The 72,089-nt window shown below is 49.8% G+C and overlaps 1 long non-coding RNA gene across 1 annotated transcript; it reads left to right on the forward strand.

Moving 5' to 3' along the window:
* The first annotated feature begins 26,428 nt into the window (after nt 1-26,428).
* LOC135057486 (uncharacterized) lies at nt 26,429-27,798 on the forward strand. Its single transcript, XR_010244153.1, has 3 exons — nt 26,429-26,642; nt 27,255-27,404; nt 27,514-27,798. It is a non-coding gene; the product is annotated as an uncharacterized LOC135057486 (long non-coding RNA).
* Nucleotides 27,799-72,089: the final 44,291 nt, after the last annotated feature.

Consider the following 72,089-nt stretch of genomic DNA (forward strand, 5'->3'; position numbering starts at 1 on the left):
CAAGGGGGTCACCTGCGACCACTATGTCTAATGCCCAGTCTAAAAAACAAAAGGCTGGAGACCGAAACTGGTGCCAGGGGGTCCCTTGTGGCCCCTACAACTAGTGCCCAGTCTAACAAACAACAGGCTGGAGCCTGAAACTGGTTCCAGGGGGTCACCTGCGACCTCTACGTATAGTGCCCAGATTAACTAACAACATGCCTGAGTACGAAACTGGTGCCAGGGGGTCACCTGCGACCCCTATGTCTAGTGCCCAGTCTAACAAACAACAGGCCGGAGCCTGAAACTGGTGCCAGGGGATCCCTTGTGGCCCCTACGTCTAGTGCCCAGTCTAACAAATAATAGGCAGAAGCCTGAAACTGGTGCCAGGGGGTCACCTGCGACCCCTGTGTCTAGTGCCCAGTCTAAGAAACAACAGACCAGAGCCCGAAACTGGTGCCAGGGGGTCCCTTGTGGCCCCTACATCTAGTGCCCAGTCTAACAAATAATAGGCCGGAACCTGAAATTGGTGCCAGGGGGTCCCTTGTTGCCCCTAAGTCTAGTGCCCAGTCTAACAAATAATAGGCCGGAGCCTGAAACTGGTGCCAGGGGGTCCCTTGTGGCCCCTACGTCTAGTGCCCAGTCTAACAAATAATAGGCCTTAGCCTGAAACTGGTGCAAGGGGGTCACCTGTGACCCCTGTGTCTAGTGCCCAGTCTAAGAAACAACAGGTCGGGCCCAAAACTGGTGCCAGGGGGTCACCTGTGACCTCTGCGTCTAGAGCCCAGTCTAACAAACAACAGGCCGGTGCCTGAAACTGGTGCCAGGAGGTCCCTTGCGACCCCTACGTCAAGTACCCAGTCTAAGAAACACAAGGCCGGTGTTTGTATCTATTGGCAGGGGGTCACCGTAGGCCCCTACACATAGTGCCCAGTCTAACAAACAACAGGCCTGAGCAGGAAATTGGTGCCAGGGGGTCACATACGACCCTGATCTCTAGTGCCAAATCTAACAAACAAAAGGCCGGAGCCTGAAACTGGTGCCAGGGGGTCCCTTTCGACCTCTACGTATATTGCCCAGTCTAACTAACAACATGCCTGAGTACGAAACTGCTGCCAGGGGGTCACCTGCGACCCCTATGTCTGGTGCCCAGTCTAAAAAACAATAGGCTGGAGACCGAAACTGGTGCCAGGGGGTCCCTTGTGGCCCCTACATCTAGTGCCCAGTCTAACAAATAATAGACCGGAGCCTGAAACTGGTGCAAGGGGGTCACCTGTGACCCCTGTGTCTAGTGCCTTGTCTAACAAACAACAGTCCGGAGCCTGAAACTGGTGCCAGAGGGTCCTTTGTGGCCCCTACGTCTAGTGCCCAGTCTAACAAATAATAGGTCGGAGCCTGAAACTGGTGCCAGGGGGTCACCTGTGACCCCTGTGTCTAGAGCCCAGTCTAACAAACAACAGGCCGGAGCCTCAAACTGGTGCCAGGAGGTCCCTTGTGACCCCTACGTCTAGTGCCCAGTCTAAGAAACAGCAGGCCGGGGTTTGGAACTGGTGCCAGGGGGTCACCTGCGGCCCCTACATCTAGTGCCCAGTCTAACAAACAACAGGCCTGAGCAGGAAATTGGTTCAAGGGGGTCACCTGCGATCCTGATGTCTAGTGCCCAATCTAGCAAACAAAAGGACGGAGGCTGAAACTGGTGCCAGGGGGTCCCTTTCGACCTCTACATATAGTGCCCAGTCTAACTAATCACATGTCTGAGTATGAAACTGCTTCCAGGGGGTCACCTGCAACCCCGAGGTCTAGTGCCCAGTCTATAAAACAAAAGGTTGGAGACCAAAACTGGTGCCAGGAGGTCCCTTGTGGCCCCTACATCTAGTGCCCAGTCTAACAAATAATAGGCCGGAGCCTGAAACTGGTGCCAGGGGGTCACCTGCGACCCCTGTGTCTAGTGACCAGTCTAAGAAACAACAGGTCGGCCCAAAACTGGTGCCAGGGGGTCACCTGCGACCCCTGCGTCTAGAGCCCAGTCTAACAAACAACAGGCCGGAGCCTGAAACTGGTGCCAGGAGGTCCCTTGCGACCCCTACGTCTAGTGCCCAGTCTAAGAAACAGCAGGCCGGGGTTTGTAACTGGTGCCAGGGGGTCACATTAGGCCCCTACATCTAGTACCCAGTCTAGCAAACAACAGGCCTGAGCAGGAAATTGGTGCCAGGGGGTCACATGCGACCCTGATCTCTAGTGCCCAATCTAACAAACAAAAGGCCGGAGCCTGAAACTAGTGCCAGGGGGTCCCTTTTGACCTCTACGTATAGTGCCCAGTCTAACAAACAACATGCCTGAGTACGAAACTGGTGCCAGGGGGTCACCTGCGGCCCCTATATCTAGTGCCCAGTCTAAAAAAACACAGGCCGGAGCCAGAAACTGGTTCCAAGGGGTCACCTGTTACCCCTGCGTCTAAAGCCCAGCCTAACAAACAACAGCCGAAGACTGAAACTGGTGCCAGGGGGTCCCTTGTGGCCCCTACGTCTAGTGCCCAGTCTAACAAATAATAGGCAGAAGCCTGAAACTGGTGCCAGGGGGTCACCTGCGTCCCCTGTGTCTAGTGCCCAGTCTGACAAACAACAGGCCGGAGCCTGAAACTGGTGCCAAGGGGTCACTTGTTACCCCTGCGTCTAAAGCCCAGTCTCACAAACAACAGGCCGAAGACTGAAACTGGTGCCAGGGGGTCCCTTGTGGCCCCTACGTCTACTGCCCAGTCTAACAAATAATAGGCAGAAGCCTGAAACTGGTGCCAGGGGGTCACCTGCGACCCGTGTCTAGTGCCCAGTCTAAGAAACAACAGGCCAGAGCCCGAAACTGGTGCCAGGGGGTCCCTTGTGGCCCCTACATCTAGTGCCCAGTCTAACAAATAATAGGCCGGTACCTGAAACTGGTGCCAGGGGGTCCCTTGTTGCCCCTAAGTCTAGTGCTCAGTCTAACAAATAATAGGCCGGAGCCTGAAACTGGTGCCAGGGGGTCCCTTGTGGCCCCTACGTCTTGTGCCCAGTCTAACAAATAATAGGCCGGAGCCTGAAACTGGTGCAAGGGGGTTACCTGTGACCCCTCTGTCTAGTGCCCAGTCTAAGAAACAACAGGTCGGGCCCAAAACTGGTGCCAGGGGGTCACCTGTGACCTCTACGTCAAGTACCCAGTCTAAGAAACACCAGGCCGGTGTTTGTATCTATTGGCAGGGGGTCACCGTAGGCCCCTACACATAGTGCCCAGTCTAACAAACAACAAGCCTGAGCAGGAAATTGGTGCCAGGGGGTCACATACGACCCTGATCTCTAGTGCCAAATCTAACAAACAAAAGGCCGGAGCCTGAAACTGGTGCCAGGGGGTCCCTTTCGACCTCTACGTATAGTGCCCAGTCTAACTAACAACATGCCTGAGTACAAAACTGGTGCCAGGGGGTCACCTGCGACCCCTATGTCTGGTGCCCAGTCTAAAAACCAATAGGCTGGAGACCGAAACTGGTGCCAGGGGGTCCCTTGTGGCCCCTACGTCTAGTGCCCAGTCTAACAAATAATAGGGCGGAGCCTGAAACTGGTGCAAGGGGGTCACCTGTGACCCCTGTGTCTAGTGCCCAGTCTAACAAACAACAGTCCGGAGCCTGAAACTGGTGCCAGGGGGTCCTTTGTGGCCCCTACGTCTAGTGCCTAGTCTAACAAATAATAGGCCGGAGCCTGAAACTGGTGCAAGGGGGTCACCTGTGACCCCTGTGTCTAGTGCCCAGTCTAAGAAACAACAGGTCGGGCCCAAAACTGGTTCCAGGGGGTCACCTGCGACCCCTGCGTCTAGAGCCCAGTCTAACAAACAGCAGGCCGGAGTTTGGAACTGGTGCCAGGGGGTCACATTAGGCCCCTACATCTAGTACCCAGTCTAACAAACAACAGGCCTGAGCAGGAAATTGGTGCCAGGGGGTCACCTGCGGCCCCTATATCTAGTGCCCAGTCTAAGAAACAACAGGCTGGAGCCAGAAACTGGTTCTAAGGGGTCATCTGTTACCCCTGCGTGTAAAGCCCAGTCTAACAAACAACAGGCCGAAGATTGAAACTGGTGCCAGGGGGTCCCTTGTGGCCCCTACGTCTAGTGCCCAGTCTAACAAATAATAGGCAGGAGCATGAAACTGGTGCCAGGGGGTCACCTGCGACCCCTGTGTCTATTGCCCAGTCTAACAAACAACAGGCCAGAGCCTTAAACTGATGCCAGGAGGTCCAGTGCGACACCTACGTCCAGTGCCCAGTCTAAAAAACACCAGGCCGGAGCTCGAAACTGGTGCCAGGGGGTCCCTTTCGACCTCTACATATAGTGCCCAGTCTAACTAATCACATGCCTGAGTACGAAACTGCTGCCAGGGGGTCACCTGCGACCAGTGCCGGCGCTACCCGCTCAGCAAAGCAGGTAGGCGCCGGACTCATGAGGCGCTTTCCCTGCTCTGCTAGTACAACTTGCTGCTGGCCGCCGCAGCGCGCCTGTCACACTGATGTATGACAGCAGCAGCAGCGCCGGCAGCATAATCAGAAGCTGATCTGGTTGGTATCAGGGCCTTCCCCCCTTCCCTCTACTCCCGGCTCCTCCCCACACCTCCTGTCAAGATAGATAACACAGGCAGCAGCATAGCCCCCATCCCCTTCGACACAGCAGTCTTAAGTAGCTGCCCGCTCCCTCCCCTATCCCCCTTCTCTCCCCCCCGTGTCATTTCTGGGGCCAGGGCACTTTTATTTTTTAATTTGTCCTCATAGCAAAGCCGGGCATCCACCTCCCGACACTCTGCTGAGCCTGCTTCCTGATTAGGCAGGAACAGGAAGGTAGTGCACAACATGTGACTGCACTGGAGGATCGCTCAGACATGAGGAGCAGCAGCAGCCCAGAAGGTCCAGCAGCAGCAGGCATCCCATATCGAGGAGCAGTGTCTTCAGGTACATTCTGCAGCTGACACACGGGGGAGGGGTATAATAGTGTGTGCTGGGGGGGGGTTTGAGTATATTAGTGTGTGCTGGGGGGGGGGGGGGTTTGAGTATATTAGTGTGTGCTGGGGGGGGGGGGGGGGGGTTTGAGTATATTAGTGTGTGCTGGGAAGGGGTGGTGGTGAGTATATTAGAGTGTGCTGGGGATGGGGGTGAGTATATTAGTGTGTGCTGGGGAGGGGGGGTGAGTATATCAGTGTGTGCTGGGGAGGGGGTGAGTATATTAGAGTGTGCTGGGGAGGGGGGGTGAGTATATTAGTGTGTGCTGGGGAGGGGGGGTGAGTATATTAGTGTGTGCTGGGGGGGGGTGAGTATATTAGTGTGTGCTGGGGAGGGGGGGTGAGTATATTAGTGTGTGCTGGGGGGGTGAGTATATTAGTGTGTGCTGGGGGGGTGAGTATATTAGTGTGTGCTGGGGAGGGGGGGTGAGTATATTAGTGTGTGCTGGGGAGGGGGGGGGTGAGTACATTAGTGTGTGCTGGGGAGGGGGGGTGAGTATATCAGTGTGTGCTGGGGATGGGGGGTGAGTATATTAGTGTGTGCTGGGGAAGGGGGGTGAGTATATTAGTGTGTGCTGCTTATTTTAGTGTGTGCTCAGTGATCGTAAAATACGCGCTACAGCGCTCGTGGGACTCACTTTTTAAAAATGAGTGGGTCCTGCAGGAGGCGCTGTGAGTCAGAGACCTGTGTGCAACTGTGCATCTCAGCCACTACTGAAATGCTATTGGCTGGGGCGCACACAGGACTCTGACTCGCTGCGCGTCTTGCAGGACCTGCTCCTTCCTCAGTGGCCGTCTCCCCTGTCACTCACCGCTGGCAGCCATTCCCCATCTGAGACCTCTGTCTTTGCCCTGCCAGCAGGAGCCAGTGCTAAAGGCTTTTATACTACCTGTGGTGGTGCCGTGCTCTCCAGCCCAGGACCTTCTTTTGCTTTACTAACACTACAACAGCACCCCTAGACGGTGAGAGACCCTGCTTTTGGACTAAAGTATACCTGCACTGTTGCCACTTTACACATTGCCATGTGTGTTTTCATTTAGAATTGTATATGCAATATGTATTATTAAATGGGTTTTTCTCTATCGTCCTAGTGGATGCTGGGGTTCCTGAAAGGACCATGGGGAATAGCGGCTCCGCAGGAGACAGGGCACAAAAAGTAAAGCTTTAGGATCAGGTGGTGTGCACTGGCTCCTCCCCCTATGACCCTCCTCCAAGCCTCAGTTAGGTTTTTGTGCCCGGCCGAGAAGGGTGCAATCTAGGTGGCTCTCCTAAAGAGCTGCTTAGAAAAGTTTAGCTTAGGTTTTTTATTTTACAGTGAGTCCTGCTGGCAACAGGATCACTGCATCGAGGGACTTAGGGGAGAAGAAGTGAACTCACCTGCGTGCAGGATGGATTGGCTTCTTTGGCTACTGGACATTAGCTTCAGAGGGACGATCACAGGTACAGCCTGGATGGTCACCGGAGCCTCGCCGCCGGCCCCCTTGCAGATGCTGAAAAGAGAAGAAGGTCCAGAATCGGCGGCAGAAGACTCCTCAGTCTTCTTAAGGTAGCGCACAGCACTGCAGCTGTGCGCCATTGCTCTCAGCACACTTCACACGGCAGTCACTGAGGGTGCAGGGCGCTGGGGGGGGGCGCCCTGGGCAGCAATGAAAATCCTTTTTTTGGCAAAAAATACCTCACATATAGCCTCCGGGGCTATATGGAGATATTTAACCCCTGCCAGAATCCATTTTTAAGCGGGAGACGAGCCCGCCGAAAAGGGGGCGGGGCCTATCTCCTCAGCACACAGCGCCATTTCCTCACACAGTTCCGCTGGTCAGGAAGGCTCCCAGGCTCTCCCCTGCACTGCACTACAGAAACAGGGTTAAATCAAGAGAGGGGGGGCAAAATTTGGCGAAATTGTGATTTTATAAAAGCAGCTATAAGGGAGCACTTATTATAAGGCTATCCCTGTAAAATATAGCGCTTTGGTGTGTGCTGGCAAACTCTCCCTCTGTCTCCCCAAGGGGCTAGTGGGGTCCTGTCCTCTATCAGAGCATTCCCTGTGTGTGTGTGCTATATGTCGGTACGTGTGTGTCGACATGTATGAGGACGATGTTGGTGAGGAGGCGGAGCAAATTGCCTGTAATGGTGATGTCACTCTCTAGGGAGTCGACACCGGAATGGATGGCTTATTTATGGAATTACGTGATAATGTCAACACGCTGCAAGGTCGGTTGGCGACATGAGACGGCTGGCAAACAAATTAGTACCTGTCCAGGCGTCTCAAACACCGTCAGGGGCGTTAAAACGTCCTTTTACCTCAGTCGGTCGACAGACACAGACACGGACACTGATTTCAGTGTCGACGGTGAAGAAACAAACGTATTTCCCTTTAGGGCCACACGTTACATGTTAAGGGCAATGAAGGAGGTGTTACATATTTCAGATACTACAAGTACCACAAAAGAGGGTATTATGTGGGATGTGAAAAAACTACCTGTAGTTTTTCCTGAATCAGATAAATTAAAGGAAGTGTGTGATGATGCGTGGGTTCCCCCCGATAGAAAGTTATTGGCGGTATACCCTTTCCCGCCAGAAGTTAGGGCGCGTTGGGAAACACCCCTTGGGGTGGATAAGGCGCTCACACGCTTATCAAAACAAGTGGCGGTACCGTCTATAGATAGGGCCGTCCTCAAGGAGCCAGCTGACAGGAGGCTGGAAAATATCATAAAAAGTATATACACACATACTGGTGTTATACTGCGACCAGCGATCGCCTCAGCCTGGATGTGCAGAGCTGGGGTGGCTTGGTCGGATTCCCTGACTAAAAATATTGATACCCTTGACAGGGACAGTATTTTATTGACTATAGAGCATTTAAAGGATGCATTTCTATATATACGAGATGCACAGAGGGATATTTGCACTCTGGCATCAAGAGTAAGTGCGATGTCCATATCTGCCACAAGATGTTTATGGACACGACAGTGGTCAGGTGATGCAGATTCCAAACGGCACAAAGGTGTATTGCCGTATAAAGGAAGAGGAGTTATTTGGGGTCGGTCCATCGGACCTGGTGGCCACGGCAACTGCTGGAAAATCCACCGTTTTTACCCTAAGTCACATCTCTGCAGAAAAAGACACCGTCTTTTCAGCCTCAGTCCTTTCGTCCCTATAAGAGTCATATCTGCCCAGGGATAGAGGAAAGGGAAGAAGACTGCAGCAGGCAGCCCATTCCCAGGAACAGAAGCCTTCCACCGCTTCTGCCAAGCTCTCAGCATGACGCTGGGACCGTACAGGACCCCTGGATCCTACAAGTAGTATCCCAGGGGTACAGATTGGAATGTCGAGACGTTTCCCCCTCGCAGGCTCCTGAAGTCTGCTTTACCAAGGTCTCCCTCCGACAAGGAGGCAGTATGGGAAACAATTCACAAGCTGTATTCCCAGCAGGTGATAATCAAATTACCCCTCCTACAACAAGGAAAGGGGTATTATTCCACACTATATTGTGGTACTGAAGCCAGAAGGCTAGGTGAGACCTATTCTAAATCTAAAAAAATTTGAACACTTACAAAGGTTCAAATCAAGATGGAGTCACTCAGAGCAGTGATAACGAACCAGGAAGAAGGGGACTATATAGTGTCCCGGGACATCAGGGATGCTTACCTCCATGTCCCAAATTTGCCCTTCTCACTAAGGGTACTTCAGGTTCGTGGTACAGAACTGTCACTATCAGTTTCAGACGCTGCCGTTTGGATTGTCCACGGCACCCCGGGTCTTTACCAAGGTAATGGCCGAAATTATGATTCTTCTTCAAAGAAAAGGCGTCTTAATTATCCCTTACTTGGACGATCTCCTGATAAGGGCAAAGTCCAGGGAACAGTTGGAGGTCGGAGTAGCACTATCTCGGATACTGCTACAACAGCACGGGTGGATTCTAAATATTCCAAAATCGCAGCTGTTCCCGACGACACGTCTGCTGTGCCTAGGGATGATTCTGGACACAGTCCAGAAAAAGGTGTTTCTCCCGGAAGAGAAAGCCAGGGAGTTATCCGAGCTAGTCAGGAACCTCCTAAAACCAGGAAAAGAGGCTTCCTACGAAGCAATTCCATTCGGCAGATTTCACGCAAGAACTTTTCAGTGGGATCTGCTGGACAAATGGTCCGGATCACATCTTCAGATGCATCAGCGGATAACCCTATATCCAAGGACAAGGGTGTCTCTCCTGTGGTGGTTACAGAGTGCTCATCTTCTAGAGGGCCGCAGATTCGGCATTCAGGATTGGATGCTGGTGACCACGGAGGCCAGCCCGAGAGGCTGGGGAGCAGTCACACAAGGAAAAAATTTCCAGGGAGTGTGATCAAGTCTGGAGATTTTTCTCCACATAAATATACTGGAGCTAAGGGTAATTTTATAATGCTCTAAGCTTAGCAAGACCTCTGCTTCAAGGTCAGCCGGTATTGATCCAGTGGGAAAAACATCACGGCAGTCGCCCACGTAAACAGACAGGGCGGCACAAGAAGCAGGAGGGCAATGGCAAAAACTGCAAGGACTTTTCGCTGGGCGGAAAATCATGTGATAGCACTGTCAGCAGTGTTTCATTCCGGGAATGGAAACTGGGAAGCAGACTTCCTCAGCAGGCACGACCTCCACCCGGGAGAGTGGAAACTTCATCGGGAAGTTTTTCCACATGATTGTGAACCGTTGGGAAATACCAAAGGTGGACATGATGGCGTCCCATCTGAACAAAAAACGGGACAGGTATTGCGCCAGGTCAAGAGACCCTCAGGCAATAGCTGTGGACGTTCTGGTAACACCGTGGGTGTACCAGTCGGTGTATGTGTTCCCTCCTCTGCTTCTCATACCTAAGGTACTGAGAATTATAAGACGTAGAGGAGTAAGAACTATACTCATGGCTCCGGATTGGCCAAGAAGGACTTGGTACCCGGAACTTCAAGAGATGCTCACAGAGGACTTATGGCCTCTGCCGCTAAGAAGGGACTTGCTTCAGCAAGTACCATGTCTGTTCCAAGACTTACCGCAGCTGCGTTTGACGGCATGGCGGTGGAACGCCGGATCCTAAGGGAAAAAGGCATTCCGGAAGAGGTCATTCCTACCCTGGTCAAAGCCAGGAAGGAGGTGACCGCACAACATTATCACCACATGGGGCGAAAATATGTTGCGTGGTGTGAGGCCAGGAAGGCCCCACGAAGAAATTTCAACTCGGTCGATTCCTGCATTTCCTGCAAACAGGAGTGTCTATGGGCCTCAAATTGGGGTCCATTAAGGTTCAAATTTCGGCCCTGTCGATTTTCTTCCAGAAAGAATTGGCTTCAGTTCCTGAAGTCCAGAAGTTTGTCAAGGGAGTATTGCATATACAACCCCCTTTTGTGCCTCCAGTGGCACTGTGGGATCTCAACGTAGTTCTGGGATTCCTCAAATCACATTGGTTTAAAACCAGTCAAATCTGTGGATTTGAAGCATCTCACATGAAAAGTGACCATGCTCTTGGCCCTGGCCTGGGCCAGGCGAGTGTCAAATTGGTGGTTTTTTTCTCAAAAAAGCCCATATCTGTTTGTCCATTCGGACAGGGCAGAGCTGCGGACTCGTCCCCAGTTCTCTCCCTAAGGTGGTGTCAGTGTTTCACCTGAACCAGCTTATTGTGGTGCCTTGCGCCTACTAAGGACTTGGAGGACTCCAAGTTGCTAGATGTTGTCAGGGCCCTGAAAATATAGGTTCCAGGACGGCTGGAGTCAGGAAAACTGACTTGCTGTTATCCTGTATGCACCCAACAAACTGGGTGCTCTTGCTTCTAAGCAGACTATTGCTAGTTGGATGTGTAATACAATTCAGCTTGCACATTCTGTGGCAGGCCTGCCACAGCCAAAATATGTAAATGCCCATTCCACAAGGAAGGTGGGCTCATCTTGGGCGGCTGCCCGAGGGGTCTCGGCTTTACAACTTTGCCGAGCGGCTACTTAGTCAGGGGCAAACACGTTTGTAAAATCCTACAAATTTGATACCCTGGCTAAGGAGGACCTGGAGTTCTCTCATTCGGTGCTGCAGAGTCATCCGCACTCTCCCGCCCGTTTGGGAGCTTTGGTATAATCCCCATGGTCCTTTCAGGAACCCCAGCATCCACTAGGACGATAGAGAAAATAAGAATTTACTTACCGATAATTCTATTTCTCGGAGTCCGTAGTGGATGCTGGGCGCCCATCCCAAGTGCGGATTATCTGCAATACTTGTACATAGTTACAAAAATCGGGTTATTATTGTTGTGAGCCATCTTTTCAGAGGCTCCGCTGTTATCATACTGTTAACTGGGTTCAGATCACAGGTTGTACAGTGTGATTGGTGTGGCTGGTATGAGTCTTACCCGGGATTCAAAATCCTTCCTTATTGTGTACGCTCGTCCGGGCACAGTATCCTAACTGAGGCTTGGAGGAGGGTCATAGGGGGAGGAGCCAGTGCACACCACCTGATCCTAAAGCTTTACTTTTTGTGCCCTGTCTCCTGCGGAGCCGCTATTCCCCATGGTCCTTTCAGGAACCCCAGCATCCACTACGGACTCCGAGAAATAGAATTATCGGTAAGTAAATTCTTATATTTTTTTTTTATGCCTATACTCTCCTCATACATTAAGGACAGTAATTTGGGGCTATTACATTTTTTTGGGGGGTGTAAGTGCCAACACACTTACACGGCATGAAAAAATAATTTTGGTATCAGGCCTTAGTATGTAATGCCGGCGCACAGGATCTAAAGTATACCTCTCCCTGCCGCTACCCTTTCCCCATCCACTCTAGCGAGCGATCAACTCGGAATGAGGGCCATTGTAAAGAGACATGTCAAAAATACGTACTGATGTGTCCCTTTTCAGTTTAAAGACTAATTGCGGCTAACACAACTCGTTATTCGCAATAAGCATGCCCGTGGTGTGCATGTATCCGTGATCCATAGGATCATATGGTGTGTACGCTCTCGCAAACAGGACGCAGCTTACGATGCGGCTGCTAGCAGGTAAGATAAGATTGGCCACATCTGTATTTTTAGGAGGGCGCAAAATTTATAGTTTGCAGGAGGGCGCCGAACACCTTAGCACCGGCCCTGCCTGCGACCCCGAGGTCTAGTGCCCAGTCTATAATACAAAAGGCTGGAGACCGAAACTGGTGCCAGGGGGTCCCTTGTGGCCCCTACATCTAGTGCCCAGTCTAACAAATAATAGGCCGGAGACTGAAACTGGTGCCAGGGGGTCCCTTGTGGCCCCTACGTCTAGTGCCCAGTCTAACAAATAATAGGCCGGAGCCTGAAACTGGTGCAAGGGGGTCACCTGTGACCCCTGTGTCTAGAGCCCAGTCTAACAAACAACAGGCCGGAGCCTGAAACTGGTGCCAGGAGGTCCCTTGCGACCACTACATCCAGTGCCCAGTCTAAGAAACAGCAGGCCGGGGTTTGGAACTGGTGCCAGGGGGGTCACCTTAGGCCCCTACATCTAGAGCCCAGTCTAACAAACAACAGGCCTGAGCAGGAAATTGGTGCCAGGGGGTCACATGCGACCCTGATCTCTAGTGCCCAATCTAACAAACAAAAGGCCGGAGCCTGGAACTGGTGCCAGGGGGTCCCTTTCGACCTCTACATATAGTGCCCAGATTAACTAACAACATGCCTGAGTACGAAACTGGTGCCAGGGGGTCACCTGCGACCCCTATGTCTAGTGCCCAGTCTAACAAACAACAGGCCGGAGCCTGAAACTGGTGCCAGGGGGTCCCTTGTGGCCCCTACGTCTAGTGCCCAGTCTAACAAATAATAGGCAGAAGCCTGAAACTGGTGCCAGGGGGTCACCTGCGACCCCTGTGTCTAGTGCCCAGTCTAAGAAACAACAGGCCAGAGCCCGAAACTGGTGCCAGGGGGTCCCTTGTGGCCTCTACATCTAGTGCCCAGTCTAACAAATAATAGGCCGGAACCTGAAATTGGTGCCAGGGGGTCCCTTGTTGCCCCTACGTCTAGTGCCCAGTCTAACAAATAATAGGCCGGAGCCTGAAACTGGTGCAAGGGGGTCACCTGTGACCCCTGTGTCTAGTGCCCAGTCTAAGAAACAACAGGTCGGGCCCAAAACTGGTGCCAGGGGGTCACCTGTGACCTCTGCGTCTAGAGCCCAGTCTAACAAACAACAGGCCGGTGCCTGAAACTGGTGCCAGGAGGTCCCTTGCGACCCCTACGTCAAGTACCCAGTCTAAGAAACACCAGGCCGGTGTTTGTATCTATTGGCAGGGGGTCACCGTAGGCCCCTACACATAGTGCCCAGTCTAACAAACAACAGGCCTGAGCAGGAAATTGGTGCCAGGGGGTCACATACGACCCTGATCTCTAGTGCCAAATCGAACAAACAAAAGGCCGGAGCCTGAAACTGGTGCCAGGGGGTCCCTTTCGACCTCTACGTATATTGCCCAGTCTAACTAACAACATGCCTGAGTACGAAACTGCTGCCAGGGGGTCACCTGCGACCACTATGTCTGGTGCCCAGTCTAAAAAACAATAGGCTGGAGATCGAAACTGGTGCCAGGGGGTCCCTTGTGGCCCCTACATCTAGTGCCCAGTCTAACAAATAATAGGCCGGAGCCTGAAACTGGTGCAAGGGGGTCACCTGTGACCCCTGTGTCTAGTGCCTTGTCTAACAAACAACAGTCCGGAGCCTGAAACTGGTGCCAGAGGGTCCTTTGTGGCCCCTACGTCTAGTGCCCAGTCTAACAAATAATAGGCCGGAGCCTGAAACTGGTGCCAGGGGGTCACCTGTGACCCCTGTGTCTAGAGCCCAGTCTAACAAACAACAGGCCGGAGCCTCAAACTGGTGCCAGGAGGTCCCTTGCGACCCCTATGTCTAGTGCCCAGTCTAAGAAACAGCAGGCCGGGGTTTGGAACTGGTGCCAGGGGGTCACCTGCGGCCCCTACACATAGTGCCCAGTCTAACAAACAACAGGCCTGAGCAGGAAATTGGTTCAAGGGGGTCACCTGCGATCCTGATGTCTAGTGCCCAATCTAGCAAACAAAAGGACGGAGGCTGAAACTGGTGCCAGGGGGTCCCTTTCGACCTCTACATATAGTGCCCAGTCTAACTAATCACATGCCTGAGTACGAAACTGCTTCCAAGGGGTCACCTGCGACCCCGAGGTCTAGTGCCCAGTCTATAAAACAAAAGGTTGGAGACCGAAACTGGTGCCAGGGGGTCCCTTGTGGCCCCTACATCTAGTGCCCAGTCTAACAAATAATAGGCCGGAGCCTGAAACTGGTGCCAGGGGGTCCCTTGTGGCCCCTACGTCTAGTGCCCAGTCTAACAAATAATAGGCCGGAGCCTGAAACTGGTGCAAGGGGGTCACCTGTGACCCCTGTGTCTAGAGCCCAGTCTAAGAAACAACAGGTCGGGCCCAAAACTGGTGCCAGGGGGTCACCTGTGACCTCTACGTCTAGAGCCCAGTCTAACAAACAACAGGCCGGAGCCTGAAACTGGTGCCAGGCGGTCCCTTGCGACCCCTACATAAAAGTTCCCAGTCTAAGAAACACCAGGACGGGGTTTGTATCTATTAGTTGGGGGTCACCGTAGGCCCCTACACATTGTGCCCAGTCTAACAAACAACAGGCCTAAGCAGAAAATTGGTGCCAGGGGGTCACATGCGACCCTGATCTCTTGTGCCCAATCTAACAAACAAAAGGCCGGAGCCTTAAACTGGTGCCAGGGGGTCGCTTTCGACCTCTACGTATAGTGCCCAGTCTAACTACCAACATGCCTGAGTACGAAACTGGTGCCAGGGGGTCACCTGCGACCCCTATGTCTAGTGCCCAGTCTAAAAAACAAAAGGCTGGAGAATGAAACTGGTGCCAGGGGGTCCCTTGTAGCCCCTACGTCTAGTGCCCAGTCTAACAAATAATAGGCCGGAGCCTGAAACTGGTGCAAGGGGGTCACCTGTGACCCCTGTGTCTAGTGCCTAGTCTAAGAAAGAACAGGCAGGAGCCCGAAACTGGTTCCAGGGGGTCCCTTTCGACCTCTACGTATAGTGCCCAGTCTAACTAATCACATGCCTGAGTACAAACTGGTGCCAGGGGGTCACCTGCGACCCCTATGTCTAATGCCCAGTCTAAAAAACAAAAGGCTGAAGACCGAAACAGGTACCAGGTGGTCCCTTGTGGCCCCTACAACTAGTGCCCAGTCTAACAAACAACAGGCCGGAGCCGGAAACTGGTTCAAAGGGGTCACCTGTTAACCCTGTGTCTAAAGCCCAGTCTAACAAACAACAGGCCGGAGCCTGAAACTGGTGCCAGGGGGTCTTTTGTGGCCCTACGTCTAGTGCCCAGTCTAACAAATAATAGGCCGGAGCCTGAAACTGGTGCCAGGGGGTCACCTCTGACTGCTGTGTCTAGTGCCCAGTCTAAGAAACAACAGGTCGGGCCCATAACTGGTGCCAGGGGGTCACCTGCAACCCCTGCGTCTAGAGCCCAGACTAAAACAACAGGCTGGAGCCTGAAACTGGTGACAGGAGGTCCCTTGCGACCCCTATGTCTAGTGCCCAGTCTAAGAAACACCAGGCCAGGGTTTGGAACTGGTGCCATGGGGTCACATTAGACCCCTACATCTAGTGCCCAGTCTAACAAACAACAGGCCTGAGCAGGAAATTGGTGCCAGGGGGTCCCCTTCGACCTCTACGTATAGTGCCCAGTCTAACTAACAACATTCCTGAGTATGAAACTGGTGCCAGGGGGTCACCTGCGACCCCTATGTCTAGGGCCCAGTCTAAAAAACAAAAGGCTGGAGACCGAAACTGGTGCCAGGGGGTCCCTTGTGGCCCCTACAACTAGTGCCCAGTCTATCAAACAACAGGCCGGATCCTGAAACTGGTTCCAAGGTGTCACTTGTTACCCTGTGTCTAATGCCCAGTCTGAAAAACAAAAGGCCGGAGGCCGAAACTGGTGCCAGGGGGTCCCTTGTGGCCCCTACAACTAGTGCACAGTCTCACAAACAACAGGCCGGAGCCCAAAACTGGTTCCAAGGGGCCCTTGTGGCCCCTACGTCTAGTGCCCAGTCTAACAAATAATAGGCTGGAGCCTGAAACTGGTGCCAGGGGGTCACCTGCGACCCCTGCGTCTAGAGCCCAGTCTAACAAACAACAGGCCGGAGCCTGAAACTGGTGCCAGGAGGTCCCTTGCGACCCCTACGTCTAGTGCCCAGTCTAAGAAACAGCAGGCCGGGGTTTGTAACTGGTGCCAGGGGGTCACATTAGGCCCCTACATCTAGTACCCAGTCTAACAAACAACAGGCCTGAGCAGGAAATTGGTGCCAGGGGGTCACATGCGACCCTGATCTCTAGTGCCCAATCTAACAAACAAAAGGCCGGAGCCTGAAACTAGTGCCAGGGGGTCCCTTTCGTCCTCTACGTATAGTGCCCAGTCTAACTAACAACATGCCTGAGTACGAAACTGGTGCCAGGGGGTCACCTGCGTCCCCTATATCTAGTGCCCAGTCTAACAAACAACAGGCCGGAGCCAGAAACTGGTTCCAAGGGGTCACCTGTTACCCCTGCGTTTAAAGCCCAGTCTAACAAACAACAGCCGAAGACTTAAACTGGTGCCAGGGGGTCCCTTGTGGTCCCTACGTCTAGTGCCCAGTCTAACAAATAATAGGCAGAAGCCTGAAACTGGTGCCAGGGGGTCACCTGCGTCCCCTGTGTCTAGTGCCCAGTCTGACAAACAACAGGCCGGAGCCCGAAACTGGTGCCAGGGGGTCCCTTGTGGCCCCTACAACTAGTGCCCAGTCTAACAAACAACAGGCCAGAGCCTCAAACTGGTGCCAGGAGGTCCAGTGCGACACCTACGTCCAGTGCCCAGTCTAAAAAACACCAGGCCGGAGCTCGGAACTGGTGCCAGGGGGTCACCTGCGTCCCCTACATCTAGTGCCCAGTCTAACAAACAACAGGCCTGAGCAGGAAATTGGTTCAAGGGGGTCACCTGCGACCCTGATGTCTAGTGCCCAATCTAACAAACAAAAGGACGGAGGCTGAAACTGGTGCCAGGGGGTCCCTTTCGACCTCTACATATAGTGCCCAGTCTAACTAATCACATGCCTGAGTACGAAACTGCTTCCAGGGGGTCACCTGCGACTCCGAGGTCTAGTGCCCAGTCTATAAAACAAAAGGTTAGAGACCGAAACTGGTGCCAGGGGGACCCTTGTGGCCCCTACATCTAGTGCCCAGTCTAACAAATAATAGGCCGGAGCCTGAAACTGGTGCCAGGGGGTCACCTGTGACCCCTGTATCTAGTGCCCAGTCTAAGAAACAACAGGTCGGGCCCAAAACTGGTGCCAGGGGGTCACCTGCGACCCCTGCGTCTAGAGCCCAGTCTAACAAACAACAGGCCGGAGCCTGAAACTGGTGCCAGGAGGTCCCTTGCGACCCCTACGTCTAGTGCCCAGTCTAAGAAACAGCAGGCCGGGGTTTGTAACTGGTGCCAGGGGGTCACATTAGGCCCCTACATCTAGTACCCAGTCTAACAAACAACAGGCCTGAGCAGGAAATTGGTGCCAGGGGGTCACATGCGACCCTGATCTCTAGTGCCCAATCTAACAAACAAAAGGCCGGAGCCTGAAACTAGTGCCAGGGGGTCCCTTTCGACCTCTACGTATAGTGCCCAGTCTAACTAACAACATGCCTGAGTACGAAACTGGTGCCAGGGGGTCACCTGCGGCCCCTATATCTAGTGCCCAGTCTAAAAAACAACAGGCCGGTGCCAGAAACTGGTTCCAAGGGGTCACCTGTTACCCCTGCGTCTAAAGCCCAGTCTAACAAACAACAGCTGAAGACTGAAACTGGTGCCAGGGGGTCCCTTGTGGCCCCTACGTCTAGTGCCCAGTCTAACAAATAATACGCAGAAGCCTGAAACTGGTGCCAGGGGGTCACCTGCGTCCCCTGTGTCTAGTGCCCAGTCTGACAAACAACAGGCCGGAGCCCGAAACTGGTGCCAGGGGGTCCCTTGTGGCCCCTACAACTAGTGCCCAGTCTAACAAACAACAGGCCAGAGCCTGAAACTGGTGCCAGGAGGTCCAGTGCGACACCTACGTCCAGTGCCTAGTCTAAAAAACACCAGGCCGGAGCTCGGAACTGGTGCCAGGGTGTCACCTGCGGCCCCTACATCTAGTGCCCAGTCTAACAAACAACAGGCCTGAGCAGGAAATTGGTTCAAGTGGGTCACCTGCGACCCTGATGTCTAGTGCCCAATCTAACAAACAAAAGGACGGAGGCTGAAACTGGTGCCAGGGGGTCCCTTTCGACCTCTACGTATAGTGCCCAGTCTAACTAATCACATGCCTGAGTACGAAACTGCTTCCAGGGGGTCACCTGCGACCCCGAGGTCTAGTGCCCAGTCTATAAAACAAAAGGTTGGAGACCAAAACTGGTGCCAGGGGGTCCCTTGTGGCCCCTACATCTAGTGCCCAGTCTAACAAATAATAGGCCGGAGCCTGAAACTGGTGCCAGGGTGTCCCTTGTGGCCCCTACGTCTAGTGCCCAGTCTAACAAATAATAGGCCGGAGTCTGAAACTGGTGCCAGGGGGTCACCTGTGACCCCTGTGTCTAGAGCCCAGTCTAAGAAACAACAGGTCGGGCCCAAAACTGGTGCCAGGGGGTCACCTGTGACCTCTGCGTCTAGAGCCCAGTCTAACAAACAACAGGACGGAGCCTGAAACTGGTGCCAGGCGGTCCCTTGCGACACCTACATAAATGTTCCCAGTCTAAGAAACACCAGGACGGGGTTTGTATCTATTAGTAGGGGGTCACCGTAGGCCCCTACACATAGTGCCCAGTCTAACAAACAACAGGCCTAAGCAGAAAATTGGTGCCAGGGGGTCACATGCGACCCTGATCTCTTGTGCCCAATCTAACAAACAAAAGGCCGGAGCCTGAAACTGGTGCCAGGGGGTCGCTTTCGACCTCTACGTATAGTGCCCAGTCTAACTACCAACATGCCTGAGTACGAAACTGGTGCCAGGGGGTCACCTGCGACCCCTATGTCTAGTGCCCAGTCTAACAAATAATAGGCCGGAGCCTGAAACTGGTGCAAGGGGGTCACCTGTGACCCCTGTGTCTAGTGCCTAGTCTAAGAAAGAACAGGCCGGAGCCCGAAACTGGTTCCAGGGGGTTCCTTTCGACCTCTACGTATAGTGCCCAGTCTAACTAATCACATGCCTGAGTACAAAATTGGTGCCAGGGGGTCACCTGCGACCCCTATGTCTAATGCCCAGTCTAAAAAACAAAAGGCTGGAGACCGAAACAGGTGCCAGGTGGTCCCTTGTGGCCCCTACAACTAGTGCCCAGTCTAACAAACAACAGGCCGGAGCCGGAAACTGGTTCAAAGGGGTCACCTGTTAACCCTGTGTCTAAAGCCCAGTCTAACAAACAACAGGCCGGAGCCTGAAACTGGTGCCAGGGGGTCTTTTGTGGCCTCTACGTCTAGTGCCCAGTCTAACAAATAATAGGCCGGAGCCTGAAACTGGTGCCAGGGGGTCACCTGTGACTGCTGTGTCTAGTGCCCAGTCTAAGAAACAACAGGTCGGGCCCATAACTGGTGCCAGGGGGTCACCTGCGACCCCTGCGTCTAGAGCCCAGACTAACAAACAACAGGCTGGAGCCTGAAACTGGTGACAGGAGGTCCCTTGCGACCCCTATGTCTAGTGCCCAGTCTAAGAAACACCAGGCCAGGGTTTGGAACTGGTGCCATGGGGTCACATTAGACCCCTACATCTACTGCCCAGTCTAACAAACAACAGGCCTGAGCAGGAAATTGGTGCCAGGGGGTCCCTTTCGACCTCTACGTATAGTGCCCAATCTAACTAACAACATTCCTGAGTATGAAACTGGTGCCAGGGGGTCACCTGCGACCCCTATGTCTAGGGCCTAGTCTAAAAAACAAAAGGCTGGAGACCGAAACTGGTGCCAGGGGGTCCCTTGTGGCCCCTACAAGTAGTTCCCAGTCTAACAAATAATAGGCCGGAACCTGAAACTGGTGCCAGGGGGTCCTTTGTGGCCCCTACGTCTAGTGCCCAGTCTAACAAATAATAGGCCGGAGCCTGAAACTGGTGCAAGGAGGTCACCTGTGACCCCTGTGTCTAGTGCCTAGTCTAAGAAAGAACAGGCCGGAGCCCGAAACTGATTCCAGGGGGTTCCTTTCGACCTCTACGTATAGTGCCCAGTCTAACTAATCACATGCCTGAGTACAAAACTGGTGCCAGGGGGTCACCTGCGACCCCTATGTCTAATGCCCAGTCTAAAAAACAAAAGGCTGGAGACCGAAACAGGTGCCAGGTGGTCCCTTGTGGCCCCTACAACTAGTGCCCAGTCTAACAAAGAACAGGCCAGAGCCTGAAACTGGTTCAAAGGGGTCACCTGTTACCCCTGTGTCTAAAGCCCAGTCTAACAAACAACAGGCCGGAGCCTGAAACTGGTGCCAGGGGGTCCTTTGTGGCCCCTATGTCTAGTGCCCAGTCTAACAAATAACAAGCCGGAGCCTAAAACTGGTGCCAGGGGGTCACCTGTGACCCCTGTGTCTAGTGCCCAGTCTAAGAAACAACACGGGCCCAAAACTGGTGCCAGGGGGTCACCTGCGACCCCTGCGTCTAGAGCCCAGTCTAACAAACAAAAGGCCGGAGCCTGAAACTGGTGCCAGGGGGTCCATTTCGACCTCTGCTTATAGTGCCCAGTCTAACTAACAACATGCCTGAGTACGAAACTGGTGCCAGGGGGTCACCTGCGGCCCCTATATCTAGTGCCCAGTCTAACAAACAACAGGCCGGAGCCTGAAACTGGTTCCAAGGGGTCACCTGTTACCCCTGCGTCTAAAGCCCAGTCTAACAAACAACAGGCCGAAGACTGAAACTGGTGCCAGGGGGTCCCTTGTGGCCCCTACGTCTAGTGCCCAGTCGATCAAATAATAGGCAGGAGCCTGAAACTGGTGCCAGGGGGTCACCTGCGACCCCTGTGTCTAATGCTCAGTCTAAGAAACAACAGGCCGGAGCCCGAAACTGGTGCCAGGGGGTCCCTTGTGGCCCCTACAACTAGTGCCCAGTCTAACAAACAACAGGCCAGAGCCTGAAACTGGTGCCAGGAGGTCCAGTGCGACACCTACGTCCAGTGCCCAGTCTAAAAAACACCAGGCCGGAGCTCGGAACTGGTGCCAGGGGGTCACCTGCGGCCCTTACATCTAGTGCCCAGTCTAACAAACAACAGGCCTGAGCAGGAAATTGGTTCCAGGGGGTCACCTGCGACCCTGATGTCTAGTGTCCAATCTAACAAACAAAAGGACGGAGGCTGAAACTGGTGCCAGGGGGTCCCTTTCGATCTCTTCGTATAGTGCCCAGTCTAACTAATCACATGCCTGAGTACGAAACTGCTGCCAGGGGGTCCCTTGTGGCCCCTACATCTAGTGCCCAGTCTAACAAATAATAAGCCGGAGCCTGAAACTGGTGCCAGGGGGTCCCTTGTGGCCCCTACGTCTAGTGCCCAGTCTAACAAATAATAGGCCGAAGCCTGAAACTGGTGCAAGGGGGTCACCTGTGACCCCTGTGTCTAGTGCCTAGTCTAAGAAAGAACAGGCCGGAGCCCGAAACTGGTTCCAGGGGGTCCCTTTCGACCTCTACGTATAGTGCCCAGTCTAACTAATCACATGCCTGAGTACGAAACTGGTGCCAGGGGTCACCTGCAACCCCTATGTCTAATGCCCAGTCTAAAAAACAAAAGGCTGGAGACCGAAACAGGTGCCAGGTGGTCCCTTGTGGCCCCTACAACTAGTGCCCAGTCTAACAAACAACAGGCCGGAGCCGGAAACTGGTTTAAAGGGGTCACCTGTTACCCCTGTGTCTAAAGCCCAGTCTAACAAACAACAGGCCGGAGCCTGAAACTGGTGCCAGGGGGTCCTTTGTGGCCCCTACGTCTAGTGCCCAGTCTAACAAATAATAGGCCTGAGCCTGAAACTGGTGCCAGGGGGTCACCTGTGACTGCTGTGTCTAGTGCCCAGTTTAAGAAACAACAGGTCGGGCCCAAAACTGGTGCCAGGGGGTCACCTGCGACCCCTGCGTCTAGAGCCCAGTCTAACAAACAACAGGCCGGAGACTGAAACTGGTGCCAGGAGGTCCCTTGCGACCCCTACGTCCAGTGCCCAGTCTAAGAAACAGCAGGCCGGGATTTGGAACTGGTGCCATTTGGTCCTTTGTGGCCCCTACAACAAATAATAGGCCGGAGCCTGAAACTAGTGCCAGGAGGTCACCTGTGGCTCTTACGTCTAGTGCCCAGTCTAACAAATAATAGGCCGGAGCCTGAAACTGGTGCCAGGGGGTCACCTGTGACCCCTGTGTTTAGTGCCCAGTCTGAGAAACAACAGGTTGGGCCCCAAACTGGTGCCAGGGGGTCACCTGCGACCCCTGCGTCTAGAGCCCAGTCTGACAAACAACAGGCCGGAGCCTGAAACTGGTGCCAGGAGGTCCCTTGCGACCCCTGTGTCTAAAGCCCAGTCTAACAAACAACAGGCCGGAGCCTGAAACTGGTGCCAGGGGGTCCCTTGCGACGCCTTCATCTAGTGCCCAGTCTAACAAACAACAGGCCTGAGCAGGAAATTGGTGCCAGTGGGACACCTGCGACCCTGATCTGTAGTGCCCAATCTAACAAACAAAAGGCGTAGCTTGAAACTGGTGCCAGGGGGTCGCTTTCGACGTCTACGTATAGTGCCCAGTCTAACTAGTTACATGCCTGAGTACGAAACTGGTGCCAGGGGGTCACCTGTGACCCCTATGTCTAATGCCCAGTTTAAAAACTAAAAGGCCGGAGCCTGAAACTGGTTCCAGGGGGTCACCTGCGACCCCTGCGTCTAGAGCTTAATCTAACAAATAATAGGCCGGAGCCTGAAACTGGTGCCAGGATGTCCCTTGCGACTAGGGATGTGCACTTGAAATTTTTCGGGTTTTGTGTTTTGGTTTTGGGTTCGGTTCCGCGGCCGTGTTTTGGGTTCGAACGCGTTTTGGCAAAACCTCACCGAATTTTTTTTGTCGGATTCGGGTGTGTTTTGGATTCGGGTGGTTTTTTTTAAAAAACCCTAAAAAACAGCTTAAATCATAGAATTTGGGGGTCATTTTGATCCCAAAGTATTATTAACCTCAATAACCATAATTTCCACTCATTTTCAGTCTATTCTGAACACCTCACACCTCACAATATTATTTTTAGTCCTAAAATTTGCACCGAGGTCGCTGGATGACTAAGCTCAGCGACCCAAGTTGCCGACACAAACACCTGGCCCATCTAGGAGTGGCACTGCAGTGTCACGCAGGATGGCCCTTCCAAAAAACACTCCCCAAACAGCACATGACGCAAAGAAAAAAAGAGGCGCAATGAGGTAGCTGTGTGAGTAAGATAAGCGACCCAAGTGGCCGACACAAACACCTGGCCCATCTAGGAGTGGCACTGCAGTGTCACGCAGGATGGCCCTTCCAAAAAAACACTCCCCAAACAGCACATGATGCAAAGAAAAAAAGAGGCGCAATGAGGTAGCTGTGTGACTAAGATAAGCGACCCTAGTGGCCGACACAAACACCTGGCCCATCTAGGAGTGGCACTGCAGTGTTACGCAGGCTGGCCCTTCAAAAAACTACTCCCCAAACCGCACATGACGCAAAGAAAATAAGAGGCGCAATAAGGTAGCTGTGTGACTAAGATAAGCGACCCTAGTGGCCGACACAAACACCTGGCCCATCTAGGAGTGGCACTGCAGTGTCACGCAGGCTGGCCCTTCAAAAAAACACTCCCCAAACAGCACATGACGCAAAGAAGAAAAAAAGAAAAAAGAGGTGCAAGATGGAATTGTCCTTGGGCCCTCCCACCCACCCTTATGTTGTATAAACAGGACATGCACACTTTAACCAACCCATCATTTCAGTGACAGGGTCTGCCACACGACTGTGGGGTATATTTACTAAGCTCCCGATTTTGACCGTGATTGCGTTTTTTCTTCTAAGTGGCATCTCGGTCATTTACTAAACAGTATTCACGGCAGTGATGAGGGCATTCGTATTTTTTTCATAGTCCAAGTGCAAAATTACGAATGAATACACCATCGGTCAAATTACGCCTGTTTAGATGTGAATCTCGGTCATTTACTAACCATTCGTAATTGTATTTGCTGCCGCGAAAGTGCCTTCGCGGCCGCGAAAAATTACGATTCGCATTTTTTTCCTAAAAAAAAACGCGCCAGCCTTTTGAAACCGCGTTTACATGTGTACTTAATTATCCATTACTCACACCTGATTTTTTGGGCCTATAAAAGTGTTTCAGGCACATTCTGAACTTCTCTCACTCTGAAATGGCTGCTGTGGTGTGTGGCAATGGTTTTTTGTTGGCTGTGGGATACGTTAGACTGCTCCATGAGGCTTCCAGGAATCAGGACCAGGTAAGTGAACATGGCCAACAGGTTGTCCAGGTACCGCGGAGGCTGCGCCAGCCTCGTTTTTTTAGAGGGCGTTTAAACTTAAATGCATTGTCCGATGATAGGGTCATACAGATGTTCCGCCTAAATAGAAACAACATTTTCCACCTGTATGACCTTGTCAAACTGGGCATAGACCCTGAGACAGCACGCTCTCGCTCTGTCTCAGGCCTACACAAACTCCTGGCTGTGTTACACTTTATGGCTACTGGGAGCTTCCAGGCTGTGGCAGGCGACGTCATTGGGATCTCACAGCCCACCTTTTCAAGATATTTGATGCAGGTGAGTCTAAAAATACATATGCGGTTATGGCTAAGTGTTGCTTGTGTAAGTTTAAACACCACAGTATTGTAGAGAATACCTAACATGACACTCACCTTAGCTTCTTTAATGTCCACTCAGGTTTTGGATGTGTTGGAGCCACACATTAAAGCCTCAATCTGCTTCCCTACTGAGGAGTCGGAGTGGAGTGCTGTCAGGGTAGCTTTCTATGAGCTTGCTGGCATGCCCAATGTGCTGGGGGCCATAGATTGCACACACGTTCAGCTGAGATCACCTAAGGGCCGCCAGTATATATATACTAATAGGCATATGGATCAATCAACTAATGTCCAGGTGGTCTGTGATGCAAAATTAAAAATTATGAGTGTTGTTGCAGGTTACCCTGGTGCCTGCCATGACTCCTTCATCCTCAGTCAGTCCTCGCTCTTCGATAAATTTGAGGAGGGACAAATGCCTGATGGCTGGCTGTTGGGTATGTTGAAAATGTTTTGTGTGTCTGTCTTTTAACCACAACCTAGAGTTTGGAGGAGGTGAAAGAATATTCTAACATATGTCCTAATGTTGACTATATATGTTTTTCAGGTGATGGGGGTTACGGCTGCTACTCTTGGCTCCTTACTCCATTGTCCCAACCTGATTCTCCTGCTGAACACAGTTATAATCATGCACATAAGGCTACGCGGAATGTGATAGAAAGATGTTTTGGGGTGCTGAAGTCACGTTTTCGGTGTCTGGATAAATCTGGTGGCCTTTTGTTGTATAGTCCCTCAAAGGTGACTAGAATTGTGTTCTGCTGCTGTTTTCTCCATAATCTGTGCTTAAGTCAACATCTGGCACATGATGAGGGAGAAAGCAGTCAGCAAGCAGAGGAGTTAGAACCATCTGGTGACAGTGTGAGTACAAATGTAGGGAGGCAGGTACGTCAAGAAGTGATCCTGCGTTATTTTACAGGTCAGTTTTATTATGCTGTAATTATCCTTCACTAAACACTTTGCTCTACTTTATATTGTGTGTTTTGTTACTTACTGTTTGTTGTTTATAGTGGTGTGTCCATTGTGCTTAGTTGATGCTAACAAAACATTTACAGTCATTACCCTTGAAATACATACATACATACATACACACCAGCTTCATAAATTTTGGAGACGGACACAGGAATGTGTTTTATAGACCAATTTTTGTTTTTATTTTTACAAAAACAAAATCATTTTTTTCTCTTGTGTGTGCTGGGTGCTGGCTCACTGGCACGTGCTCTTGATGAACGCCGAACAGGGGAGGTTACTGGCGTTTGGATAGGGGTCGTGGTCCCCGAGCTGGAGGTGACTTGCTGAGCTCCCATCATCGAAATATTGCTGCTCAAATTATTTAAACTTGCAATCAGCTGCGTGTTAGTAGCAGTGTGGCTGGCTACTATCCTGGATAAGGACTCATTCACCACTTGATTGTGTTGAATGAGCTGAACGAGTGCCTGCTGATGGCGCTGTTGCTCATCTATAATGCGGGTTAAATGTGCATTCATTTGGCTGTTTTCTGCCCTAATTTGCTCCATTGCGGTAGCCATTCGCCCTACTTGTACTATCAGTCTGCCCGAGTTGCGACTAATACGCGGTAGATGATGGGGCAGACTGGCAAGGTGTTGTGTATGTTGGGTGAGGCTGGCATTGGTTTGGGCCTGTTGGCTTGTCCAACTGGCCCAGAAATCGTCAGGAATTTGGCTTGGGGGCGGAGCTTGTGCCAGTTGGGGACTGAGGGATGGTTGGGGTATATCCTGCAACTGTATTGGCATGCTTGGCTCAACAGCTGTCAGTTGCAGTGTGATGGATGGCTCTTGGTCTGGGCCCTGCTGGTCCATGGCGGACATCAAGTTGTGCTCTGTATGGGGTGGGCAACATTCAATGTTTTAGTAATTTTATATTTGCATGGCTAATGCAACACATTAATACATTCATAATACTCCATTTTTGAAATTTTCACACTTGTTTTTCGCTACTTTACCAAGTTTAAAGCTAGTGTTATAAATATACCAACACAGGCGCTAACATAGACAGATTTGCATATTCCTCACCTAACTAACTCCCCTCCACACCATTACACTGTTATATTCCCTCCCCTCACCATGATATAGACTACTTACCTGTATAGTCCAGAGGAGCAGAGCAAGTAAGCCATCTACATAATGGACAGGGGCGATGTGTGAACACTAGAATGGTGTGGTTTTTTTGGGGTCAAAAATTAATTGTCTTCATAATTTAGGAATATGTGAACGTGTGTGTGCTTAATTTTTAATATAATCTGATCTTTTCTTACAAATAGGTTGTTGAGACCATCCACTAAGACCTTATATAATTGGTTTAAATCACCTTTAGCTATTTAAGACGTTACATCACATTGCTTGTTGTTAGAAAACATGTAAACTCCAAACCAACTAACAACATATTAAGTGTACTGTGTATATTATTGCTTATGTGTTTAATTTATTTTTTAACTCACCAGATAACTGAGGTGACCTGGGCTCATCACTCTGCGAACTCGCCAATAGTGCCATTGGTGGCTGGGGTAACACTGCGGAAAGTCTTCGCCTGGGTGGGGATGATGGAGGTGCGGAATCCGTCCCAAGACGCCGTGTCTTAGTAGGCCTCCTGGGTAAGTGGCCCAAGCCCTGTGATGGGCGCCTTACAGGAGCTCGGCTTCCAGAAGCAGAACCTAGGTGCAAAATTAAGAATTAATATTTTGTACTTCTATGTATTTACAGAATATGTGACTACAGTGAAGACTTACCTGCAATCCCAGCCTCATCCTGACTTGTCTGAGGCCTGTCTGGGCGGCTGGTCTGGGTGACTGTGGAAAAAGTGACCCCAACATTATTACCATGTATTTTGAAAAATGACCCACTGAAAAGCATTAATGTACTGTAAGCATCTATTAGGTATTGTTGCGTAAAATTTTTTAGCCTTAAGTGCTTCTAGATTCATGTTTTTTAGAGGTTTCTAAAAATGTACTTGATGTGGCACACAATAAATGGATATTAATTATTTAATTTGCCTCAGATATTGCAGAGATTGAGTAGTTGCAAAAGTTAAAATAATGTAATGTTTGAAAAATAGCCCCGCATTTCAATTAGTTACTAAAAAATACCTTTTGATGATTTAAAACAAACACACATGTTCAAGCATTATCTCCAAAAATTGATCCAAAAAAAAAAAGAAAAAACACTGCACATGTTTTGGAACTAAAATAAATATAAAATATTGCTTAAACAAGCCGAAAAAAGCACATTAAAAACACAAACACACCTTAAGGGAGCATAGGCCTGCAATCTGTTTTGGTCCAAAAAATGCATCCTTTACACTTTAAAAATGAGATTATCTACATTTTACTGACATTTTAAGAACAATATTACAATTCAAACTTACCATCCTGCGTGGGTCGGTCCGAATCCCGGACATGAGTAGCAGACACCACTTCGCCAGGAATCAATGCCCGCACAGGCTCCTCCCAGTCCCGATAGCTTACACGTAAAGGTGGGCCACCTCCGGTTCGCCGTGCAGATTTGGACTCTTTGGCCATCTTGGCCTTGACACGCCGCTTAATATCGTAAAAATGCTTGCGGCACGTGTCCTCTGTCCGCCTCACCACACCCTCACTATTCACAGCAAGTCTGACTTGCCCCCACAGGGCAGACTTCCTGCGGGAGGACACCCTGGCAGCATCCTGACCAAACAATTGGCGATGGTGCTTCATCAGCTCACGCACCAACGCCATGTTTTCAGCATAGCTGAACTTTATATTCCTGCCAGTCTTGGTAGTGGTGCGTGGCTGCGGAGCCACAACACCCTCACTATCACTTGAAAAACCAGCAACAGGCACCCCCTCCTCCTCCTCCTCACTAACCTCCTCCCTCTCACTACCCCCCTCCACCTCACTACCAGCCTCCACCTCACTACCAGCCTCCACCTCACTACCAGCCTCCACCTCACTACCAGCCTCCACCTCACTAACCTCCACCACCACACTGACCTCTGAGTCGGACATGACAAACAACATAAAACACAGAAAAATAAAAACACAAAACACACTCCTCCACTACTCCTACTACACACCACACAGCCAACACACACGCTCACTCACTCACAAACAATGACAAAAGACTGTAAAAAAAATACAAGGACAAAAAACTTTACAAACTGAGAAAAAACAATACTACAAAGATCACAAGACTACTAACACACACAGTACAGCACTCAACAATCACCAAACTCCTCTCCAAATCCACCAAAAACTCCACCAAACTCACCAACTCCAAATACACCTTCCTCTCTCCTCTCCACTAGCTAAACCCACGAGGTGCGGAGTGTTTGTGGCGTTTTTATAGTAACATGCACAGACACTCCTCCATCACAAATACAACCAATCACGGCCGCGTGACGTAAACGAAACTTAGAAGTAAAAACGCGGCAGCAAAATCCAAATCACTGCCGTAACAGACTTGTGACGCAGTCGTAAAAAACCATCACAACGCGGCCGCGAAATAGCAAACGCGGCCGCAATCTACAGCAGAAAAGCACGAATGACATCGACATCGGAAGATACAGAAAATACGAATACGAAAGCTTAGTAAATGAGTCGTAATCAATTCAAAAAGTTGCAAGTTTACACTGTCGATGTCATTCGCGATTGAACTTGAACATGATTCTGAAAAATACGAATCTTAGTAAATAAACCCCTGTGACTGAAATGACGGGTTGGTTTTGGACCCCCACCAAAAACGAAGCAATCAATCTTCCCTTGCACAAACTGGCTCTACAGAGGCAAGATGTCCACCTCATCATCATCCTCCGATTCATCACCCCTTTCACTGTGTACATCCCCCTCCTCACAGATTATTAATTCGTCCCCACTGGAATCCACCATCTCAGATCCCCGTGTACTTTCTGGAGGCAATTGCTGCTGGTGAATGTCTCCAAGGAGTAATTGATTATAATTCATTTTAATGAACATCATCTTCTCCACATTTTCTGGAAGTAGCCTCGTACGCCGATTGCTGACAAGGTGAGCGGCGGCACTAAACACTCTTTCGGAGTACACACTGGAGGGAGGGCAACTTAGGTAGAATAAAGCCAGTTTGTGCAAGGGCCTCCAAATTGCCTCTTTTCCCTGCCAGTATACGTACGGACTGTCTGACGTGCCTACTTGGATGCGGTCACTCATATAATCCTCCACCATTCTTTCAATGGTGACAGAATCATATGCAGTGACAGTAGACGACATGTCAGTAATCGTTGGCAGGTCCTTCAGTCCAGACCAGATGTTAGCCTCAGACTGCCCTGCATCACCGCCAGCGGGTGGGCTCGGAATTCTGAGCCTTTTCCTCGCACCCCCAATTGCGGGAGAATGTGAAGGAGGAGATGTTGACAGGTCGCGTTCCGCTTGACTTGACAATTTTCTCACCAGCATTTCTTTGAACACCTGCAGACTTGTGTCTGCCGGAAAGAGAGATCCAAGGTAGGTTTTAAATCTAGGATCGAGCACGGTGGCCAAAATGTAGTGCTCTGATTTCAACAGATTGACCACCCGTAAATCCTTGTTAAGCAAATTAAGGGCTCCATCCACAAGTCCCACATGCCTAGCGGAATCGCTCTGTGTTAGCTCCTCCTTCAATGTCTCCAGCTTCTTCTGCAAAAGCCTGATGAGGGGAATGACCTGACTCAGGCTGGCAGTGTCTGAACTGACTTCACGTGTGGCAAGTTCAAAAGGTTGCAGAACCTTGCACAACGTTGAAATCATTCTCCACTGCGCTTGAGACAGGTGCATTCCACCTCCTTTGCCTATATCGTGGCCAGATGTATAGGCTTGAATGGCCTTTTGCTGCTCCTCCATCCTCTGAAGCATATAGAGGGTTGAATTCCACCTCGTTACCACCTCTTGCTTCAGATGATGGCAGGGCAGGTTCAGGTTTTTTTGGTGGTGCTCCAGTCTTCTGTACGCGGTACCTGCACGCCGAAAGTGGCCCGCAATTCTTCTGGCCACCGACAGCATCTCTTGCACGCCCCTGTCGTTTTTTAAATAATTCTGCACCACCAAATTCAAGGTATGTGCAAAACATGGGACGTGCTGGAATTTGCCCAGATTTAATGCACACACAATATTGCTGGCGTTGTCCGATGCCACAAATCCACAGGAGAGTCCATTTGGGGCAAGCCATTCTGCGATGATCTTCCTCAGTTGCCGTAAGAGGTTTTCAGCTGTGTGCGTATTCTGGAAAGCGGTGATACAAAGCGTAGCCTGCCTAGGAACGAGCTGGCGTTTGAGAGATCCTGCTACTGGTGCCGCCGCTGCTGTTCTTGCGGCGGGAGGCAATACATCTACCCAGTGGGCTGTCACAGTCATGTAGTCCTGAGTCTGCCCTGCTCCACTTGTCCACATGTCCGTGGTTAAGTGGACATTGGGTACAACTGCATTTTTTAGGACACTGGTGAGTCTTTTTCTGACGTTCGTGTACATTCTCGGTATCGCCTGCCTAGAGAAGTGGAACCTAGATGGTATTTGGTAACGGGGGCACACTACCTCAAGAAATTGTCTAGTTCCCTGTGAACTAACGGCGGATACCGGACGCACGTCTAACACCAACATAGTTGTCAAGGCCTCAGTTATCCGCTTTGCAGCAGGATGACTGCTGTGATATTTCATCTTCCTCGCAAAGGACTGTTGGACAGTCAATTGCTTACTGGAAGTAGTACAAGTGGTCTTCCGACTTCCCCTCTGGGATGACGATCGACTCCCAGCAGCAACAACAGCAGCGCCAGCAGCAGTAGGCATTACACTCAAGGATGCATCGGAGGAATCCCAGGCAGGAGAGGACTCGTCAGACTTGCCAGTGACATGGCCTGCAGGACTATTGGCTTTCCTGGGTAAGGAGGAAATTGACACTGAGGGAGTTGGTGGGGTGGTTTGTGTGAGCTTGGTTACAAGAGGAAGGGATTTACTGGTCAGTGGACTGCTTCCGCTGTCGCCCAAAGTTTTTGAACTTGTCACTGACTTATGATGAATGCGCTGCAGGTGACGTATAAGGGAGGATGTTCCGAGGTGGTTAACGTCCTTACCCCTACTTATTACAGCTTGACAAAGGCAACACACGGCTTGACACCTGTTGTCCGCATTTCTGGTGAAATACTTCCACACCGAAGAGCTGATTTTTTTGGTATTTTCACCAGGCATGTCAATGGCCATATTCCTCCCACGGACAACAGGTGTCTCCCCGGGTGCCTGACTTAAACAAACCACCTCACCATCAGAATCCTCCTGGTCAATTTCCTCCCCAGCGCCAGCAACACCCATATCCTCCTCATCCTGGTGTACTTCAACACTGACATCTTCAATCTGACTATCAGGAACTGGACTGCGGGTGCTCCTTCCAGCACTTGCAGGGGGCGTGCAAATGGTGTAAGGTGCATGCTCTTCACGTCCAGTGTTGGGAAGGTCAAGCATCGCAACCGACACAATTGGACTCTCCTTGTGGATTTGGGATTTCGAAGAACGCACAGTTCTTTGCTGTGCTTTTGCCAACTTGAGTCTTTTCATTTTTCTAGCGAGAGGCTGAGTGCTTCCATCCTCATGTGAAGCTGAACCACTAGCCATGAACATAGGCCAGGGCCTCAGCCGTTCCTTGCCACTCCGTGTGGTAAATGGCATATTGGCAAGTTTACGCTTCTCCGACGACAATTTTAGTTTAGATTTTTGAGTCCTTTTTTTACTGATATTTGGTGTTTTGGATTTTACATGCTCTGTACTATGACATTGGGCATCGGCCTTGGCAGACGACGTTGATGGTATTTCATCGTCTCGGCCATGACTAGTGGCAGAAGCTTCAGCACGAGGTGGAAGTCGATCTTGATCTTTCCCTATTTTTGGAACCTCAACATTTTTGTTCTCCATATTTTAATAGGCACAACTAAAAGGCACCTCAGGTAAACAATGGAGATGGATGGATACTAGTATACTTATGGATGGACGAGCGACTGCCGACACAGAGGTAGCTACAGCCGTGGACTACCGTACTGCGTCTGCTGCTAATATAGACTGGATGATAATGATATAAAAAATATATATATATCACTACTGCAGCCGGACAGGTATATATTATATAATGACAGACCTGCTGGACACTGTCAGCAGCACTGCAGACTCCTAAAGTAAGCTACTAGTAGTATCAAGAAGATAGAAAAAAAAAACACCACAGGTAGGTGGTATACAATTATGGATGGATGAGCGACTGCCGACACAGAGGTAGCTACAGCCGTGGACTACCGTACTGCGTCTGCTGCTAATATAGACTGGATGATAATGATATAAAAAATATATATATATCACTACTGCAGCCGGACAGGTATATATTATATAATGACGGACCTGCTGGACACTGTCAGCAGCACTGCAGACTCCAAAAGTAAGCTACTAGTAGTATCAAGAAGATAGAAAAAAAAAAAACACCACAGGTAGGTGGTATACAATTATGGATGGACGAGCGACTGCCGACACAGAGGTAGCTACAGCCGTGGACTACCGTACTGCGTCTGCTGCTAATATAGACTGGATGATAATGATATAAAAAAAATATATATATCACTACTGCAGCCGGACAGGTATATATTATATAATGACGGACCTGCTGGACACTGTCAGCAGCACTGCAGACTCCTAAAGTAAGCTACTAGTAGTATCAAGAAGATAGAAAAAAAAAAAAACACCACAGGTAGGTGGTATACAATTATGGATGGACGAGCGACTGCCGACACAGAGGTAGCTACAGCCGTGGACTACCGTATTGCGTCTGCTGCTAATATAGACTGGATGATAATGATATAAAAAATATATATATATCACTACTGCAGCCGGACAGGTATATATTATAATGACGGACCTGCTGGACACTGTCAGCAGCACTGCAGACTCCTAAAGTAAGCTACTAGTAGTATCAAGAAGATAGAAGAATAAAAAAACACCACAGGTAGGTGGTATACAATTATGGATGGACGAGCGACTGCCGACACAGAGGTAGCTACAGCCGTGGACTACCGTACTGCGTCTGCTGCAAATATAGACTGGATGATAATGATATAAAAAATATATATATATCACTACTGCAGCCGGACAGGTATATATTATATAATTAATGACGGACCTGCTGGACACTGTCAGCAGAATACGTTTATAGAATAAAAACACCACACGACGAGTGTTTAACTTTTTCAGGCAGACAATCACAATATACTGGTGGTCAGTGGTCACTGGTCAGTCACACTGGCAGTGGCACTCTGGCAGCAAAAGTGTGCACTGTTAAAATAAGAATTTACTTACCGATAATTCTATTTCTCGTAGTCCGTAGTGGATGCTGGGGACTCCGTAAGGACCATGGGGAATAGCGGCTCCGCAGGAGACTGGGCACATCTAAAGAAAGCTTTAGGACTATCTGGTGTGCACTGGCTCCTCCCCCTATGACCCTCCTCCAAGCCTCAGTTAGGATACTGTGCCCGGACGAGCGTACACAATAAGGAAGGATCTTGAATCCCGGGTAAGACTCATACCAGGCACACCAATCATACCGTACAACTTGTGATCTGAACCCAGTTAACAGCATGATAACAGAGGAGCCTCTAGAAAAGATGGCTCACTACAGCAATAACCCGATTTTTTGGTAACAATAACTATGTACCAGTATTGCAGACAATCCGCACTTGGGATGGGCGCCCAGCATCCACTACGGACTACGAGAAATAGAATTATCGGTAAGTAAATTCTTATTTTCTCTAACGTCCTAAGTGGATGCTGGGGACTCCGTAAGGACCATGGGGAATATACCAAAGCTCCCAAACGGGCGGGAGAGTGCGGATGACTCTGCAGCACCAAATGAGAGAACTCCAGGTCCTCCTCAGCCAGGGTATCATTTTTGTAGAATTTTACAAACGTATTTGCTCCTGACCAAGTAGCTGCTCGGCAAAGTTGTAAAGCCGAGACCCCTCGGGCAGCCGCCCAAGATGAGCCCACCTTCCTTGTGGAGTGGGCATTTACAGATTTTTGGCTGTGGCAGGCCTGCCACAGAATGTGCAAGCTGAATTGTACTACAAATCCAACGAGCAATAGTCTGCTTAGAAGCAGGAGCACCCAGCTTGTTGGGTGCATACAGGATAAACAGCGAGTCAGTTTTCCTGACTCCAGCCGTCCTGGAAACATATATTTTCAGGGCCCTGACAACGTCTAGCAACTTGGAGTCCTCCAAGTCCCTAGTAGCCGCAGGCACCACAATAGGTTGGTTCAGGTGAAAACGCTGACACCACCTTAGGGAGAACTTGAGGACGAGTCCTCAATTCCGCCCTGTCCGAATGGAAAATCAGATAAGGGCTTTTACAGGATAAAGCCGCCAATTCTGACACGCGCCTAGCCCAGGCCAGGGCCAACAACATGACCACTTTCCATGTGAGATATTTTAACTCCACAGATTTAAGTGGTTCAAACCAATGTGACTTTTGGAACCCAAAAACTACATTGAGATCCCAAAGTGCCACTGGAGGCACAAAAGGAGGCTGTATATGCAGTACCCCTTTTACAAACGTCTGAACTTCAGGGACTGAAGCTAGTTCTTTTTGGAAGAAAATTGACAGGGCCGAAATTTGAACCTTAATGGACCCCAATTTCAGGCCCATAGACACTCCTGTTTGCAGGAAATGTAGGAATCGACCCAGTTGAATTTCCTCCGTCGGGCCTTACTGGCCTCGCACCACGCAACATATTTTCGCCAAATGCGGTGATAATGTTTTGCGGTTACATCCTTCCTGGCTTTGATCAGGATAGGGATGACTTCATCCGGAATGCCTTTTTTCCTTCAGGATCCGGCGTTCAACCGCCATGCCGTCAAACGCAGCCGCGGTAAGTCTTGGAACAGACAGGGTCCTTGCTGGAGCAGGTCCCTTCTTAGAGGTAGAGGCCACGGATCCTCCGTGAGCATCTCTTGAAGTTCCGGTTACCAAGTCCTTCTTGGCCAATCCGGAGCCACGAATATAGTGCTTACTCCTCTCCATCTTATCAATCTCAGTACCTTGGGTATGAGAGGCAGAGGAGGGAACACATACACTGACTGGTACACCCACGGTGTTACCAGAGCGTCTACAGCTATTGCCTGAGGGTCCCTTGACCTGGCGCAATACCTGTCGAGTTTTTCCCAACGGTTTATAATCATGTGGAAGACTTCTGGGTGAAGTCCCCACTCTCCCGGGTGGAGGTCGTGCTGAGGAAGTCTGCTTCCCAGTTGTCCACTCCCGGAATGAATACTGCTGACAGTGCTATCACATGATTTTCCGCCCAGCGAAGAATCCTTGCAGCTTCTGCCATTGCCCTCCTGCTTCTTGTGCCACCCTGTCTGTTTACGTGGGTGACTGCCGTGATGTTGTCCGACTGGATCAACACCGGCTGACCTTGAAGCAGAGGTCTTGCTAAGCTTAGAGCATTGTAAATGGCCCTTAGCTTCAGGATATTTATGTGAAGTGATGTCTCCAGGCTTGACCATAAGCCCTGGATATTCCTTCCCTGTGTGACTGCTCCCCAGCCTCGCAGGCTGGCATCCGTGGTCACCAGGACCCAGTCCTGAATGCCGAATCTGCGGCCCTCTAGAAGATGAGCACTCTGCAACCACCACAGGAGGGACACCCTTGTCCTTGGTGACCGGGTTATCCGCTGATGCATCTGAAGATGCGACCCGGACCATTTGTCCAGCAGGTCCCACTGGAAAGTTCTTGCGTGGAATCTGCCGAATGGGATTGCTTCGTAGGAAGCCACCATTTTACCCAGAACCCTTGTGCATTGATGCACTGAGACTTGGCTCGGTTTTAGGAGGTTCCTGACTAGCTCGGATAACTCCCTGGCTTTCTCCTCCGGGAGAAATTTTTCTGGACTGTGTCCAGGATCATCCCTAGGAACAGAAGACAAGTCGTCGGAACCAGCTGCGATTTTGGAATATTGAGAATCCAATCGTGCTGCCGCAACACTACCTGAGATAGTGCTACACCGACCTCCAACTGTTCCCTGGATCTTACCCTTATCAGGGAATCGTCCAAGTAAGGGATAACTAAAATTCCCTTCCTTCGAAGGAATATCATCATTTCGGCCATTACCTTGGTAAAGACCCGGGGTGCCGTGGACCATCCATACGGCAGCGTCTGAACTGATAGTGACAGTTCTGTACCATAAACCTGAGGTACCCTTGATGAGAAGGGTAAATTTTGACATGAAGGTAAGCATCCTTGATGTCCCGAGACATCATGAAGTCCCCTTCTTCCAGGTTCGCAATCACTGCTCTGAGTGACTCAATCTTGAATTTGAACCTCTGTATGTAAGTGTTCAAAGATTTTAGATTTAGAATCGGTCTCACCGAGCCGTCCGGCTTCGGTACCACAACAGTGTGGAATAATACCCCGTTCCCTGTTGCAGGAGGGGTACCTTGATTATCACCTGCTGGGAATACAGCTTGTGAATGGCTTCCAAAACTGTCTCCCTGTCAGAAGGAGACATCGGTAAAGCCGACTTTAGGAAACGGCGAGGGGGAGACGTCTCGAATTCTAATTTGTACCCCTGAGATATCACCTGAAGGATCCAGGGGTCTACTTGCGAGTGAGCCCACTGCGCGCTGAAATTCATTGAGACGGGCCCCCCACCATGCCTGATTCTGCTTGTAAAGCTCCAGCATCATACTGAGGGCTTGGCAGAGGCGGGAGAGGGTTTCTGTTCCTGGGAACTAGCTGATTTCTGCAGCCTTTTTCCTCTCCCTCTGTCACGGGGCAGAAATGAGGAACCTTTTGCCCGCTTGTCCACGAAAAGACTGCGCCTGATAATACGGCATCTTCTCATGTTCAGAGGCGACCTGGGGTACAAACGTGGATTTCCCAGCTGTTGCCGTGGCCACCAGGTCTGAAAGACCGACCCCAAATAACTCCTCCCTTTAATAAGGCAATACTTCCAAATGCCGTTTGGAATACGCATCACCTGACCACTGACGTGTCCATAACCCTCTACTGGTAGAAATGGACAACGCACTTAGACTTGATGCCTTTCGGCAAATATTCCGCTGTGCATCACGCATATATAGTCTTTTAAATGCTCTATAGGCAAAAATATACTGTCCCTATCTAGGGTATCAATATTTTCAGTCAGGGAATCTGACCACGCCAACCCAGCACTGCACATCCAGGCTGAGGCGATTGCTGGTCGCAGTATAACACCAGTATGTGTGTAAATACATTTTAGGATACCCTCCTGCTTTCTATCAGCAGGATCCTTAAGGGCGGCCATCTCAGGAGAGGGTAGAGCCCTTACAAGCGTGTGAGCGGTTTATCCACCCTAGGGGGTGTTTCCCAACGCACCCTAACCTCTGGCGGGAAAGGATATAATGCCAATAACATTTTAGAAATTATCAGTTGTTATCGGGGGAAAACCACGCATCATCACACACCTCATTTAATTTCTCAGATTCAGGAAAACTACAGGTAGTTTTTCCTCACCGAACATAATACCCCTTTTTGGTGGTACTCGTATTATCAGAAATGTGTAAAACATTTTTCATTGCCTCAATCATGTAACGTGTGGCCCTACTGGAAGTCACATTTGTCTCTTCACCGTCGACACTGGAGTCAGTATCCGTGTCGGCGTCTATATCTGCCATCTGAGGTAACGGGCGCTTTAGAGCCCCTGACGGCCTATGAGACGTCTGGACAGGCACAAGCTGAGTAGCCGGCTGTCTCATGTCAACCACTGTCTTTTATACAGAGCTGACACTGTCACGTAATTTCTTCCAACAGTTCATCCACTCAGGTGTCGACCCCCTAGGGGGTGACATCACTATTACAGGCAATCTGCTCCGTCTCCACATCATTTTTCTCCTCATACATGTCGACACCAACGTACCGACATACAGCACACACACAGGGAATGCTCTGATAGAGGACAGGACCCCACTAGCCCTTTGGGGAGACAGAGGGAGAGTTTGCCAGCACACACCAGAGCGCTATATATATATACAGGGATAACCTTATATAAGTGTTTTTCCCCTTATAGCTGCTGTATCTTTTAATACTGCGCGTAATTAGTGCCCCCCCTCTCTTTTTTTAACCCTTTCTGTAGTGTAGTGACTGCAGGGGAGAGACAGGGAGCTTCCCTCCAACGGAGCTGTGAGGGAAAATGGCGCCAGTGTGCTGAGGAGATAGGCTCCGCCCCCTTATCGGCGGCTTTATCTCCCGTTTTTCTATGTATTCTGGCAGGGGTTAAATGCATCCATATAGCCCAGGAGCTATATGTGATGCATTTTTTGCCATCCAAGGTGTTTTTTATTGCGTCTCAGGGCGCCCCCCCCCCAGCGCCCTGCACCCTCAGTGACCGGAGTGTGAAGTGGGCTGAGAGCAATGGCGCACAGCTGCAGTGCTGTGCGCTACCTTGTTGAAGACAGGACGTCTTCTGCCGCCGATTTTCCGGACCTCTTCTGCCTTCTAGCTCTGTAAGGGGGCCGGCGGCGCGGCTCTGGGACCCATCCAGGCTGGGCCTGTGATCGTCCCTCTGGAGCTAATGTCCAGTAGCCTAAGAAGCCCAATCCACTCTGCACGCAGGTGAGTTCGCTTCTTCTCCCCTTAGTCACTCGATGCAGTGAGCCTGTTGCCAGCAGGTCTCACTGAAAATAAAAAACCTAACTAAAACTTTCACTAAGCAGCTCAGGAGAGCCCCTAGTGTGCACCCTTCTCGTTCGGGCACAAAGATCTAACTGAGGCTTGGAGGAGGGTCATAGGGGGAGGAGCCAGTGCACACCAGATAGTCCTAAAGCTTTCTTTAGATGTGCCCAGTCTCCTGCGGAGCCGCTATTCCCCATGGTCCTTACGGAGTCCCCAGCATCCACTTAGGACGTTAGAGAAATAATATGTACTCCTGCTACTGCTCCCCAGTCTCCCCCACAATTAAGCTGTGTGAGCACTCAGCACAGTCAGATATACATAGATGATGCAGCACACTGAGGCTGAGCACAGATATGGTATACTGTTACTGTGTCACTGTATCGTTTTTTTTCAGGCAGAGAACGGATTATATAAATAATAATAAAATAAAACTGCACTGGTGGTCAGTGGTCAGTCACTAGTAAACTCTGCACTCTCTGAGTAGTACTCCTAAGCTCCAGTAAATCAAGTGTCTCACTCTCTCTCTTCTAATCTAAATGGAGATGACGCCAGCCACGTCCTCTCCCTATGAATCTCAATGCACGTGTGAAAATGGCGGCGACGCGCGGCTCCTTATATAGAATCCGAGTCTCGCGAGAATCCGACAGCGGGATGATGAAGTTCGGGCGCGCTCGGGTTAACCGAGCAAGGCGGGAAGATCCGAGTCTGCCTCGGACCCGTGTAAAAAGGCTGAAGTTCGGGGGGGTTCGGATTCCGAGGAACCGAACCCGCTCATCACTACTTGCGACCCCTACGTCCAGTGCCCAGTCTAAGAAACAGCAGGCCGGGGTTTGGAACTGCTGCCAGGGGGTCACCTTAGGCCCCTATATCTAGTGCCCAGTCTAACAAACAACAGGCCTGAGCTGGAAATTGGTGCCAGGGGGTCACATGCGACCCTGGTGTCTAGTGCCCAATCTAACAAACAAAAGGCCGGAGCCTGAAACTGGTGCCAGGGGGTCCCTTTCGACCTCTACGTATAGTGCCCAGTCTAACTAACAACATGCCTGAGTACGATACTGGTGCCAGGGGGTCCCTTTCAATCTCTACATCTAGTGCCCAGTCTAACAACTGGCCTGAGTACGAAACTGGTGCCAGGGGGTCACCTGAGACCCCTATGTCTAGTGCCCAGTCTAAAAAACAAAAGGCTGGAGACCGAAACTGGTGCCAGGGGGTCCCTTGTGGCCCCTACATCTAGTGCTCAGTCTAACAAGTAATAGGCCGGAGCCTGAAACTGGTGCCAGGGAGTCCCTTGTGGCCCCTACATCTAGTGTCCAGTCTAACAAGTAATAGGCCGGAGCCTGAAACTGGTGCCAGGGGGTCCCTTGTGGCCCCTACGTCTAGTGCCCAGTCTAACAAATAATAGGCCGGAGCCTGAAACTGGTGCAAGGGGGTCACCTGGGACCCCTGCGTCTAGTGCCCAGTCTAAGAAACAACAGGTCGGGCCCAAAACTGGTGCCAGGGGGTCACCTGTGACCTCTGCGTCTAGAGCCCAGTCTAACAAACAACAGGCCGGTGCCTGAAACTGGCGTCAGGAGGTCTATTGCAACCCCTACATCAAGTGCCCAGTCTAAGAAACACCAGGCCGGGGTTTATATCTATTAGCAGGGGGTCACCTTAGGCCCCTACACATAGTGCCCAGTCTAACAAACAACAGGCCTGAGCAGGAAATTGGTGCCAGGGGGTCACATGCGACCCTGATCTCTAGTGCCCAATCTAACAAACAAAAGGCCGGAGCCTGAAACTGGTGCCAGGGGGTCCCTTTCGACCTCTACGTATAGGGCCCAGTCTAACTAACAACATGCCTGAGTACGAAACTGGTGCCAGGGGTCACCTGCGACCCCTATGTTTAGTGCCCAGTCTTAAAAACAAAAGGCTGGAGACCAAAACTGGTGCCAGGGGGTCCATTGTGGCCTCTACGTCTAGTGCCCAGTCTAACAAATAATAGGCCGGAGCCTGAAACTGGTGCAAGGGGGTCACCTGTGACCCCTGTGTCTAGTGCCTAGTCTAACAAACAACAATCCAGAGCCTGAAACTAGTGCCAGGGGGTCCTTTGTGGCCCCTACGTCTAGTGCCCAGTCTAACAAATAATAGGCCGGAGCCTGAAACTGGTGCCAGGGGGTCACCTGTGACCCCTGTGTCTAGTGCCCAGTATAAGAAACAACAGGTCGGGCCCAAAACTGGTGCCAGGGGGTCCCTTGCGACCCTTGCGTCTAGAGCCCAGTCTAACAAACAACAGGCCGGAGCCTGAAACTGGTGCCAGGAGGTCCCTTGCGACCCCTACGTCCAGTGCCCAGTCTAAAAAAAAGCAGGCCGGGGTTTGGAACTGATGCCATTTGGTCCTTTGTGGCCCCTACAACTAGTGCCCAGTATAACAAACAACTGGCCGGAGCCTGAAACTGGTTCCAAGGGGTCACCTGTTACCCCTGCGTCTAAAGCCCAGTCTAACAAACAACAGGCCGGAGCCTGAAACTGGTGCCAGGGGGTCCTTTGTGGCCCCTGTGTCTAGTTCCCAGTCTAAGAAACAACAGGTCGGGCCCAAAACTGGTGCCAGGGGATCACCTGCGACCCCTGCGTATAGAGCTCAGTCCAACAAACAACAGGCCGGAGCCTGAAACTGGTACCAGGAGGTCCCTTGCGACCCCTACGTCCAGTGCCCAGTCTAAGAAACAGCAGGCCGGGGTTTGGAACTGGTGCCAGGGGGTCACCTTAGGCCCCTACATCTAGTAACCAGTCTAACAAACAACAGGCCTGAGCAGGAAATTGGTGCCAGGGGGTCACATGCGACCCTGATCTCTAGTGCCCAATCTAACAAACAAAAGGCCGGAGCCTGACACTAGTGCCAGGTTGTCCCTTTCGACCTCTTCGTATAATGCCCAGTCTAACTAACAACATGCCTGAGTACGAAACTGGTGCCAGGGGGTCACCTGCGGCCCCTATATCTAGTGCCCAGTCTAACAAACAACAGGCCGGAGCCTGAAACTGGTTCCAAGGGGTCACCTGTTACCCCTGCGTCTAAAGCCCAGTCTAACAGACAACAGGCCGAAGACTGAAACTGGTGCCAGGGGGTCCCTTGTGGCCCCTACGTCTAGCGCCCAGTCTAACAAATAATAGGCAGAAGCCTGAAACTGGTGCCAGGGGGTCACCTGCGACACCTGTGTCTAGTGCCCAGTCTAAGAAACAACAGGCCGGAGCCCGAAACTGGTACCAGGAGGTCCCTTGTGGCCCCTACAACTAGTGCCCAGTCTAACAAACAACAGGCCAGAGCCTGAAACTGGTGCCAGGAGGTCCAGTGCGACACCTACGTCCAGTGCCCAGTCTAAAAAACACCAGGCCGGAGCTCGGAACTGGTGCCAGGGGGTCACCTGCGGCCCCTACATCTAGTGCCCAGTCTAACAAACAACAGGCCTTAGCAGGAAATTGTTTCAAGGGGGTCACCTGCGACCCTGATGTCTAGTGCCCAATCTAACAAACAAAAGGACGGAGGCTGAAATTGGTGCCAGGGGGTCCCTTTCGACCTCTACGTATAGTGCCCAGTCTAACTAATCACATGCCTGAGTACGAAACTGGTGCCAGGGGGTCACCTGCGACCCCGAGGTCTAGTGCCCAGTCTATAAAACAAAAGGTTGGAGACCGAAACTGGTGCCAGGGGGTCCCTTGTGGCCCCTACGTCTAGTGACCAGTCTAACAAATAATAGGCCGGAGCCTGAAACTGGTGCCAGGGGGTCGCTTGTGGCCTTTACGTCTAGTGCCCAGTCTAACAAATAATAGGCCGGAGCCTGAAACTGGTGCAAGGGGTTCACCTGTGACCCCTGTGTCGAGAGCCCAGTCTTAGAAACAACAGGTCGGGCCCAAAACTGGTGCCAGGGGGTCACCTGTGACCTCTGCGTCTAGAGCCCAGTCTAACAAACAACAGTCCGGAGCCTGAAACTGGTGCCAAGCGGTCCCTTGCGACCCCTACGTCCAGTGCCCAGTCTAATAAACAGCATGCCGGGGTTTGGAACTGGTGCCAGGGGGTCACCTTAGGCCCCTACATCTAGTGCCCAGTCTAACAAACAACAGGCCTGAGCAGGAAATTGGTGCCAGGGGGTCCCTTGTGGCCCCTAAGTCTAGTAAGTCAAGTAAGTAACGGCTGAGGTGCGGTGCTGCTAGCGGGAGCGCAACGCGCCTTTGCTGCCCACACACACAGGTATTGCAGGGTGCAGGGCACGGGGGAGGGGACATACTGTGTTCACAGGCAATACTGGCACTGGGTTTGTGAACTGGCTGCTCCTATCCTGTGCCCCTCTGACAGATTTTACTGTGGGTCTGTCCCCAAAATAAGTCCCAGCGTGTCTGTGAGTGTGGTGTACACGTATGAGGCATGTCTGAGGCAGGGAGTTCCCCCCCGGAGGAAGCCATTTTATTGAAACAGAGTTGTAATGTGGTGGTGCTACCGGCACACCAAGAGCCTGCATGGGTGAAAGAGCTACGTGACAGTATACATCTGACTAACCGTAGATTGGATAAGTCTGAATCTAAGGCTGCATGCTGGAGAAAATCTGTGGAAGATGTGATTTTTCAGAATGCTGTTATTCCTTATGCGGGCGGTCCCTCTGGGTCACATAAGAGACCATTTGCAAATGTTGTAAACACTGATACCGACACAGATTCTGATTCTTGTGTCGACAATAATGAATCCAGAGAGATAGATCATAAATTGGCAAAAAGTATACAATATATGATTGTGGCTATAAGGGACGTGTTGGAGGTTACAGAAAGCACTCCTGTACCTCAGTAGAAAGCTTATTTATGTAAGGAAAAGAAATCCAAAGTCACGTTCCCTCCACACAAACTAAATGCTCTGTTTGAAGGGATGTGGGTGAATCCTGATAAAAAAATTTGTATTCACAAAAGAATTCACATAGCTTATCCTTTCCCGGTTGAAGACAGGAAAAAATGTGAGTCACCCCCTGTGTTAGACAGTGCACTTTCCAGGTTGACAAAGAAGGTAATTCTCCCTGCTCCTGGCATGGCTTCTCTTAAAGAGCCGGCAGACCGCAAAATGGAAACGACATTGAAATCCATTTATGTTGGCAATGGTACACTGCTCAGGCCCACTATTTCCTGCGCATGGGTGAGTCGCGCTATTGAAAAATGGTCAGAAAGCGTGTCATCAGAAATTGACACGATTGATAAAGATGAGATACTCCTTAAGTTAGGGAATATCAAGAACGCTGCCGCCTACATGCTGGAAGCAATGAAGGATATTGGACTCTTGAGTTCACAAGCCGCTACCATGGCAGTATCGGCTAGGCGGGCGTTATGGATTCGCCAGTGGAACGCGGATGCAGATTCCAAAAGAAACATGGAGGCTCTCCCATATAAAGGTGAGGCCTTATTTGGCGATGGCCTGGATGCGTTAGTCTCGGCGGCTACCGCAGGTAAGTGAACGTTTTTGCCCTCTGCGCCTGCACCGGTAAAAAAGACCTATCATCTGCAAATGCAGTCCTTTCGGCCCAATAAACACAAAAAGACGAGAGGTTCCCCCTTCTTTGCAGTTAGGGGAAGGGGAAAGAAGCCCACACTGGCTCCAGGTTCCCAAGAGCAAAAGTCTACCCCTAATTTTGACAAATACCCAGCATGACGCTGGAACTCCCTTGCGGGAGGCCGCTCCGGTGGGGACACGTCTCAAACTCTTCAGCTAGGATTGGATTCTGTCTGGCCTGGACCCCTGGGTGTTGCAAATAGTATCCCAGGGATACAAACTAGAGTTTCAAGACGTTCCCACATGCCGATTTTTCAAATCGACCATGCCAGCTTCTCCGCCAGAGAGAGAAGCAGTAACAGCGGCAATCCAAAAATTATGTCAAGACCAGGTCATAGTCCTGGTACCGTTGTCACAACAAGGGCGGGGTTTTTATTCAAGCCTCTATGTTGTTCCGAAGCCGGACGGCTCGGTCAGACCCATCCTAAATCTAAAATATCTGAATTTCTTCCTGAAAAGGTTCAAGTTTAAGATGGAATCACTTTGGGTGGTGATTGCCAGTCTGGAGGAAGGGGACTATTTGGTGTCGGTGGACATAAAGGATGCTTACCTGCATGTTCCCATTTATCCTCCTCACCAGGCTTATCTGAGATTTGCGATTCAGGATTGCCATTACCAATTCCAGTTGTTACCTTTCGGTCTCTTCATGGCGCCAAGGGTATTCACCAAGGTGATGGCGGAGATGATGGTCCTCCTTCGTCAGAAAGGAGTCAATATAATCCCTTATCTGGATGACCTCCTGATAAAAGCGAGATCCAGGGAGCAGTTATTACAAAACATATCCCTCTCCCTGTCAATACTCCAACAACACGGGTGGATCATAAATTACCCAAAGTCACAGTTGGAACCGACGACAAGGTTGTCTTTCCTCGGGATGATTCTGGACAGAGAAGTTCAGAGAGTATTCCGCTGGAAAAGGCTCTGGAAATCCAGAAAATGGTAAAACAGATATTCGGTTGTTGGGGAAGATGGTGGCGGCCTACGAGGTCATACAGTTTGGCAGGTTCCATGCCAGAGTATTCCAGTGGGACCTGTTGGACAAGTGGTCGGGGTCACACCTACACATGCACAGAAAGATAATCCTGTCATCAAAAACTAGGATTTCGCTCCTGTGGTGGTTGCACAGCTCTCCCCTGCTAAAGGGACGCAGGTTCGGGATTCAGGACTGGGTCCTAGTAACCACGGATGCAAGTAATATTCATTCCGGGAGTAGACAACTGGGAAGCAGACTTCCTCAGCAGACACGATCTCCATCCAGGAGAGTGGGGCCTCCACCAAGAAGTCTTCACAGAGGTGACAAGTCTTTGGGGAGTTCCTCAAATAGACATGATGGCGTCATCTCAACAAGAAGCTTCAGAGATACTGTTCCAGGTCGAGAGACCCTCAAGCAGTAGCAGTGGATGCACTGGTGACCCAGTGGGTGTTTCCATCAGTGTATGTTTTCCCTCCACTTCCGCTGATCCCAAAAGTACTCTGGATCATAAGAAAGACAAGGGTTCGAGCAATCTTCATTGACCCAGACTGGCCAAGAAGGGCTTGGTACCCAGATCTTCAGAAGTTACTCATAGGAGATCCTCGGCCTCTTCCTCCTCGGGAGGACCTGCTGCAGCAGGGGCCATGTGTGTACCAAGACTTACAGTGGCTACGTTTGACGGCATGGCTGTTGAGCGCCGTATCCTAGCCAGGAAGGGTATTCCTAAGGAGGTCATCCCCACCCATATTCAGGCCAGAAAGGGAGTAACGTCAAAACATTACCACCGTATTTGGATAAAATATGTGTCTTGGTGTGAATCCAAGAAAGCTCCTACGGAAGAGTTTCACTTAGGACGTTTTCTCAATTTTTTGCAGGATGGTGTGGAGACAGGCCTACGATTGGGATCAATTAAGGTCCAGATTTCGGCCTTGTCAGTTTACTTCCAAAAAACAATTGGCCTCTCTTCCAGAGGTTCAGACCTTCGTGAAAGGGGTTCTGCACATCCAGCCTCCATTCAGTGGCACCATGGGACCTTAACGTGGTATTGCAGTTCCTTCAGTCGGATTGGTTTGAGCCTCTACAAAAGATAGAGTTGAAGTTTCTCACTTGGAAAGTGGTGATGCTTTTGGCTTTGGCATCCACAAGGCGGGTGTCTGAATTGGGGTCCTTGTCTCACAAGAGCCCTTACCTGATTTTCCATGAAGATAGGGCATAGTTGCGAACTCGCCAACATTTTCTTCCGAAAGTGGTTTCTGCTTTTCACATAAACCAACTTATTGTGGTGCCAGTAGTTACTGACACATTCACTGATTCAAAGTCTCTAGATGTGGTTTGAGCTTTGAAAATCTATGTTGCGAGAAAAGCTCGTATACGTAAAACAGAGGCTCTGTTTGTCCTGTATGATCACAACAAGATTGGCTGTCCTGCTTCCAAGCAGACTATTGCATGTTGAATTAGAAATATGATTCAGCAAGGTCATACTACGGCTGGATTGCCGTTACCAACGTTGGTAAAGGCCCACTCCACTAGGAAGATGGTCTCATCCCGAGCAGCTACTTGGTCAGGGTCAAACACATTTGCTAATTACTACAAGTTTGACGCCTTGGCCGATGAGGACCTAAAGTATGGTCAATCGGTGCTGCAGGGTCATCCGCACCCTTTCGCCCGTACTGGAGCTTTGGTATAGACCCCATGGTCTTGATGTCATCCCCAGCATACTCTAGGACGTATGAGAAAATAGGATTTTGATAACCTACCGGTAAATCCTTTTCTCCTAGTCCGTAGAGGATGATGGGCGCCTGTCCCAGTTCGTACTTTACCTGCAGTTTAGTTATTACAGTTACACAAGCTGTGTTATCTTGGTTTCAGCATGTTGCTGCAATTAGTTCATGCCTATTGGAGTGTGTTATGTTGAATGCCATGTGTGTGACATTGTTGAGGATGTGAGTTGGTAGATATCTCACCACTAGTTAAGTAATTCCTTTCCTCGAAATGTCAGTCTCTCTGGGCACAGTTCCTACAACTGAAGTCTGGAGGAGGGGTATAGAGGGAGGAGCCAGTTCACACCCAATGAAAAGTCTTTAGAGTGCCCATGTCTCCTGTGGATCCCGTCTATACCCCATGGTCTTGATGTTATTCCCCAGCATCCTCTACGGACTAGGAGAAAAGGATTTACTGGTAGGTTGTCAAAATCCTATTTACATATCCCCTGAAGTAACGTAGGAGGGATCACAGCAGATATGTCCGATACTTGCTATGATCCATCCATTCCTGCTGGCAGTCGCATTCACGATAGGTTTCTATGCTGCCAGATTTACCGGATTGGCCGCTGCAGCTGCCACCATCTGAATATGGGCTATGGGCTACACACCGCAGATGTAGTTCCCAAGGAATCCTCCACAGAAATGGCAGCTGTGCATGTGGTCAGTGGGACCGCACATGCGCAGGAGTGCCGGCAGCTCATTAAGCACATTGCAAGGTCGGGGTCCTTTCAGAGCCCCTGTCCCTGCGGGTGCCCGATGATACATCCCACCATTATAATCACATACTGTAATACGATTCTGGGCACTAATATTGCATCTGAGTCGCATTGAATATGTGATTAAAGATAAATGGGCCCCTAAGGATATTGAGGTAATCATTGTAGATAATCAGCTGATCAGGACTGTATATAGGCCCTCATTCCGAGTTGTTCGCTCGCAAGCTGCTTTTAGCAGCTTTGCACATGCTAAGCTGCCGCCTACTGGGAGTGAATCTTAGCTTATCAAAATAGCGAACGAAAGATTAGCAAAATTGCGAATAGACACTTCTTAGCAGTTTCTGAGTAGCTCCACACTTACTCGGCATCTGCGATCAGTTCAGTGCTTGTCGTTCTTGGTTTGACGTCACAAACACACCCAGCGTTCGCCCAGACACTCCTCCGTTTCTCCGGCCACTCCCGCGTTTTCCCCAGAAACGGTAGCGTTTTTTCACACACCCCCATAAAACGGCCAGTTTCCGCCCAGAAACACCCACTTCCTGTCAATCACATTACGATAATCAGAACGAAGAAAAAACCTTGTAATGCCGTGAGTAAAATACCTAACTGCATAGCAAATTTACTTGGCGCAGTCGCACTGCGGGCATTGCGCATGCGCATTAGCGACTAATCGCTCTGTTGCGAAAAAAAAATAACGAGCAAACAACTCGGAATGACCCCCATAATGTGCTGGTCAGTCACTCATGCTGTCTTCATACTATACTCGGCAGCCCAGGATTCTGTTCCCACTCTATGGACACCTACGAGTGGGAATAGTCCTTGTTGGTCGGCATGCAGACCGTCGGGATTGTGAGGGGGCGGGACATAGGGGGAGGTATTGGGACTGGCGGTCTCCTGACCGCCGGTCACATAACTACATTCTTCAAAGGAAGAGAAGTATTAGAACTCGAGGACATACACTGAGACTGGAGGTGGGGGCAAGGTTCAGGGGAAATTTAAAGAAAAAATACTTCACAGAAAGGGTAGTGGATAAGTGGAATAGCCTCCCATCAGAGGTGGTAGAGGCTAAGACTGTAGAGCAGTGTAAACATGCTTGGGATAGGCGTATGAATATCCTTACAAATAATTAAGGTTCAAAAAGGGTTGAGATTACCTGAAGGATAAAAAAAGGGCAGACTAGATGGGCCAAGTGGTTCTTATCTGCCGTCACATTCTATGTTTCTATGTTACATCCCGGTCATGCATCCTTTACAGCATAACTACTTATTTGGGACAACAATTATTTTTAATGAAGCTATTTTATGGGTATGGGTCGTTGGGTCGACACAACTTAGGCCGACAGTCATTTGGTAGAACACTATAGGTCAACATGCATTAGGTCAACAGGGTCACTAGGTCAAAAGGTCGAGATGAGTTTTTTTACTTTTTTGGGTGTCGTTTTCTTCATAAAGTGACAAGGAACCCCAACTAGTACACCGTGTCCCCTCGCTTCGCTCGCCATGCTTCGGGCAAGGTGCCTCGCTCCGCTACCGCTGCACCCGGCACAGGTTACCATTCCCAGTTGTAGTCCACGTGGATCGTAAAGTATGAAAAAGTCCAAAAATTTAAAAACACCCCAAATGACAGCGCATTAGCCCCCAGTGTCGTATATAGCATCCGCCAGTGTCTAGAGCAGTGATTTTCAACCTTTTTTCACTTGCGGCACACCGAACAATTTTTTTAAATTGCCAAGGCACACCATCAGTTCCCCACAGAAAAAAACAAAAAACACACATTGGCCCTCATAGTAAAAAAAAACAACCACACATACATTGGCCTACACAGAAAAAACAATCACATTGCTCCCCACATAAATCATATTGCTCCCCATATGAATTATTCACATTGTTCCCCACATAAATCCATAAATCCTTATTGTCCCCACATAAATCCTATTGTTCCCCACAGGAGAAAAAAAAAAACAAATATTAGCCCCTACCGGTCAGCTGTCCTCCTCCCTGTCCCTGGTGGGGGTTGTTCATAGTGGAGTGCTGCGAATACTGAGCAGTGGACGGTCGGGCAGGTGTGGATGTGGGTGGGCAAGGAAAGCTGTGTATACAGGCGGGAACTGGAAGCTGTGTGTGCAGGCGGGTGGGCTGGCTGGGTGGTGAGACGAAGGCCGTGACCTATGATATCACACCGCAGTGTCTTCAAGGCATACTTCACGGCCGGAGCACGACTGATCCTCTAAAAAGAGCCGGGGCCAACAATTCACTCTGAAGGTGCAGGAAGCTGCTCTGGCTCCGCGGCACACCTTGCAACTGGTCGCGGCACACTAGTGTGCCACGGCACACTGGTTGAAAAAGCCTGGTCTAGAGCATTGTCCATCTGGTATATAATAAGCATACTGTATATTGCATTTAAGTTCTAACCTATCATCTTGTGAGCTGAATATTTTGTGTAACACGTGTGAAAAGATGACAGTCTTCGCTCTTACACCTTCCTTCCTTTTGGTAAATGTAATTGTATTTATTTATCCTTTCCCCACATCAAATACAGCTACTGTTACTGCTTCATCCCATGGAAACAATGACTCTGAGGTGCACGCAGATTATGTGCTACTGCGATTTCTCACAGATTCTCAAGTGCCAAAATATGCAAATGCCAGTGTAAGCATACCGCTTGTGCACCACCGTGCAACGGACTGAGCACACTGCCACGCCCACTTTGCATATCTGAGCAATGGTGAACTCACCAGACGATTCACTTTCTCCATCATCACTGATGCAAATCCTGCAACATGACCCACTCCATTAGGTACAAAATGCTCTGTTCCTGGACTTCCTTTCCAGTGGCGGTTCAAGAGGTGGGGCTGCAGCATAGTCCAAAATTCAGATAGGGGAGCCACACCAACTGACACCCCAAACTGCCAAACATTGCCTGCCGCGGCTTATTGGCAGTTGGTGTCTTCCTTCCTATGGCCCTCATTCCGAGTTGTTCGCTCGCAAGCTTCTTTTAGCAGATTTGCACACGCTAAGTCGCCGCCTACTGGGAGTGAATCTTAGCTTCTTAAAATTGCGACCGACGGATTCGCAATATTACGATTAGACCTCTCTTAGCAGTTTCTGAGTAGCTCCACACTTACTCGGCATCTGCGATCAGTTCAGTGCTTGTCGTTCCTGGGTTGACGTCACAAACACACCCAGTGTTCGCCCAGACACTCCTCCGTTTCTCCAGCCACTCCCGCGTTTTTCCCAGAAACTGTAGCGTTTTTTCACACACACCCATAAAATGGCCAGTTTCCGCCCAGTAACACCCACTTCCTGTCAATCACATTACGATCACCAGAACGATGAAAAAGCCGTGAGTAAAATACCTAACTGTATAGCAAATTTACTTGGTGCAGTCGCAGTGCGGACATTGCGCATGCGCAATAAGCGGAAAATCGCTGCGATGCGAAGAAAAATACAGAGCGAACAACTCGGAATGACCACCAATTAGGGATGTGCACCGGAAATTTTTCGGGTTTTGGTTTTGGGTTCGGTTCCGCGGCCGTGTTTTGGGTTCGAACGCGGTTTGGCAAAACCTCACCAAATTTTTTTTGTCGGATTCGGGTGTGTTTTGGATTCGGGTGTTTTTTTCAAAAAACCCTAAAAAACAGCTTAAATCATTGAATTTGGGGGTCATTTTGATCCTATAGTATTATTAACCTCAATGACCATAATTTACACTCATTTTCAGTCTATTCTGAACACCTCACACCTCACAATATTATTTTTAGTCCTAAAATTTGCACCGAGGTCGCTGGATGGCTAAGCTAAGCGACCCAAGTGGCCGACACAAACACCTGGCCCATCTAGGAGTGGCACTGCAGTGTCAGGCAGGATGGCCTTTCCAAAAAATACTCCCCAAACAGCACATGACGCAAAGAAAAAAAGAGGCGCAATGAGGTAGCTGTGTGAGTAAGCTAAGCGACCCTAGTGGCCGACACAAACACCTGGCCCATCTAGGAGTGGCACTGCAGTGTCACGCAGGATGGCCCTTCCAAAACATACTCCCCAAACAGCACATGACGCAAAGAAAAAAAGAGGCGCAATGAGGTAGCTGTGTGAGTAAGCTAAGCGACCCTAGTGGCCGACACAAACACCTGGCCCATCTAGGAGTGGCACTGCAGTGTCAGGCAGGATGGCCCTTCCAAAAAATACTCCCCAAAGAGGCGCAATGAGGTAGCTGTGTGAGTAAGCTAAGCGACCCTAGTGGCCGACACAAACACCTGGCCCATCTAGGAGAGGCACTGCAGTGTCACGCAGGATGGCCCTTCCAAAAAATACTCCCCAAACAGCACATGACGCAAAGAAGAAAAAAAAGAGGCGCAATGAGGTAGCTGTGTGAGTAAGCTAAGCGACCCTAGTGGCCGACACAAACACCTGGCCCATCTAGGAGTGGCACTGCTGTGTCAGGCAGGATGGCCCTTCCAAAAAATACTCCCCAAACAGCACATGACGCAAAGAAGAAAAAAAAGAGGCGCAATGAGGTAGCTGTGTGAGTAAGCTAAGCGACCCTAGTGGCCGACACAAACACCTGGCCCATCTAGGAGTGGCACTGCAGTGTCACGCAGGATGGCCCTTCCAAAAAATACTCCCCAAACAGCACATGACGCAAAGAAGAAAAAAAAGAGGCGCAATGAGGTAGTTGTGTGAGTAAGCTAAGCGACCCTAGTGGCCGACACAAACACCTGGCCCATCTAGGAGTGGCACTGCAGTGTCACGCAGGATGGCCCTTCCAAAAAATACTCCCCAAACAGCACATGACGCAAAGAAAAATGAAAGCAAAAAGAGGTGCAAGATGGAATTGTCCTTGGGCCCTCCCACCCACCCTTATGTTGTATAAACAGGACATGCACACTTTAACCAACCCATCATTTCAGCGACAGGGTCTGCCACACGACTGTGACTGAAATGACTGGTTGGTTTGGGCCCCCACCAAAAAAGAAGCAATCAATCTCTCCTTGCACAAACTGGCTCTACAGAGGCAAGATGTCCACCTCATCATCATCGTCCGATTCATCACCCCTTTCACTGTGTACATCCCCCTCCTCACAGATTATTAATTCGTCCCCACTGGAATCCACCATCTCAGATCCCTGTGTACTTTCTGGAGGCAATTGCTGCTGGTGAATGTCTCCATGGAGGAATTGATTATAATTCATTTTAATGAACATCATCTTCTCCACATTTTCTGGAAGTAACCTCGTACGCCGATTGCTGACAAGGTGAGCGGCGGCACTAAACACTCTTTCGAAGTACACACTGGAGGGAGGGCAACTTAGGTAGAATAAAGCCAGTTTGTGCAAGGGCCTCCAAATTGCCTCTTTTCCCTGCCAGTATACGTACGGACTGTCTGACGTGCCTACTTGGATGCGGTCACTCATATAATCCTCCACCATTCTTTCAATGGTGAGAGAATCATATGCAGTGACAGTAGACGACATGTCAGTAATCGTTGGCAGGTCCTTCAGTCCGGACCAGATGTCAGCATCAGCAGTTGCTCCAGACTGCCCTGCATCACCGCCAGCGGGTGGGCTCGGAATTCGTAGCCTTTTCCTCGCACCCCCAGTTGCGGGAGAATGTGAAGGAGATGTTGACAGGTCGCGTTCCGCTTGACTTGACAATTTTCTCACCAGCAGTTCTTTGAACCCCTGCAGACTTGTGTCTGCCGGAAAGAGAGATCCAACGTAGGTTTTAAATCTAGGATCGAGCACGGTGGCCAAAATGTAGTGCTCTGATTTCAACAGATTGACCACACGTGAATCCTGGTTAAGCGAATGAAGGGCTCCATCCACAAGTCCCACATGCCTAGCGGAATCGCTCTGTTTTAGCTCCTCCTTCAATGTCTCCAGCTTCTTCTGCAAAAGCCTGATGAGGGGAATGACCTGACTCAGGCTGGCAGTGTCTGAACTGACTTCACGTGTGGCAAGTTCAAAGGGCAGCAGAACCTTGCACAACGTTGAAATCATTCTCCACTGCGCTTGAGACAGGTGCATTCCACCTCCTTTGCCTATATCGTGGGCAGATGTATAGGCTTGAATGGCCTTTTGCTGCTCCTCCATCCTCTGAAGCATATAGAGGGTTGAATTCCACCTCGTTACCACCTCTTGCTTCAGATGATGGCAGGGCAGGTTCAGGTTTTTTTGGTGGTGCTCCAGTCTTCTGTACGCGGTGCCTGCACGCCAAAAGTGGCCCGCAATTCTTCTGGCCACCGACAGCATCTCTTGCACGCCCCTGTCGTTTTTTAAATAATTCTGCACCACCAAATTCAAGGTATGTGCAAAACATGGGACGTGCTGGAATTTGCTCAGATGTAATGCACGCACAATATTGCTGGCGTTGTCCGATGTCACAAATCCCCAGGAGAGTCCAATTGGGGTAAGCCATTCTGCGATTATCTTCCTCAGTTGCCGTAAGAGGTTTTCAGCTGTGTGCATATTCTGGAAAGCGGTGATACAAAGCGTAGCCTGCCTAGGAACAAGTTGGCGTTTGCGAGATGCTACTGGTGCCGCCGCTGCTGTTCTTGCAGCGGGAGGCAATACATCTACCCAGTGGGCTGTCACAGTCATGTAGTCCTGAGTCTGCCCTGCTCCACTTGTCCACATGTCCCTGGTTAAGTGGACATTTGGTACAACTGCATTTTTTAGGACACTGGTGAGTCTTTTTCTGACGTCCATGTACATTCTCGGTATCGCCTGCCTAGAGATGTGGAACCTAGATGGTATTTGGTAACGGGGGCACACTACCTCAAGAAATTGTCTAGTTCCCTGTGAACTAACGGTGGATACCGGACGCACGCCTAACACCAACATAGTTGTCAAGGCCTCAGTTATCCGCTTTGCAGCAGGATGACTGCTGTGATATTTCATCTTCCTCGCAATGGACTGTTGGACAGTCAATTGCTTACTGGAAGTAGTACAAGTGGTCTTCCGACTTCCCCTCTGGGATGACGATCGACTCCCAGCAGCAACAACAGCAGCGCCAGCAGCAGTAGGCATTACACTCAAGGATGCATTGGAGGAATCCCAGGCAGGAGAGAACTCGTCAGACTTGCCAGTGACATGGCCTGTAGGACTATTGGCTTTCCTGGGTAAGGAGGAAATTGACACTGAGGGAGTTGGTGGTGTGGTTTGCGCGAGCTTGGTTACAAGAGGAAGGGATTTACTGGTCAGTGGACTGCTTCCGCTGTCGCCCAAAGTTTTTGAACTTGTCACTGACTTATTATGAATGCGCTGCAGGTGACGTATAAGGGAGGATGTTCCGAGATGGTTAACGTCCTTACCCCTACTTATTACAGCTTGACAAAGGCAACACACGGCTTGACACCTGTTGTCCGCATTTCTGTTGAAATACTTCCACACTGAAGAGCTGATTTTTTTGGTATTTTCACCAGGCATGTCAATGGCCATATTCCTCCCACGGACAACAGGTGTCTCCCCGGGTGCCTGACTTAAACAAACCACCTCACCATCAGAATCCTCCTTGTCTATTTCCTCCCCAGCGCCAGCAACACCCATATCCTCATCCTGGTGTACTTCAACACTGACATCTTCAATTTCACTATCAGGAACTGGACTGCGGGTGCTCCTTTCAACACTTGCAGGGGGCGTGCAAATGGTGGAAGGCGCAAGCTCTTCCCGTCCAGTGTTGGGAAGGTCAGGCATCGCAACCGACACAATTGGACTCTCCTTTGGGATTTGGGATATCGAAGAACGCACAGTTCTTTGCTGTGCTTTTGCCGCAAGTCTTTTCTTTTTTCTAGCGAGAGGATGAGTGCTTCCATCCTCATGTGAAGCTGAACCACTAGCCATGAACATAGGCCAGGGCCTCAGCCGTTTCTTGCCACTCCGTGTCGTAAATGGCATATTGGCAAGTTTACGCTTCTCCTCAGACGCTTTTAATTTTGATTTTTGGGTCATTTTTTTACTGATCTTTTGTGTTTTGCATTTTACATGCTCTGTACTATGACATTGGGCATCGGCCTTGGCAGACGACGTTGATGGCATTTCATCGTCTCGGCCATGACTAGTGGCAGCAGCTTCAGCACGAGGTGGAAGTGGATCTTGATCTTTCCCTATTTTTTTAACCTTCACATTTTTGTTCTCCATATTTTGCGCACAACTAAAAGCCACCACAGGTATACAATGTAGATGGATGGACAGTATACTATTATTACTTATACTTATGGACGACGAGTGCACTGACGACACACAGGTAGGTACAGCCGTGGCCTACCGTACTGCTGCTTAGTGCTTATATATATAATATACTGTATAACGGACCTGGTGGACACTGCCAGCAGACTGCTAAACTAGTATGAAGAAAGAAAAAAAAAAACACCACAGGTATACAATGTAGATGGATGGATAGTATAGTATTATATTACTTATGGACGACGAGTGCACTGACGACACAGAGGTAGGTACAGCCTTGGCCTACTGTACTGCTGCTTAGTGCTTATATATATAATATACTGTATAACGGACCTGGTGGACACTGTCAGCAGACTGCTAAACTAGTATGAAGAAAGAAAAAAAAAACACCACAGGTATACAATGTAGATGGATGGATAGTATAGTATTACTTATACTTATGGACGACGAGTGACGACACAGAGGTAGGTACAGCCGTGGCCTACCGTACTGCTGATTAGTGCTTATATATATAATATACTGTATAACGGACCTGGTGGACACTGTCAGCAGACTGGTAAACTAGTATGAAGAAAGAAAAAAAAACACCACAGGTATACAATGTAGATGGATAGTATAGTATTACTTATACTTATGGACGACGAGTGCACTGACGACACAGAGGTAGGTACAGCCATGGCCTACCGTACTGCTGCTTAGTGCTTATATATATAATATACTGTATAACGGACCTGGTGGACACTGTCAGCAGACTGCTAAACTAGTATGAAGAAAGAAAAAAAAACCACCACAGGTATACAATGTAGATGGATGGATAGTATAGTAATACTTATACTTATGGACGACGAATGCACTGACGACTCAGAGGTAGGTACAGCCGTGGCCTACCGTACTGCTGCTTAGTGCTTATATATATAATATACTGTATAACGGACCTGGTGGACACTGTCAGCAGACTGCTAAACTAGTATGAAGAAAGAAAAAAAAAAACACCACAGGTATACAATGTAGATGGATGGATATTGGATAGTATAGTATTACTTATACTTATGGACGACGAGTGCACTGACGACACAGAGGTAGGTACAGCCGTGGCCTACCGTACTGCTGCTTAGTGCTTATATATATAATATACTGTATAATGGACCTGGTGGTCACTGTCAGCAGACTGCTAAACTAGTATGAAGAAAGAAAAAAAAAACACAGGTATACAATGTAGATGGATGGATAGTATAGTATTACTTATACTTATGGACGACGAGTGACAACACAGAGGTAGGTACAGCCGTGGCCTACCGTACTGCTGCTTAGTGCTTATATATATAATATACTGTATAACGGACCTGGTGGACACTGTCAGCAGACTGCTAAACTAGTATGAAGAAAGAAAAAAAAAACACCACAGGTATACAATGTAGATGGATGGATAGTATAGTAATACTTATACTTATGGACGACGAATGCACTGACGACTCAGAGGTAGGTACAGCCGTGGCCTACCGTACTGCTGCTTAGTGCTTATATATATAATATACTGTATAACGGACCTGGTGGACACTGTCAGCAGACTGCTAAACTAGTATGAAGAAAGAAAAAAAAAACACCACAGGTATACAATGTAGATGGATGGTTATTGGATAGTATAGTATTACTTATACTTATGGACGACGAGTGCACTGACGACACAGAGGTAGGTACAGCCGTGGCCTACCGTACTGCTGCTTAGTGCTTATATATATAATATACTGTATAATGGACCTGGTGGACACTGTCAGCAGACTGCTAAACTAGTATGAAGAAAGAAAAAAAAAACACCACAGGTATACAATGTAGATGGATGGATAGTATAGTATTACTTATACTTATGGACGACGAGTGACAACACAGAGGTAGGTACAGCCGTGGCCTACCGTACTGCTGCTTAGTGCTTATATATATAATATACTGTATAACGGACCTGGTGGACACTGTCAGCAGACTGCTAAACTAGTATGAAGAAAGAAAAAAAAACACCACAGGTATACAATGTAGATGGATGGATAGTATAGTATTACTTATACTTATGGACAACGAGTGCACTGACGACACAGAGGTAGGTACAGCCGTGGCCTACCGTACTGCTGCTTAGTGCTTATATATATAATATACTGTATAACGGACCTGGTGGACACTGTCAGCAGACTGCTAAACAAACTAGCATGAAGAAAGAAAAAAAAAACACCACAGTGTTTTTCAGGCAGACAAACGTATACTGGACTGGTGGTCACTGTCAGCAAAACTGTGCACTGTACTCCTGCTATAACTGCTCCCCGGTCCCCACAATTACGCAGTGTGAGCAGAGCAGTGCACTCAGAGTCAGCACAGATATATCATGCAGCAGTGCAGCACACTGAGTGAGCACAGCCACAGATATGGTGGAGCGTTTTTTTTCAGGCAGAGAAACAAAGGATTAAAATCACTGGTGGTATAATCAAAACCCTGCACTGTACTCCCTAACAGCTGCTCCCCGTCCCCAATCCTCCCCACAATTATAACAATGTCACTCTTAGTCTTTTCTATTACGGAGAGGACGCCAGCCACGTCCTCTCCCTATCAATCTCAATGCACGTGTGAAAATGGCGGCTAGGCGCGGCTCCTTATATAGAATCTGAGTCCCGCGAGAATCCGACAGCGGGATGATGACGTTCGGGCACTCTCGGGTTAACCGAGCAAGGCGGGAGGATCCGAGTCGCTCGGACCCGTGTAAAAAAAAGGTGAAGTTCGGGCGGGTTCGGATTCCGAGGAACCGAACCCGCTCATCACTACCACCAATGTACTGTTTCCCACAGCTGCATACTATCATATACAGTAAATGACGTATGTGGACTTACAGTTCAAATAATCTTTTATCTTAAATGTTTCGCTATTCGTATAAGATGTAAATTCTGTAGTGTTCTTATGGGGCACGTGTACATGTTTTACACGTCTGTATCCCACATACATGCAATCCTTCCAGTTTCTTGGGAATCCATGTACATTTAGTCATCCTCTTGTTGAAAATGACTTTTACTAATTTCTCTTTTATACCTAAATCGTGGGTCACAGCTGGGAGCCTGACACGGAAGCTACCCGGCTGCGACCCGCGTCAGCCCCCTTTTCCACCGAAGTCACCAGCCTGGCATATTGCCGGGTTGGTGACAGTGACACGACAGGGGTAGCGCTTGAAGATCACATGATCTCAAAGCACCGCCCATCCATTCATTGTAAACGGGAAACCAGGTCGTGCGATCCGGCTCCCATTTTCAAAGCACAGTTTGCCGGGCTGAACACGTGTTCAACCCCACAAACTTCCCGAGTTGGAATACCGAGTCACTCGACCTGGATTATTCCAACTCTGCCCTTTTACACCGAGCAGTAACACGGGTTATGTACGCTCATGTGAAATAACCCGCGTTATATGCTGGCGGTGTAAAAGGGGTATTATTGTGACTGTACATGATTAGATTTCCTAAAGATAACCGTACCGTTAAGGTCCACATTTTCCCTAAGAACATTATGTAATCTCAATAATGAGGAATTTTTCTTAATAATAGATTTCATTTTATATGCACAACTATTGTACTTTGTGGGAAATAATGCAGATTTTGGGTGATTGGTAACACTTTAACCCCTTTGATCATACTGTATTCTATTTTTTGAGCAGTTGTTTGTAACATTGTCCATTTCATCTACTTCTTCAAGGTCCGTTTGGAGTAACTCCATAAGATACCCATGTTCCAAAAAGGACTTATATAATTAATTATATATATAAGTGGGAATAAAAGTCATTTGTCGGGATCGCGGCTGGTGGCCTTTCACCGGCTGTCAGGGTTCCGGCGTCAGTCTCCTGTCCCTACAGCCGGTATAGTAACTGCATCCCGAGAGTGTGCATTGTGATTGTGCAATGTGGCTGAGAGTGTGTATTGTTACTGGGGCTGTGATAGTGTCATGTGACTGTGCAGTGTGGCTGGGGATGTGCAATCGGTATAGACATGAGCAATGTAACTGTGGCCAGAATCAGAGATGGCAGAGCTTAGAACAGGGGTGGGCAATTATTTCAGCAGAGGGGCCACTTGACACTTTCCTGTCACTATTCGAGGGCCGCACACAAAATAGCAGCTCCCCCCCCTCCATGCGCAAAAAATATAGGGACGTGGTTTCGTGTGGAAGGGGCGTGACCAAAAAATCATACAGATTCATATTAGGCTGCACAATAGTCTCCATTATTTAAATTACGCCACACAGTAGCGCCACCACTTACACACATTACACCAGGTAGAGCCCCCTTTTACATTACAGCAGGAAGAGCTCCCTTTTACACATTGCGCTGACAGGGAGCAGGGGGGAAAGATAACATATGGGCGGGATGTACTGTACGACACGCACATTATCCCGCAACTTGTCGGGTACAGAAAAGTGTTAATGGTGCCAGGGGCACTGACAACCGTGAAGGGACCAGGTAATATAAGGGGCCGTGGCCAATGCAGTGATGTGTGGCCAGCCCCCTCCTTTGAAAATATTTAAAAAGTTATGTTTCTGTGCAGCCGTGGAGCTGGACAAGGGGGAGGGTAGTGGTGCTGGTTGAGCAGCAGCTGGCGGCGGGGATGGCTGCTTGGGGGAATTGGCAGACGAAATCGCTCACCTCCCCCCCTCCCCCACTCGTCAAGCAGGGAGAGAGAGGACACTGTTGCAGCTGCCTCTCCCCAGCACAGCACACAGTAGCGGCTCCATGCCAGCGCTGTCTACATTGGGGAGGGGGGAAAGGTCAGCAGGACCTTAGTACATCCAGCCGATAGTGCAGGCTGCGGCTAATAGAGCCGCGCTGCCGCAGGCATCAGTTCTCAGCCGCTGCCGGTGACCTAGGCTGGAAGCTGGCCGGGACAATGACAAGCGGCACTGTTGGGCAGCTTGTCATTGCACGCAGGTGGGAGGCAGCGGGCCGGGCAGGATCGGTTCGCGGGCCGCATCCGGCCCGCGGGCCGTATTTTGCCCACCCCTAGATTAGAAGGAACTTGACAGTTGCCAGGTCACATGATGAGCAGAGCCTGGGTGGGGCTTACAGACAGTATGACATCACGTGGAATAGCAGCATCTCCCCACTCAGCTGTGCCATTCACTCACCAATCAGAGCCTGGTCCAGCTATCAATCAAACCCTGCCAGCACAGGTGGGTCTATGAAGAGTATTGTAATGTCAATAAGAAGCAATGTGGTTTATTGTGAATAAGCAACAAAACGGTGCGGTGTAATGTGAATAAGGAGCAATACGGTGCAGTGCAATGTGAATAAACAGCAATATGGTATAGTGTAATGTGATTAAGGAGTGATACGGTGCAGTGTAATGTGAATAAGCAGCAATACGGTGCGGTGTAATGTGAATAAGCAACAATACGGTGTGGTGTAATCATAATGTGAATAAGCAGCAATACGGTGTAGTGCAATGTGAATAAGCAGCAATACGGTGCAGTGCAATGTGAATAAGGAGCAATACGGTGCAGTGCAATGTGAATAAGGAGCAATACGGTGTGGTGTAATGTGAATAAGCAGCAATACGGTGCAGTGCAATGTGAATAAGGAGCAATACGGTGTAGTGTAATGTAAATAAGGCAGAGGTTCCCAAACTGTGTGCCATGGCTCCCAGGGGTGCCTCGGGACACTTGCAGGGGTGCCCTGGGTTGGTGGTCCAGGACCAATTCAAATTATTCATGGTCAATATAATAGGCAAAACCAGTGCTGGTGGCTGCCAGTCATAAAATATGTGGCCAAACAGAAGCAAATCTTGTCCCTCACCACACAACTGACCCTAAGGATGACATATAAACGCAATCTACTTAATGTAATATTACTTTCTAAATTTCTCAATAAGAAATTTTTGGCCTAGGGGGTGCCGTGGAAAACATTCTGATATTCTAAGGCGCCGTGATTCAAAAAAGTTTGGAAACCAGTGAAATAAGGAGCAATATGGTGTAGTTTAATGTAAATAAGGAGTGATACGGTGTAGTATAATGTGAATAAGGAGCCATATAGTACAGTGTAATGTGAATAAGGAGTGATATGGTCTAGTGTAATGTGAATACGGAGCAATATTGTACAGTGTAATGTGAGTAAGGAGTGATACGGTGCAGTGTTATGTGAATAAAAAGTGATACAGTGTAGTGTAATGGGAATAAGGAGCCATATGGTGTAGTGTAATGTGAATAAGGAGCGATACGGTGTAGTGTAATATGAATAAGTTGCGATACAGTGCAGTGTAATGCGAATAAGGAGTAATATGGTACAGTGTAATGTGAATAAGGAGTAATATGGTACAGTGTAATGGGTAATGGGAATAAGGAGCAATATGGTCTAGTGTAATGTGATTAAGGAGTGATACGGTGTAGTGTAATGTGAGTAAGGAGCGATACGGTGTAGTGTAATATGAATAAGTTGCGATACGGTGCAGTGTAATGTGAAAAAGGAGTAATATGGTGCAGTGTAATGTGAATAGGGAGTAATATGGTACAGTGTAATGGGAATAAGGAGCAATACGGTCTAGTGTAATGTTATTAAGGAGGGATACGGTGCAGTGTAATGTGAATAAGGAGCCATATGGTATAGTGTAATGTGAATAAGGAGCAATACGGTGTAGTGTAAGGTAAATAAGGAGCAATATGGTGTAGTGTAATGTAAATAAGGAGTGATATGGTGTAGTGTAATGTTAATAAGGAACGATACGGTGTAGTGTAATGTGAATAAGGAACGATACGGTGCAGTGTAATGTGAATAATGAGCAATACAGTATAGTGTAAAGTGAATAAGGAGCAATACAGTGTAGTGTAATGTGAATAAACAGCAATACGGTCTAGTGTTATGTGAATAAAAAGTGATACAGTGTAGTGTAATGTGGATATGGAGTGATACAGTGCAGTGTAATGTGAATAAGGAGTCATGTTGTAGTGTAATGTGAACAAGGAGTGATACGGTGCAGTGTTATGTGAATAAAAAGTGATACAGGGTAGTGTAATGTGAATAAGGAGTGATATGGTGTAGTGTAATGTAAATAAGGAGTGATACGGTGTAGTGTAATGTGAATAAGGAGTGATACGTTGTAGTGTAATGTGAATAAGGAGTGATACAGTGTAGTGTAATTTGAATAAGGAGTGATACAGAGTAGTGTAATGTGAATAAGGAGTGATACGGTGTAGTGTAATGTAAATAAGGAGTGATACGGTGTAGTGTAATGTGAATAAGGAGTGATACGTTGTAGTGTAATGTGAATAAGGAGTGATACAGTGTAGTGTAATGTGAATTAAGAGTGATACGTTGTAGTGTAATGTGAATAAGGAGTGATATGGTGTAGTGTAATGTGAATAAGGAGTGATACGTTGTAGTGTAATGTGAATAAAGAGCAATACGGTGTAGTGTTATGTGAATAAGGAGTGATATGTTGTAGTGTAATGTGAATAAGGAGTGATACGTTGTAGTGTAATGTGAATAAGGGGGGTTATTCCGACCTGTTCGCACGCAGCGGTTCTTTGCTGCGGTGTGAACGGGTCTGGAATGCGCATGCGTGGCGTGCACATTGCACATGCGCGACGTTGCCCGGTGACAGAGGTCGCCGGACAACAACGCATACAGAGAAGAAAGCGGTCGCAGTGGCGACCGCAAGAAGATTGACAGCGGAGAGTCGTTCCGAGGCGGATACTCTCCACTGGAGATAAATGGGAATCTCAGTTTCTCTTACGTCCTAGAGGATGCTGGGGACTCCGTAAGGACCATGGGTTATAGACGGGCTCCGCAGGAGATATGGGCAACTAAAAGAACTTTCTAGTATGGTGTGCACTGGCTCCTCCCTCTATGCCCCTCCTCCAGACCTCAGTTAGATCTTGTGCCCAGAGGAGATAGGGTGCATTACAGGAGCTCTCTGTTATGATTCTAATACTCAGGTCTGGGGTGATCTTATACGATGGGACCTGAATACCAGAACGTAATGCTGGGAAAGGGGAAAGGAATGGAAATAGCCCCTGGCACCCTATCTCCGTTGTCTCGCCCGTGCTGTCAGTACACTCTTGCGAGACTATGGTTGCTTGAGCCCATGGCAGCCGCGTTTGAAGGGCGGATTACGTCTGCCCAACTCCGATGCCCCCTCAGGTCTTAATGAGAGACAAAGAGTGAACTGAGACAGGGTGATAACAAGGGGCCCTCTAACTAAACAACAAGGCCAGGGGCTACTAACAAACCTAAAACTCAAGTATGCGCGGATTTCCGCCAGGGAAAAGAACAACCAAAATACTCCACTTGTCCCCTCTCCTACAGGGCACCGCCGAGTACCGGAGAGGACTGTGGAAGCGGATACCTCCGCAAATGCTCCAAAATCAGAAAACAATATAAAGCGGCCTAGGCCGCAACACGCGGCAGAGCCGCCACTCACGAAACCAAGCGAGCTCCTCTAACGACTGTCACGGGAGAATGAGGACCAGGAGAACTCCTTGGAATGATACACCAAACACCAAGACTTAGGGACTCAGAGAACTGGAAGGACCGGGCACAGCAGACCAGGAACAGACGTTCACCAAACATGAGCAGCATGCAGGAAGCTATCACCGGCGTCTGTGTGAGGCACTGAGAAGGCATTTAGCAGGGAGTCCTCCAATCAGAGTCCAGAGCCTAATTACAATAAATGTTGTGCAGCTGCCCTGCTGCACGACCAGAGAACATGTGTGCACACTTAATTAATCCATCCTGCAACGGGGAACGCGGTCCGCCCGTGGCGTCCCCGTTGCTAGGGTCCCGGCGGCTCGGCGCGCCCGGCGTCCTAGCGTTGCTAGGGACCCGGCGGCTCAGCGGGCACGGCGTCCTAGCGTTGCTAGGGACCCGGCGGCTCAGCGCGCTCGGCGTCCCTAGTTGCTAGGCGCCGTGCAGTAAGGGAACACGGACCGCGGCGCCTAACACTCTCATGAGTTTTCTGTAAAAAGAATTTTGTTAGGTTTTTTATTTTCAGGGAGCTCTGCTGGCAACAGACTCACTGCATCGTGGGACTGAGGGGAGAGAAGCAGACCCACTTCTTAAGAGTTAAGGGCTCTGCTTCTTAGGCTACTGGACACCATTAGCTCCAGAGGGAGTCGGAACACAGGTCTCACCCTGGGGTTCGTCCCGGAGCTGCGCCGCCATCCTCCTCACAGATGCCGGAAAAAAGAAGCCTGGTGAGTATAACAGATCATAAGAAGACGTCAGGCGGCAGGAGACTTCAGATCTTCATGAGGTAAGCGTGCAGCAGGTAGCTGCGCGCCATGGCTCCCACATTTACACACACACATGGCACTGATGGGTGCAGGGCGTGGGGGGGGGGGGGGCGCCCTGGGCAGCAATAAACCTCGTTTTTAGGCAAGAAGCATGTAGTTAGGCTGCGGGGCAGTAAACTACAAATCCCTGCCATTTTTTTTCAAAATCTCGAGCGGGACCGAAGCCCGCCGCACGAGGGGGCGGAGCTTGATCCCTCAGCACTAACCAGCGCCATTTTCTCCACAGAGGCTGCAGAGAACGCTGGCTCCCCGGACTCTCCCCTTCTGAGCATCAGAGGGCTGAAAATAAGAGAGAGGGGCACATATTAAAGCGCAGTGAGTGGGGAATTCTGTATACATTTATATGTAAAAGATCTATCTGTTTTTTTTTTCCCTGGGTCAGTTGGCGCTGGTGTGTGCTGGCATACTCTCTCTCTGGCTCTCCAGAGGGCCTTCTTTGGGGAATTGTCCCCTTATAGTTATATCCCAGTGTGTGTGTGGGGTGTCGGTACGTGTGTCGGCATGTCTGAAACGGAAGGCTTATCCAAAGAGGAGGTGGAACAGATGAGTGGTGTTTCTCAGGCGGCGGTGCCGACTCAGGATTGGATGAATATGTGGCATATGTTAAATGCTAGTGTAGCTTCACTGCATGAAAGACTGGACAAAGCAGAGTCCAGAGCGTCGGCAGGTAATCAATCTACAGATTGTGCCAACTCACATGACCCATCGGGGTCTCAGAAACGTCCCTTCTCACAAATAAGGGACACAGATACCGACACGGACTCTGATTCCAGTGTCGACTATGATGAAGCAAGGTTGCACCCCAGGGTGACAGAAAGTATTCAGTGCATGATTATTGCAATAAAAGATGTGTTACATATCACTGATGAGCCCTCGATGCCTGACACGAGGATACACATGTTTAAGGGAAAGAAACAGGTTATAAACTTTCCTCCTTCCCATGAAATTAATGAGTTATGTGAAAAAGCTTGGGAAACTCCAGATAAGAAACTGCAGATTCCCAAAAAGGTTCTTATGGCGTACCCTTTCCCTACACAGGACAGGGTACGTTGGGAATCCTCTCCCACAGTGGACAAAGCCTTAACACGCCTTTCCAAAAAGGTGGCGCTACCGTCCCCTGACACAGCGGCCCTCAAGGACCCTGCGGACCGCAGGCAAGAGACTACACTAAAGTCTATCTACACTCATACTGGCACTTTGCTTAGACCGGCAATTGCGTCGGCATGGGTATGTAGTGCAGTAGCAGCTTGGACAGATACACTGTCAGCTGACCTTGATACCCTAGATAGGGATACAATTTTGTTAACATTAGCTCATATTAATAAGGACGCAGTCTTATATATGAGGGACGCTCAAAGAGACATTAGTTTACTGGGTTCAAGAGCTAATGCTATGGCTATTTCGACAAGAAGAGCCTTGTGGATCCGCCAATGCAGACTCAAAAAGGCATATGGAGGTTTTACCTTACAAAGGTGATGCATTGTTTACCGATGGGAAGTCGACCTTTTTACCTTTTGTTCCCCAACAGCAAAAGAAACCCCCACAATATCAAATGCAGTCCTTTCGGTCGCATAGATCCAGAAGAGGTCGGGGCTCCTCTTTCCTCGCCAGAGGTAAGGGTAGAAGCAAGAGGACACCTGCTGCATCTGGTTCCCAAGAGCAGAAGTCCTCCCCGGCTTACGCTAAGTCCACCGCATGACGCTGGAGCTCCCCTGCGAGAGTCCGCTCAGGTGGGGGCACGCCTTCGACTATTCAGCCAAGTTTGGGTTCAGTCAGACGTGGACCCTTGGGTGATAGAAATAGTCTCCCAGGGCTACAAGCTGGAATTTGAAGAGGTGCCCCCACGCCGATTTTTCAAGTCGGCCTTACCAGCTTCTACTCCAGAGCGGGAAGTAGTGCTAACTGCAATTCAAACGCTGTCTCAACAGCGAGTGATTATCAGGGTTCCCCTGAGCCAACAGGGAAAAGGGTATTATTCAACCTTGTTTGTGGTCCTGAAGCCGGATGGTTCGGTCAGGCCCATTCTAAACCTAAAATCCCTGAACCTGTACCTGAAAAGATTCAAATTCAAGATGGAATCGCTCCGAGCGGTGATAGCCTGCCTGGAATGGGGGGATTTTATGGTGTCACTGGACATAAAGGATGCTTACCTTCATGTCCCCATATATCCCTCTCTCATAAGGAGTACCTGAGATTCGCGGTACAGGATTGTCATTACCAGTTTCAGACGTTGCCGTTTGGGCTGTCCACGGCCCCAAGGATTTTCACCAAGATAATGGCGGAAATGATGGTAGTTCTGCGCAAGCGAGGAGTCACAATAATCCCATACTTGGACGATCTCCTGATTAAAGCGAGATCAAGAGAGCAATTACTGGAGAACGTGGCACTCTCTCAGAGAGTGCTTTAGCAACATGGGTGGATTCTCAATCTACCAAAGTCACAGTTGGTTCCGACAACTCGACTAGCCTTCCTTGGCATGATACTGGACACGGAACAAAATAAAGTTTTCCTCCCGTTGGAAAAAGTCCAGGACCTCCAGAACATGGTCCGAGAACTACTGAAGCTGAAAAGAGTGTCAGCTCATCAATGCACTCGGGTTCTGGGGAAAATGGTGGCAACTTACGAGGCCATTCCCTTCAGCAGGTTCCATGCAAGGACGTTTCAATGGGATCTTCTGGACAAATGGTCCGGGTCCCATCTACAATTACATAAAAAAATAACACTGTCCCGCAGGGCCAGGGTGTCTCTTCTATGGTGGCTGCAAAGTGCTCACCTTCTAGAGGGTCGCAGGTTCGGCATTCAGGACTGGATCCTGGTAACCACGGACGCGAGCCTCCGAGGATGGCGAGCAGTCACCCAAGGAAGAAAGTTTCAGGGACTATGGTCAGACCAGGAGTCCTGTCTACACGTCAACGTGTTGGAGCTAAGGGCCATATACAACGCCCTTCGACAAGCGGAGATTCTTCTTCGCAACCTACCGGTTCTGATTCAATCAGACAATGTCACAGCAGTAGCTCATGTGAACCGCCAAGGCGGGACAAGAAGCAGAGTCGCGATGGAGGAAGCCACCAGGATTCTTCGCTGGGCGGAAAATCACGTCAGCTGTCTTCATTCCGGGAGTGGACAACTGGGAAGCAGACTTCCTCAGCAGACACGATCTCCATCCAGGAGAGTGGGGACTTCATCAAGAAGTCTTTGCAGAGATAACGGATCTCTGGGGAGTTCCTCAAATGGACATGATGGCGTCACGCGTCAACAAGAAGCTTCGGAGGTATTGTGCCAGGTTCCTGGACCCTCAGGCAATAGCAGTAGACGCTCTGGTAACACCATGGGTATTCCAGTCGGTCTACGTGTTTCCTCCTCTTCCTCTCATCACAAAAGTGTTGAGGATCATAAATCGAAAAAGAGTACAAACAATACTCATTGTTCCAGACTGGCCTCGAAGGGCCTGGTACTCAGATCTTCAGGAGATGCTCACGGAAGATCCCTGGCCTCTTCCTCTAAGGGAAGACCTGTTACAGCAGGGGCCCTGCATGTTCCAAGACTTACCGCGGTTACGTTTGACGGCATGGCGGTTGAAAGCCGGATCCTAGCGGAGAAGGGTATTCCGGAGGAGGTCATACCTACTCTAATAAAGGCTAGTAAGTAGGTGATGGTAAAACATTATCACCGTATCTGGCGGAAATATGTCTCTTGGTGTGAAACCAAGAATGCTCCTATGGAAGATTTCCATCTGGGTCGTTTTCTCCACTTCCTACAGACAGGAGTGGATATGGGCCTAAAGTTAGGCTCTGTTAAAGTACAGATTTCGGCCTTGTCAATATCCTTTCAGAAAGAATTGGCTTCTCTCCCAGAAGTCCAGACATTTGTAAAAGGAGTACTATACATACAGCCTCCTTTTGTGCCCCCGGTGGCACCATGGGACCTGAACGTGGTGTTGCAGTTCCTTAAATCACACTGGTTTGAACCCCTTAAAACGGTGGAGTTGAAATTTCTCACCTGGAAGGTGGTCATGTTGTTAGCCTTGGCATCTGCGAGGCGTGTGTCAGAATTGGCGGCCTTGTCTTACAAGAGCCCTTACTTGATTTTTCACGTAGATAGAGCGGAATTGAGGACTCGTCCTCAATTTTTACCCAAAGTGGTGTCTTCATTTCATATGAACCAACCTATTGTGGTGCCTGTGGCTACGAGTGACTTGGAGGATTCCATGTCCCTGGATGTAGTCAGGGCCTTAAAAATGTATGTAGCCAGGACGGCTAGTATTAGGAAAACAGATGCATTTTTTGTCCTGTATGCTGCTAACAAGATTGGCGCGTCTGCTTCGAAGCAGACTATTGCTTGCTGGATCTGTAACACGATTCAGCAGGCTTATGTTACGGCTGGATTGCCGTTACCGCATTCAGTAAAGGCCCATTCCACTAAGAAGGTGGGCTCTTCTTGAGCGGCTGCTCGGGGCGTCTCGGCATTACAGCTTTGCCGAGCAGCAACTTGGTCGGGGTCAAACACTTTTGCTAAATTCTACAAGTTTGATACCCTGGCTGATGAGGACCTAGCATTTGCTCAGTCGGTGCTGCAGAGTCATCCACACTCTCCCGCCCGATTGGGAGCTTTGGTATAAACCCCATGGTCCTTACGGAGTCCCCAGCATCCTCTAGGACAGGGGTGGGGAACCTTTTTTCTACCAAGGGCCATTTGGATATTTATAAAATCCTTCAGGGGCCATACAAGAATTATCAACATAAAAATGAGCCTGCCCCCAGTAGTTATGCCCCCAGTCAGTAGTTATGCCCCCAGTAGATATACACCCAGTCAGCAGTTATGCCCCCAGTAGATATCCCCCGAGTCAGTTGTTATGCCCCAGCAGATATGCCCCCAGTAAGTATGCACCCAGTCAGTTGTTATGCCCCATTAGATATGCCCCGTCACTTGTTATGCCCCATTAGATATGCCACCAGTCAGGTGTTATGCCCCATTAGATATGCCCCCTAGTAGCTACGCTTACACACACACATTAAAAGAAAAAAAAAACAATACTCACCAGCCCCGCTCCTGCTTCCGGACCGTTGCCCTCCGCCTGGGCGCTCGCTCCTCAGAACTATGGGAGAGAAGTCATGACATCTCTCCCATAACACCGCACAGCAGCACACGCACACTGCCAGAGCCGGAAGCCAGAGCTCAGGAGTGAGCGTACCTGCCTCCGGCTGCTACTGAGGGTTAGAAGCCAGGCGTCCACTAGTAACAAAATCTCAGCGGGCGCCTGGCTAGGTGAGCCTGGCCGGGCCGGATCAAGTGGCTCTGCGGGCCTTATAAGGCCCTCGGGCCTGAGGTTCCCCACCCCTGCTCTAGGACGTAAGAGAAAATAAGATTTTAAACCTACCGGTAAATCTTTTTCTCCTAGTCCGTAGAGGATGCTGGGCGCCCGTCCCAGTGCGGAAAATCTGCAAGACTTGTATATAGTTATTGCTTACATAAGGGTTATGTTACAGTTAGACTCGGTCTTGGACCGGTACTGTTGTTTGTTCATACTGTTAACTGGTTATGTGTATTCCAGGCAGGGCCGGACTGGCCATCTGGCACTTCTGGCAAATGCCAGAAGGGCCGATGGCCACGTGCGCCGGTCCAGCGGTCACTGAGACACGCTGCCGCTCAGTCCGGCGGCAGCATGTCTCAGCTGTCAGGAGAGGAGAGCGCCCGCCAGCGCGGCTGTGTCTGGCGCGGCGGCGTATAGCGGACTTCAAACCAGTCGCCAGTTCCTGAGCCAATCAGAGCTCGCGGACCGGCAGCCAATCAGAAGCCGCCGGTCCGCGAGCTCTGATTGGCTCACGAACCGGCGGCTGGTTTGAACGAAGTCCGCTATACGCCTCAGCGCCAGACACAGCCGCGCTGGCGGGCGCTCTGCTCTCTTTACTCACCCCCGTCCCTCACAGCCCGGAGGAGCAGCAGCAATAGCAGTGCAGCAGCGGTAAGCAGCTGCAGCACTGGCTGCTGTGGGGACAATTGTATACCTGGCACTGTGGGGCAATTGGCTGGCACTGTGGGGCATTTGTATACCTGGCACTGTGGGGTCAATTGTTTACCTGGCACTGTGGGGGCATTTGTATACCTGGCACTGAGGGGGCACTTGTATACCTGGCA

The sequence above is a fragment of the Pseudophryne corroboree genome, chromosome 3 (assembly GCF_028390025.1).
Source record: "Pseudophryne corroboree isolate aPseCor3 chromosome 3, aPseCor3.hap2, whole genome shotgun sequence".
Lineage (NCBI taxonomy): Eukaryota > Metazoa > Chordata > Amphibia > Anura > Myobatrachidae > Pseudophryne > Pseudophryne corroboree.